The sequence below is a fragment of the Leopardus geoffroyi genome, chromosome A3 (assembly GCF_018350155.1).
Source record: "Leopardus geoffroyi isolate Oge1 chromosome A3, O.geoffroyi_Oge1_pat1.0, whole genome shotgun sequence".
NCBI classification, from domain to species: Eukaryota; Metazoa; Chordata; class Mammalia; order Carnivora; family Felidae; genus Leopardus; species Leopardus geoffroyi.
In genome coordinates, this window is record NC_059336.1 from 78,426,964 (window position 1) to 78,499,052 (window position 72,089).

Genomic DNA, 72,089 nt, shown 5'->3' on the forward strand with positions numbered 1-72,089 from the left:
CTCACCAAAACCCCACAAGGTAGCTACTCTTTACCATTCCCATTAAACAGATGAGGAAACCAAGACTTAAAGGCAACTGGTAACTTGACAAAGTTCCCATACTTTTGGCAAGTGACAGAGCAACAATTAGCCTCGGAGCCCATCACAGCCACCTCCTCCCTGTGTTGCCCCCCTTGAAGAATTCCACTCAGGGCTTACGTTTTAAACCTACATGTAGGACAGGTGTTTGGGGCCCTCCACCAGGCTGCTCACCAAGAGACTAATCAGTCAGCATTGCTGTAGTAGGTCACACTTTGCTCCCCATCTTTTGTGGAGTACAAAGATGATTAATTGCTTACACAGAAATTGATCTAACCACTGTTTTATGAAAAATGCAGGATTTCCATATCTTTAAAGGGACTTCTCAAAGAAATTTGAATTAGGGAACAAAGTAATTGAATTTTTCTGTCTTTCCTGGCATTTTTAGCTACTGATTAATGTAGAGTCCTAGGTGTTAGAATGACTTGGAAAGATCGATAAGAATATTAACCCTTATGAAAAGGTTTGCTATGAGAAGAGATTGTAGCTCAGAGTCTTGGATGGAAAACAATCAAAGGTTAGAGTTTGTGGGCATCAGCTCTATTGGCAGGGAGTGGGGGTGGGGCAAACTTTCTGGCTAGTCTGATCTTCAGTATTTCCTCAGAACTCTTGCTTTCTCCTGGTCTAAGGGAGATAGCAATCCCCTCCTGTAACATGTCACCATCAGGAGGGAGGGGAAACAGTAGGGTTGACAACCACAGCTAGGCAACAGTATCGGGTATAATAGCACCCTCCCCCAACACCCTCCCGGCCAGGCAGACTAATTGTGCACCCCCTCCCAGCTCTGTCCTATTAAGAAGAACACCCCTTGTCTCTCAGGCCGCAGTTGGTCGTGAGGATTAACCCCTCCTACCCCCTCACCCCACCATCCAGGCATCCCCCTCCTTCCAACAGTCCTCTGGGCAGACATGACTGACAAGAGTACCACAGGCGATGATGTCACAAAGAGAGGGGGCAGTGTGCCCTGTTAGACCATCTTTCACTCCAGTGGACTCGCCTTCACAGACAAATTGATTTGCAAAGGTTCAGGCTGCCAGCCCGGCCTGCTTTGCATACAGAACGCTCCCTGGTGACACAATAAAAAGTGGCCAGGCTAACAGAGGAGCACAGCGGGGTCTGGCCGGTTCAAAGTCCAAACTCCACACCCCCTCACCTCAGTCTGGTTTGAAAGGTCACTGTGTGTCTGGGAAAATAGTCGCAGGATACAATCCTTTATTAAAGGTCACTATTTTTCAACAGCACTTAACACACACTTACACACAAATTGAGACTGGAGAGGGAAAAAAAACTGGGGGCTGCATCGTATTGTATATTGTGCTTGCAAGATTTATGTCTTGTGGTCACCAGCAATAAACACACACTGCTTCAGTATTAAAGTTCACATTAATCCACTGATTCTCCCTCCCCTGGAAATCAGCCTCTTCTTTGCCGGGTAGACGGGCAACCAAGACTTTTGTTCATCCCTTTTGTTCCTTCCCCATCTTTCCCTTCCCTGGTTGCGAATGTTTTGCTTTCGCGACTTTTTATTAAAATAATTGTTGGCATTGTTATTATTGATGTGCAGCCACAGAACTTTACTCTTGGTAGTTTCCTCTCTTGCACTGTTCATGACATGTGCCTGGCATTTGAATCCAAAACCGTGCATGATCACCACGCTCAAGACTCAGAGTGTGTGTCTGTAGAACTGAATGTGTCACAGACCTTGAGAAGCAAAAGTCAAGTTCCTTCCTGTGCTGCTTGTGAAAATCCAGGGGAGCACACTGATGCTAAGCCAGTGACCATAAAGCCATCAAGGAGACTGCCAGTCCTGCCTATCCATTATGTTGTGTATTTTATTTGAGGAAATGCTTCCAATACAAGCAAAAATAGCGATTGTGTTTTCCTCCAGTAACAGTTCATGTTTGGTTCCCAAAGAATGTTAACAATAGCAATCCCTGCCTTCATAACAAAAGAGATTATCAAAGAAGTCAGCCCAAGCTGTTAGATTAATTTAGGCAAGAATTGCAAAAGAAAATATTTAGGGGAAATTCTATGAATTTCAAATAGCCGGCAAAATATATAATGTTGAGGATTCCACTCCGCTCTGTAGCACATTTTTGCAAAGCTTTTGCCAGTGATAGGTTTCTGAGCTATCAAAAGCACATTAATTTTTTCTGATTAAAACAGCTGTGAAAATATACAAGTGTAACTGTGAAAAATCCAGGGCTTATTGTAATACTTTAAGCAAAACAAGGATAAAATATTTTTAAATATGGACTTGCCAAAAGTAAAATATCTAACACGGGGAGAACTAATTCTGCGTGTGCTTCTAATATTTTGGCATAAATACTTTAATCCTCTTGTCCATCCTGTTGGCACCTCATCTACAGTTGACTTGTTAAGGGCTAGTTCCTTTGTAATGTCGTCAGCACCTCTCCATAGTTATTGACTGTGCTCTCATTAAAACTGGCAGAAGTGAGAAGAGGTGGGGAGGAAGCTGGTTCCTCACTACAAAGGTATTCAGAAAGGCAAAAGAACCTAAAGGAGAAACGAAAAAACACGACAGAAGTGAAACTGTCTGACCAGGAGGAGGAGGAGGAGAGGGGAGGAGGGAGGAGGGAAGAAGAGGATGAAGATGCAGAAGGAGAAAGAAAAAGGTGAGGAGGGAGGAGGAGGGAGGAGGACAGAGAGGAGGAAGAGGGAGCAAGAGGAGGAGGAGAAGGGTGGTGAGGAGGAAGAGGCTTCTGGAAGTGGGGATGGAGTTTGGTAACCCTGCTTTCGTGATTTTGTTTGTTCTAAAAATATACAGGTAATCACAAAGACCCATTTCAAGCTTCTTATCATGTTCACCCAGAGTTATGCCACAATATGGCACCTAAATGCAGAGCATACATTCATAGCCAATTCCAACTTGTCTTTTCCTCATTATTTAAAATAAATCCTTTTTGGAGGAAGAAGACAATTTCTCTTGCCTGTGCCCCTGATTTGGGCTTGGGTGGTAATGATTTATTTCACTGTGGACCCAGACTCTTCATTCCCTAATCTACTACCTCGAAAGGGGTGACCTCACGAATAAAATCACTGTGTGATTCAAAGGAGGGGGGGTACATGCTTAATCAAAACAAGGTGCCTTTTGAGGAGAACCACCCAAACTTCAGCTTCTCAACGCCAAAGACAACATAAAGATTGAGAAAAGAGAAAAGAAAAGGGGAGAGAAAAAAAGACATCCTCTTTCCTCTCCCCCTGGACTGGAGGCCTAATACAGGAAGGAGCTGTATGCTGACCCTCTGCTGATTCCCATTCAGACAGGAGTTCTGGCACTGGGACTCCAGATCAGACGGTAAGGTCACTGCCACATGCTACCCATGCCCAATGTAGAGCCCAAACCCAGCATTCCCCCGCCTCCGAGGCAGCAGGCAGAGACACAAACGCCCCTCCCCTCAAAGCCACCAGGCCCACAGTCCCACCATAAACATAAGTGCCTGGGATTCCAACCTAGAGCCCCTAATGTGTTCAAAGGCAGCACTAATGCATAAAACGTCTGGGCTCAGCTGAGGCATCGCATCAGTCTCTGCAAATGAGGCTTTTCGGACAGCAAAGGATGAAGAGCCAGATTCTGAGAGGGTTTGGGAATTGCTGAGCCAATTCTCTCCCCTCTTCTTGACTCTCCCTCCCTCTGGTCTCCACCCTTTTCCCCTTCCCAGCCAGGTGATTAATTCCAGGCCCCAAGAGGGTTTCTAAAGGGATCTACGATCGCTGCAGTGACACCCAGTGCTAAAGGAGAGAGAAACAAGCAGAGACTCCTCTGGTGCCAGCTGCGGCCAGAAGCCAGCAAGACCCTTCCGGCCAGGCTGAGTGTGCCCTGATCCCTAGGCAACTGGGCACTCTGCCCCCCCCAAGATGGGGTGCTGAGGCCACACTCCAGCCACAGTCTTGGGGTTTGAGGATGCCCTTTACCCCCAGAAGTTCTCCCAGCACCTTTATACAGCTCAGTGGTGCCCTCCAGCCCTGTCTTCTTCCTCTGCATCCTGGTTCAGCCTCCTGTCCAAGACCACACCACTCACACCTATCTCTGCATCCTATCGCACCCACCCCACCCATCCCCAGGAAATCTATGGTCACACACCCATAGGTACTACCCATTCAGGAACTTTCCAGCGAAACAGTGCCTTTCACTTACTGTAAGAAGGACTTGTCCAGATCCTTCAAGCCCTTGAGATTGTCTTTCCAGGTGGGTAGAGTCTGGCTAATGCAAAGGCCTCCCATGGCACAGTGGACCTCCAGGCTGAAGCACTAGCATCACTTTTCTCCAAGACTCATGAGTTTGGGACATTTTAGTTTTTCCTGGTTTTGCAGGCCCCAAAGAGAAATGTCCCAGATATTTTCTTACCATTGCATTGTTCAAGCCTACAATGATTATGCGGAAGTGTGTGCACATGTATGGGTGTTGGTGCAAATCACACTGGAGGAAACACTGGTGCAGTCATCCCCTGATCACAGGGGATGTCTCAGTCCCCACAGACTGAAGATAGGCAGTTTTGTATCAGTGTGCCCAGAATGCCAGCTCCATGAGGACAGGGATTTTTGTCTGTTTTGTACACTGCTTAGCCCCAGCACCCAAAGCAGCACTGGCTCAACAGTCCATGCTCAATAAATATTTATGGAAAAATTTTACATGCTGAAGAATTTGAGTGTGTGACTCGGTGGTTTCTGACATTTCTTTTTCACTGATTAAAAGAAAAATCAGCAGGGTAGGAGATCAACAAGATCCTTTTGCTTTTTGGTGTGTGTGCACATGTCTTGGGGTGGGCAATGGAGGTTAGTATCTCTATGTGTTTGTTTGTTTGTTTTCCCTTTGCTATGTCTGGTCCAATCCTTCCACTTCTTTGCTGCCTGGGTCATGCACCTGAGTTCTGTTATAATAGTAATTACAATGGTTTTGACAGCCTTAAGAATATAGTTTGGAAAACAGCTATCACAGAAATTAGCAAGTTTTGCGAACAGCTCAGCTCTGAGGTGATGGGAGCCCAGGCCGGGACAGGAGGAGTTAACTGAGATGAGTGGGGTGTTATGCAAAGCACCAAATCCCTAAACTCCCGCAAAGATCTTTGATGGCCGTGATCAATAGATTCTCAGACCACACTGACATAACCTTGTCATGCCTCAGCAAGGGTACAGTGGCTAAAAAGGGGTGGGGAGGTGGAAAGGTGGGAGGAGAGCAGGGAGAAAGAGAAAACAGAGAAAGGGACAGAGATATCATATGCCCTCCCCTCTCCTGCACCCCCAGAGCCCCTCCTTTCCACACCTACCCCCTCTTCAACAAGCATCACACAGCAAGTGACTGGTAATGGTTCTTTGGCCTTGTACAGCTTTTAAAATCCTTCAGCTGAAGCATCTCAGCTCCAATCGCCAGCAAAGCTTGAGCACCCTTGAGACCCTGGTGCAGATAATCATCATCCACTCAGTGACAAGAAGCTGAGCGCCGCTTCGGTACCAAGGAGACCGAATGTGGCAGGGCACCAAGGTGCCATCTTAGACGCGTCCAAGCAGCCGCGGTGGCGGTGGCAGCAGCGACACACAGGGGTGTGCATGTGTGTGCAAGTTGTTGTTTCTTCCCCCTTTTCTTCTTCTTCTGTATCTTCTTCTCCCTCCTTCTTCACCCTCCTCAGAGAATCCTCTCTCGAGAGGGATGCTGTTAACACAGCTGCTCTTAGCAGGCTTCCCCGTTACCCAGCGCCTGCCGGACCAAATTGAATCCTGTAGTCAATACTGTTGGAAAGGAAAATGACATTAATTTGTGTAAAAGTGTAATCAAAAGGTGGTTGGGTGATTTTTCTTGCTTTCAGAGAAATGTGGGTTTGAGTTTATGATTATATAAGAGAGAGCCAGTCAGTCAGCGGCTTCCTGCCTTCCACCCAGCACTTCCCAAGTGCTCTTGCTGCCGTGTGACAGCATTAGAGTTAATGGTGTTGCATTATGTATACAACACGCTGTGGATGGTACAGCTGGCTGGGATGGTCCTGCGGACCAGGGTGCTGATGGGTATTTACATGCCAGCTGAAAGGTGGAAGAGACAAGATCCAGAAATAAAAGAAGAGCCATCCCTAACACGCACAGAACTCAGACCTCCAGCAGCTTGGAACAGCGGGGAAATTTCCAGATCGCAAGGGCCCCCACGTTTATATTCCCTTTTCCACCTCAGGCCTTTGGCTCACATTTTCCATTCACAGAGCTCCCTGGCAAATTGAAGATGGTCTAAACAAGGAATACCACATCCCTTGCGCGTATTAAAAATAGCTCTCCAAACAGCCCGAAATATTTTCATTCCATTGTCAACTTTCCATCTCACACCTCAACAAGGGGCAGTGCTCAGAAGGAGACAGCTCCGGGCAATTGTCCTTTGCAGGTCTGACTTTAGGGCCAAGTCACCAGGCCTGAAGCCCCTGCCCAGAAGCAGATCAATTTTACTATTAAGCAGTCATACAGAGGAGATGCAGGCACTGGAGGTTTGCGAAAGAAAAGACACTGTTCCATTCTCCACTCTGCGAGGACAGAGGTGGGCATTGCGTGTGCAGCTTTGCTATCCCCCAGGGGTGAATGAACATTAGGCACTGACCACTATGATGGAAGAGGTCACGGTAATGACGCCGGGGGCCTGGGAGAGTGGGAAAGGAAACCATCTTTGTCCTGAAAGTGTGGAAAGTTTGCCAGGAACCAAAGCAGGGGATTTTAGGATCCCAGAGAGCCTGACAAAAGAAAGCTGCATCTTTAAAAAAAAAAAAGTTATTTAAGGGATTGGCCTTATTCGGGGGTGGGGACGGAGGAGTGGCAAGAAGGTAGAAGCCTTATGGGAAATCCCAGAGACAGCAGGGGTGGTCAGGGCCTCTCTACCCTCAGTCATCCTGACCCCATAAAAAAAAGCTGCTCTATGTGCTGACCAAAATTTGAATTCACTTAATCAATTAATTCATTCAATAAAATCTGTTGATCACCTGCCATATGCCAGGCACTGTGCTAGATCCCGGGGATACAGCAGTGAGCATAACTGACAAAAATGTCTGTCCACGAGGAACTTCCATACTATCCCTCCACGAAGGACAAGGATGCAGCCTTCCACAAGACAATGAGGGGTGCAAGCAGTCTTGGGAAAGATAACCAAGGCATAAGTGATGGAGATCTGTGTTCTCTATGGAATTTTTATTGGGGGAGGGGAAAGAAGCACAGGATGCTAAGTTGAGAGGGAAGAAGAATGTGGGGGGGGGCGCGGGGGGGGACTGGGCCAGCTGTGGAAGGAGGGAGGAAAGTACAAAAGCTGAAGGCACTGAGGCAAGATACACCCAGTTTGCAATTTTGCTGATGATTAGCACTGGTAATGAAGAGGGGATCACGTAAATATCCATGGAGTGAAATGCCAAGATTCAGAGTTACTATTATATTTATATGAGGCAAAAAGCTGGCAAAAATCTCTGTTCAGCTGCCAATAAGCCTGCATTCCAAGGCCAGGTCTAGATGCAAAGCTGCAGGGCTCTCCAATATTCAGAGCAGTACAGAAACTGTCCCTAATGTCTAGGCAGCTGGACTCATCCTTCTACCCCGGGGCTTCCCACAAATCTCTGTAATGCCCTAGGAGCCCAAGCATGTCAACCGGCACCCCATTCACCGAAGATCCAGCCATTTGAAAATAACAATTCTTTCCCTAAAATTCTGGTGTGCTGTTCAAAGTTATTGAAAAAAAAACCTGACCTTCATCCTCAACCACCACAGTACCCACAAAAGCCATGGATTTCACTCAAGCCACAGGTCATGCTTTCCCCTGGTGTACAGAATCATTCAGAGTGCTTGAGTCATAGAAAAGCCTGCCTTGCGTCTGAATCATGTCGGAGCTTGTGTCTAGTCGCAGAGAGGAGTCCAGTCGGCTCCTCACCATCACACAATTTCCAGCCCTAACACAAAGTCATCGTCCTTTTCTTCAGTCCTGATTCCTTTACCCTCTACCTGCATCATGACATAAGACTTTGGCACTGTCTCATTTCTAGAAAGGTCTTTGCCCCAGTAGCTTGAAGTATCTCCAGTTTCCTTCTCTCACAAAAGAAAGAAAGAAAGAAAGAAAGAAAGAAAGAAAGAAAGAAAGAAGAAAGAAGCTTTCAAGTTACTTCATAGGAATCAAAATAGCATTCTCAAAATAAATAAATCCCTTTACAATGTTATGTTTATTTGCACGTGTGTGCACACACACACACACACATACACACACACACGCTCACTCACATGCAACCATCCCAAAACTATTGGCCTGAAAAACTGGCTATCCCACAGATGCCCCTTTCGACATAACTACATAAAAAGAGGTCAGGTCTCGGTCTGCAGCCCGAGCTCAGTCTGTGATCTGCCCAGGGTCACTAAAATAAAAGATAATCCAGAGAGCTGAAAGATCCAAAGTTACGCAGTGTGCACACCGCCTAGGGGTGCTGAAACAAGGTTGAAAATACAACCTGGTATGTAAGACGGCTGTGTGGGATATTAGATTGTGGCTGGCCCAGGGTGCTGAATGGCTCACTGATATATTGGGTGTAGTTTGGTTGTGCAGAGAAACGAGCTGAAGAGAAAGACGCAAATACACAAAGGGAAAAAGAGACAGATAGAGAGATCTAGAATGAGACAAAGTGATGAGGGAGACAGAATGAGTGACAACAACACAAAGAGGCAGGGAAGACAAAGGCAATACCCTCTTTCCCTCAGTGTTCCCTGAGATTAGGCATGAAAGCAAAATGAATAAATCACCATCTTGGTTGGTGATATTGGAAACTTCTTTTCCTCCTTGAGGGGAAGGCAAGCGGATGGTGTCTTCTCTTTATCCAATTTTTAAACAGTCTGCAGGGAGCTGGGAGTGAAATGCAAACCAGGAAAAATAACAACAGCAATGGGAGGAAGAAAGGAATGGTGAATGGACTCTTGAACCGACTGTGACAGTTGTGGGGCATCAAACTGTTGTGGTTTTAGGACTGATCTCTCCTTGCCAGTAGATTTTTTTTCTCCCCCCCCCCCACACCCCAAGCTTGTTCCCTTATGCCCTGCCTCATTGAACCTTAGACAATAGTGACCTCAGCATAGAGACATATATCCAGGCAGCCTCAGCCTGAGGCGGAGATCAGGATGCAAAGGGCAAAGGTTTGACCCTAAGAAAAATTTCTCATGGGGTCAGATCACACTGCCTGGCTGGAGGGATTTTTTTTTCTTGCCTGATATTGTTTTCTCTCTTCAAGTGACTGATTTTCCCAGCCAAATCTTTTACTCCTGTGTTTGCCTCTTTTGGATCTGGGTATACATATCTACCTCCTGCCACTTCCCATCGAGGCTATCAGTTGTCACTTCTCCAAGTCTCAGCCTGGAGATGTGGCAATGCATCCAGGACCAGACTGCATATTAGCCCCCCTGTGACCTCCCACCTCCCACCCCTAGTCCCCACCCACCCCACACCCTCCTCAGGGTACCCAGCATCTCTCGCAAAACTGGCTGGCTACATATGGGCCAATGGGAAGGCATTTGTTAGTTGCAAATGTTCAAATTAACACTTACTCCTGTCTCTGAGTCTGCAGGGAAAACCAAGTCTGACTACTAATTACAGCTTTTGGGGGTGAAAATAAACAGAAGTGTGCCAAGTCAAGGCCTTTATGCAGAAAAGAAAAATGTCTTCATCTGGATGCCGCATTTTGACATTTGAGGCCCAAGAGCTGGAGAGAGGAGCCTGGGGCTCAAGAGGGGCTATATCCTTCTCAGGGAGAAGCACTGTGTCTTCAGTTCTTGGCATTATACCCTGGGCATCAGAGTTCCAGGGCCGTCTCACACATCTTTGTTGGTTATTTGGTAGTAGCAGAGTGGGGGAGGAAACTGTCCTAGGTATCAATGGAAGATCAGCGGGAGCTGCAAGGGCCCCATCATGGCTGCCCTATATAGCTCATCTCTTTCTGCCCTCTGAGCCCAGCATTCCCTCCATGGCACCAGATACAGCACAATTTCCCAGCCTTGCCTCCACCACCTAGGAAGCCTTTTCTGACTACTCCAACCTGTAATCTCTTGCCCTTCATTTCCACGAAGTTCTTTTTTCCACCATTCTTTTGCTGGTATAACTGTTTTATAGAGATAGCTCACTTTTAGTTCATCCCTAATGAAATTTCTTGATCTGGGAAATACAGTACTCTCTAGCCTTGGGAAATTTTCAGCCATTACACCTTCATGTATTGTTTTGCATCATTTTCTCTATTTTCTCCTCTTGGGATGCCTATTAAACATGTGTTAGGGCTTTTTGATATGTCTTCTAGCTCTATTAACTTTTTTTTCATGATTTTTATCCCATTAGCTCTTCTTGCCACATTTTGGGACATCTCCTTATCTTAGTCTTCCAGTTTCATAATACATTATTTGTTGTATGCAATACACTATTTGGTCCATTATGTGATTTAAAATATACCTGCAAATTCTCTAATAGTCCTTCCTCCAAAAGTCAGCATCTAACTCCTCTCCCCTTGAGTAAGGACTAGTTTTAATGACTCTCATCTAATGAATAGGATATGGTGGACACGGTGGTGTGTAACTTCCAAGACTCGGTGACAAAGAGCATCATGGTTACCTTTCCCTTTGCTGTCTCTCTCTTTGATCACTTGCTCTAGGGGGAATCAGCTATCATGCATGAGGACACATCAAGATGCCATTTGGAGAGGCCCACATGGAGAGGAACTGAGCTCATCTCCACCTTCCCTGTGAAGCATCCATCTTGGAAGCAGGTCCTCCAGGCCCAAACAGGCCTTTATAAGACCACAGATCTGGCTGACACCTTCACTAAAACCTAATGAGAGATCCTGAACTAATACCAGCCAGCTAACCCATTCTTGAATTCCCAAAACTAAGAAACCAGGAATAAATGTTTATGGTTTTAAATTACTAAGTTTTGGAATGACCTGTTAGCTAATATACCCATAGACTCAATTTTTTTTTATTCCAATAATGATTTCTTCATTTTTGAAGTTTCTAATTTTCTTTAAAGCCACCTACACTTGTTTCATTTCCTTCTGCACATTTTTCATCATTTCTATACCTTCCATTATCCTTGAGCACACTTAAATGATTTGTTTGAAAACATTTTTTATTGCTCTATCAGGTCTTTCCCTTGAATGTTGGTTCCTCTATTTGCTGAGTTTGTTATTTGTCTTTCATCATGGTGGACTTGCTAGGTGCTTTATAATTTTTGTTTTTGAGATTATCTTTTATGAGAATTTCCTCCAATAAATATTCAGAAAACCCAAGGCAGTTTTAAGAAGGACTTGATACTCAGATCCAGGCTTCTTAGTTCAAAGTTATTTGCCAGCCAGCAGATTTGGGTTGAGTGTACAGCATGCTCCCAGGAGTTTGTCATGCTGGGTGGCACTTCTCAGGACCTTAACCAACCCCAGGCAGGAAAGAAGGGTTTTCTGCTGTCCCTTTCCAAATTTAATGGAGAGAGAATGTGTCTGGGCTTCAGCTTTATATAGTCTGTATAACTCCAGCTCCAGGCTTTCAGGGCAATGGGGTCCCAACCTGAACCCACTGATAAGACTGTTTCATCCCCAGTGCCCACAAGCCTCAGCCTCCAATATCCAGTGTGGCCCATGTGTCAAATTATTTTATAGAAACCTCTCCATTTATGACTGCTGGAAATTTCCTCTCTTTATTTAAGCATGAATATATACTTGTTAAAATTTTTTTTCTCATAATTTCTCATAACTTTTTAAGTGTTCAATGTAGAAATGGGAGGCTTCAGCTTGTAGTTAATGTTCTTGCTCTGTACCAGAAACCATATTTGCTAACTTTCCACATTTATTTTTCCTCTATCCCCAATCATACCATAAGCTTCTAACAGGGACAGGATTATGCCCTTTTTTACTTCTTCTCATTGGAAGAGAAGAACATCTTCAACATCTTCAAGGATCTGCTCTATAAATATTTGACTGACTGACAGGTGATGTGACAGGAAGGTTTGAGAGCAAAAGGAAATTAAATTTCTCTCATATTTCATCAGGACTACTGACTCTCAGATTTGGAACCCCCCAAAAAACGTGTCTCTTAAGCTTTTCTAGATTATAGATACTTTGAAAACCTAATTAGACCCTCTCTGCAGGAAAAGAAAGAAAGAAAAAGAAAAAATATATTTGCAACACACAAACACAAAGCTCTGCATTGTTTCAGGGATTTAACTAGGCTTTTAAATATTTATTTATGTATTGAGAGAGAGAGAGAAAGAGAGAGAGAGAGAGCATGAGCAGGGGGGAGGGCAGAGAGAATCCCAAGCAGACTCTATGCTGTCAGTGCAGAGCCTGACACGGGGCTCAGTCTCACAACCATGAGATAGTGACCTGAGCTGAAATCAGGAGTCAGATGTTCAACCAACTGAGGCACCCAGGCACCCTGGGATTTCAGTACTTTAAAAAATTAATACTAAAACACAAAAATGTTTCTTTTTTGTGTCTCTTAACAGAATTTCTTTTAGTATCATGGGTTATTTTTTTCCTGCAGCTTATCAAAGATCCTTTTTTTTAATCATTAGAAATAACCCTGTCCTGGGGCATCTGGGTGGTTCAGTCAGTTAAGCACTGACTTCGGCTCAGGCCATGATCTCACAGCTCATGAACTCAAGTGCCACGTCTGGCTCTGTGCTGACAGCTCAGAGCCTGGAGCCTGCTTCAGATTCTGTGTCTCCCTCTCTTTCTGCCTCTCCTCTGCTTGTGCTCTGTCTCTCTCTATATATAATAAATAACAAACATTAAACTTTTTTTTATTTAAAAATTAAAAAAATAACCCTGTCCTTCTCTTGACAGACATGGAAGCTGATGGCCTGAGAGCCTAAGTGACTTGCCCAAGCAAATCATGGGCATGACCTCTGGCTAGATGCAGATCTAGGACTAGCTGTTTTCCACTATCTAGGCCACTTCTCCTCATAACTTTGAGTCTAGGTACACTACTATGTGGTAGCACCACAAAAAAAGTCAGAATTAATTTTAATCCTATCAATAAATGACACTAATTTGTTTCCAATACTTCACCCTGCTTTATAAATACTCCCTTGTACTTAGCCTTCTGCTGTGGATCAGTAAAGTCAACTGGTACATCTAAAAATGGGACCTACAATCTTAGCCCCCTTAGCCAATTGAACTCATGTCATGCTCCCATCTGTCATTCAAGGTCAATTCAGCCAACATTTATTGATGTCTGGCATTTACCAGGCACTGCTCTCAACACTGGAAATACAGAAATGGCCAAGGTCACACAGGGCTCATTGGCTAATGGAATGATAGACATGTAGACACATAACTATAATAAAATGTACATGCTAAACTAGGGGTGTGCACAAAGTGAAGACCCTTCCAGCAAAGAAAATTACAATTAATTTGAAAAAGTGAAAATTGTTTAAACTATATTCTTAATTCACCATGAAACAAATCTAGAAACAAAATAACAACTCCCCCCCCCCCAAAATACCCTCAGCTCCTTGAAATTTTAAAAATTCACTCATAAATAATCTTCAGTTAAAGAGGAAAAAAGTCAGTTCAGGACTATCTACAAAACTATATTTGTAAACTTATGAGGTGCTTTCAAACTATAGTCAGAAGACAAATAAATAGCCTTAACTATTTTCATTAGTAATTTTTTAAAAAGATAAAAATGAACTAAAATTTCAAATAAAATGATTTTTAAAAAGTAAAGAAGAAATGATCAGCAAAAATAAAACAAAATGTATTAAAAACAAAAAACAGTTGAAGTTATAAATAAATTTAAGAGAAAAAATATAAAGATTGAAAATTAGGCATAAAGGAGTATATAATCAACTGGCATGCAAATACTTTTATAAGAATCTCATGTGCCACACTACAACAAATAAAAAATAAAATCTTTGTAAAATAGATAATTTTTAAGAAAATGCAGATTACCAAAAGTGTATCCAAAAGAAGCAGAGAAGATGACCATACAAATGCCATGGAAACAACTGGAAAAAGTCTGCCAAGGGATTAGACCCAGATGGTTTTATGGGAAAATTATTTAAACTTTGAAGAAAATGATTATTCTATTGCTACACAAAATGTGGTAGGTCATATAATTTTTTTGAAAGCTCTGTTGTTTATTTTGTGAATGAATATAATGTCAATAAGAAAATATGACAAAGACAAAAACAGCAAAATAAATACTCTAACAAAACTTTGGCCAATCTTATACTAATATAAGTAAAAAGATCAAAACATATCAAGGGCAGGTTAAGGATGTTCACTATTCCCACTATAGTTAAATATTTTTTCTAGACATTTAGCCAATGCAGTAAGACAAGAAGAAATAAGAAATCAAAACATGAAAAGGAGAGCATATTAACACTATTTGTGTAACCAAAAAAAAACAGACCAAAAAACTCAAGTAGTAAACCATTGAAACTAATTACCCAGAAAACGAGACAATTACAAATATATATATATATATATATATATATATATATATATATATATAACAACAGCTTCTTTTAAAAAGTGGCAATAACTACCCAGTAAATATAATGGGTAAAGGGTTCCATTTTCAATAGCAACAACATGCAAAGTATCGTGGAATAAATTTAACAAGAATTATGCAGTAAAGGAAACGACATGCTTTGCAAAGATCCATAAAGAATACCTTGAGAAGAGAAGGAATGTTATATATTGTGTCCGGAAGCTAAGATTTAATGTTGGAAGGCTATAAATGCTCCCCAAGTTAATGGGCTTTTACTCAAAATCACAATGGGAATTTTGGGAATGTGAAAAAAAGTGGTTTTGAATTTCAAAAATTGTTTTGAAAAATCAAGAATAATGAGGCAAACTTGAACTTCAGCTGCCAAAACAAATTATAACTCCAGTAAATAAAACAATGCAGAACAGAATAGAAAGCACCAAAACAAGCCCAACCAGATAAGAGTTTAGTCTAGGAAAAGTGTGACGTTTCAAATGAACAAGAAAAGGTAAAATTTTTAAGAAGTGGTTTTAGAAAACTGGGTAACTTTTTGAAATAAAATGTAAAATTCAATCACACAGCATGCCAAAATTCCAAATGGATTTCAAAAATCAAATGTTCAAAAAATGATAAAAGAGCAAAAATGTAGATGAATATTGATCTGATGATAGGTATGGAAAACTTTTCTATGAATATAAAATTAGCAAGGGAGGAAGGAAGGGAGTGAGGAAATAGTAATAGATTTAGCTGCATGAAAGTTACTTCCAGAAATAAAAATGAGAAACAGTGAAGGCAAATACTAACTAGATAAAAAGATTTGCAACACATAACAGATAAAGAATTAATATTCTTACAATCAGCTCTTGAAAGTCTATAATGAAAATAAAAATATCATTAAAAATGAGCAAAGGACATGGATAAGCAGTTTGGAAAAGGAAAAACACAAATAACACATAAGTGTTTGAAATGTTTAGTTTCAATAATAACCAAAGAAATTCAAATTAAAACAAGTCACCACATTTCCTTTAATTTCAAAAACTGAAATATCCAAGGCTGGTGAGGATATAGGATAATGGTTTTTGGGTTTTTTTTAAATTCTGTTGGCAGAACTATAAATTAATACAACACTTCTGAGGAACAATTTAGTTACACATGTCAAAAAACACAAAAATAGTCATCCCTTTGACCCAGGATTTCCACCTCTTGGATTTTACCCTAAGTAAGTGATCAAAGCTGCTTACAAAGATACGTAGCAAGAATATTCTTCAGAACATGACTTCAATGGAGAAGAGTTTGAACCCTCTAAAATATAGAATAGGGCCCTGCTAAAATGACTTACAGCATACCCACATGTAAACTTATTAAATTTTACCTGTAGATTACCTAATGATACAAGAAAATGCCTAAGATACACTGCTAAAGAAAATGTTACAAAACAGTATGTATAACATAATCATAACTGTGTTTGAAATTTTCAATTATGAAATTTGTTGGGTTTTTTATTTTTTATTTATTTTTTAATGTTTATTTTTGAGAGAGAGAGAGAGAGACAAAGTGTGAGTTGAGGAGGGGCAGAGAGAGAGAGGGAGGCATAGAATCTGAAACAGGTTCCAAGCTCTGAGAGGTCAGCACAGAGCCTGACGTGGGGCTTGAATTCACAGACCATGAGATCATGACCTGAGCCGAAGTGGGACACTTAACCAACTGAGCCACCCAGGCATCCCTGAAATTTGTTGTTAATGTCTGTCTTGTTCACTCTCACACTGCTAAAATGTTTTCATCCCTTGCTGCAAATTAGAATAGTCTGGAACACTTTTACAAAATACCCCTACCTAGGCCCCAGTCAAAAAAATTCAGTCAGAATCCCTGTAGGTGTGTTGTTTGTCTATTTGTTTGTTTGTTTGTTTGTTTGTTTGTTTTAATCTCTCCAAGTGATTCTAATGTGCAGTCAGTATTAAAAACTATTGGTATATAGAGAAGCAGTACCTGACCAGGGCAATTTTGCACCCTGGGGACATTTGGCCATATCTGAAGAGATTTTTGGTTGTTCTCTCAACTTGGAGTGAGGGATGCTATTGCTGTCTAGTGGGTGGAGGCCAGGTTTTATAGGCTGAATTTTGTCACTTCAAAATTCATACGTTGAAGTCCCAATGCCTAATACCTCAGAAGTAATGGTAATTGAAGATAAAGTCATCAAAGAGGTGATTAAGTTAGAAGGTGGCTTTTAGGGTAGGCCCTGAATCCAATATGGCTGATGCCCCTGTATAAAGAAAGAAACAGGGATGTGTGTGCACAGAGCAAAGGCCATGTGAGGACACAGGAAGAAGGCGGCTATCTACAAGCCAAAAAGAGAGGCCTCAAGAGAAACCAAGTCTGCTGGCACCTTGATTCTGGACTTCTAGCCTCCAGAACTGTGAGAAAATAAATATCTGCTGTGTAAGCACCAGTCTCTGGTGTTCAGTTACAGTGACCCTAGTGAACGGGCACACTACTTAAATATCATACAATGCACAGACCATTCTCCCCAACAAAGAATCATATGATCCAAAATGCCAAGATGAAGGAACCCTGCTCTAGAGACTGGCTTGGTGCTGTGTGTGGATAATCAATAAATATTTTCCTGACTAGGTGAATGAGATATTTGGTAGGTAAAAGTCAGCAGGGGTTGTCACCAACGGAATGTGAAGAGCGATGAGATGGAAGAGTCAAGAATGGCAACCAGATTTCTGGGTGGATAGACCAGATGAGTGGGGAAGGCAGAATTCAGGAGGGCACACAGGTTGGAGCAGGGAATCAGGGAATCTGGTGGTACTCCGGGAGTACCCAGCGGAGATGTTCAGTGGCCAGTCAGAAATAGGCTTCTAGAAATACAAACAAGGCAAGAGCTGGTGTGCAGGGACAGGTTCAGCTGCTATAAGGGGATAAGGGTGCTACACTGTCCCAGCGGAGCACCTAGAATCAGCAAAGTACAAAAATGGAAGCTTGAAGACCACCAATATTTAAGGAGTAGACAAAGGGAAAAGGAGCCAGCACATGAGATGAAGGAAGAAGAGGCCAATTGAGAACCTTCATCCAGGGGCAGCCATGGAAGCTGTGCTGGTTAGTTTTATGTATCGACATGGCTAAGCAATAGTATCCAATTATTCAACCAAGCACTAATCTAAGTGTTGTGGGGTATTTCACAGATGTGGCAAATATCTATGATCAGTTGACTTTAAATAGAGGATATTATCCCCAATAATGTGAGTAAGTCTCATCCAGTCCATTGAAGGGCCTATACAAGCGAAACTGAGGTTTCCCTGAGGAAGAAGAAATGCTGCCTCAAGACTGCAGTATCAGTTCCTGCCTGAGTTTCCAGCCAGCTGAGCAGCCCTACACACTTCCAGGCTTGCTAGTGAGAGGAGGAGGAGGGAGAAAGTGAGCTACTGCTCTGTCCTGCACCCTTACACACCTGGCTATGGTATATATGAATGAAAACAAGAGGTTACTCCGCACTCACAGCAAGATCAGGAGAAAAGAAAAGAGAGAAGAGAGAGAGGGCACAGGAAGATTTCGAAAGTGTGTGCCTGCCTGTGGAAATGAGGGGCCAGGATAGGGGAACATGGACAGACCAAGGTGGGACACAGGCGCCCAGCTGCCCCATCCTACTCCTACCACCACTTGCTAAGCGCTCACCACAGCTTGGATGCTGCTTTAAGCAGTTTAACTCTTTACTCATTGACCCCCCACAACAAACCCTCAAGGGGAGGGGGGTTCGTCTTTATTTTACAGTAGGGCAACTGCATCTGAGAGACAGTAATTACTCTAGACCCTCCTCTAGTATATAGGGAAGCTCAGGCCTCTCTGACTCCACACGCCTGCTATTCACTACTAACTTGTTATTGTGCTAGCAGCTTGATGGAAACATTAGGAATGGGTGAAATAGAGTTCTAAAGTTGACTCTGCCCTGACTGGCTGTAGGACATCTACAGGCAGATTGGTAGGTGGTGAGATGGAATAGCCCAGGCTTTGGGGTTAGACACCTGGGTCTGAATCTCAAGTTTACCATTTATTGGTTGGGTGGCCTTGGACATGTTTCTTATTCTTCCATAATTCAGCCTCCCCATCTTTATTTATTTATTTATTTATTTATTTATTTATTTATTTATTTATGAGAGAGATGCGGGGGGAGGAGCCGAGAGAGAGAATCTCTAGGAGGCTCTGCACTGACACAGGGCTCCATCTCACCAACCATGAGATCATGACCTAAACTGAAATCCAGAGTCAGAAGCTTAACCAATTGAGGCAGGCATCCCCAGCCTCCCCATCTTTAAAACAGAGATAACTGGGATCTACCTTTAAAAGATTGTATTTTCTGGGGTGCCTGGATAGCTCAGTCAGTTAAGCGTCCAACTTCGGCTCAGGTCACGATCTCACGGTTTGTGAGTTAAAGCCCCACATTGGGCTCTGTGCTGACAGCTCAGAGCCTGGAGCCTGCTTCGGATTCTGTGTCTCCCTCTTGCTCTCTGCCCCTCCCCCCACTTGTGCTCTGTCTCTGTCTCTCAAAGATAAATAAATGTAATCAAAAAAATTAAAGATTGCATTTCTGAGACAGCACACATAAAGCACATAGCAAATGCTTTATGGTATCAAGAAACAGAAGTTCCAGTCCATTCTTGATTTATCTCTGGTCCTCAGTTTTCTCACCTATTTCGCTTCCTACAGTGTTGTTGGGCTGGTCCAGTAAGAGAATAAATGCCAACGTCCTTGATAAATTCAGGGCAGCACCATTGTGGGAGGACAGGATGCAAACATTGCATGTTATGCAAAATTCAGCCACCAGTTGTGCAACCTTGAAGAAGTCCCATAAACCCCTGGTGCCTCAGTTTCTCCATCTGAAACACTGGTATAATGATAGCTCTTCCTCTTTCCCAACACTTAGGCTTATGAGGACAAATGAGTGCAATTTGCAATCGTTATAAATTGAATTTCAGGCCATATGGTTAGGTCGGACTTCTAAACAGCCAGATGACATGCCCAGCCCCCATCGTCCCACTATACACACACCTCTCATATCCTATAATGGAATATCAGTGCACTCACATCAGCTCATTTGTCTCCTCAAGGACACACTAGCTCTAACTTCACAGAATTTTCTTTTGTTCTTTCAACTCCTGACTCAATGCACATCTCAATGCCTTGCTCTCCCTGTCATCTTCTTTCCCAGAGTTGACATATGGCTGAACCGATATCCTTCCTCTGTTTCCTTTCTTGTTACTACATGTCCAGTGGTATTGCATAAAAGTGCTCAACGGGAAGGGTCAAGCTCAGTTTCAAGCCTGAGGTCTGGGATTACATCAAATCCGTAACGTTTATCTGCCCTCACCATCAGCCAAATACTTCCCAATTTAGGGCTCACTCATGTCAGGAGAGGACTGAATTGTCTGTGCTACAGTATGCCCTTTTCTTGCCTCCATGGTTCTTACTTAATTCCAAAGGTAAAAACCCACTTAGGCCCGTGTAACGGTCCCAGACAGCATGGCTATTTGGAGCCAGGCAGCATTTCTGCATGAGGGGGCTGCAGGGGTTTTTGCCTAAGTGAACAGACCACCTCTGTTTGGCTGGAGAGGGGAAGGCCCACACAAAGAGCTTTTTGGTTCCATTAAATCAGAAGTCAATTCGAGCCCCATTTTGTAAGTGCCTCACTTTGCACATGCCTTAGACACACAGTAAACATTATTACATGACAGAATCCCCCTTCATATCATGCACATCCTTCCCTTGGGGGTGGGGGTACTGGCTCACCCCAAACACCAGCACTCTGGGATTCTATGTTAGGAGTCACCCCCCGCCAGCAGATGTGGTGTCCCTATCTGTTCTCTTGCCTCTTGTGCCTAACTTCGTTTCATTGCCCTTAAATCTATGGTGAATAATTGAGTGCATCCCTAGCACCTCGAGTGGTGCCTGAAACCAGGAAGATGTTTTATAAACACTTGTGTCGTGAATAAACAAATGAATGATGCACAAATAAAAACTTCAAGTGGGAATTAGAAGGGAAAACAGAGTTTGGGGTTTGGTTTTGTCTGGCTTTGTTTTGTATTTAAATGAAAGAACAGAGGAAAGAACTGTAATTTGGGTTCCAAATTAGAAGGCAAGGAGGCCCAGGAAAAAGTCAGTCATTTGTTTGACCATTTGGGGGCATAGCAGTCAGCCAACAGGTATTAATTGTTGACAGCTCATCGTACAGTCTAGGAAGCTTCCAGGTCCAAGAGGTTTCATGCACCAGGTTTGGGGACGTCTCCCCTGCAGCCCCTGCTCCTCACTTCTGCCTTGTTTTGCTCATCCTGCTCCACGTACACAACCTGAATGAGGTTACTTAACCCTGACAGCTTTCTCTGGGGAGCAATTAGAGCCCTTAAGATCTTACCTGTGCTTCACCAGAAGTCTTCTCATTAAATAGTTACTTAAAATGTTCCCAGGGCCTAAAACATTAAGATTTACGGGAAACAACTGACTGCTTTCTTCCATGCCAAATCAGACCGTTGTTTAACATGGTGAGAGCTACCACTGAGGTTACTGAAGTAGAGAAAGGGGGGCATATGTTGCTCGAGAACAGAAACTTAGCAGGGAAATTAAAACCAAGGCAAGGACCAAACTAGTCAATGTGCTATCTTGAGGAATTGGGCTTTTCAGGGCTTCTGCGGTCCAACAGGCAGAACCAAACGGGCCTCCAGAACTTCCAAAGCACCTTTGCTCTGTATCCCACTCACAAAATAGTCAGACTAGAAGCTTCATGGAGAAGGAGGCCTTTGGCCTGCCTTGAAAGATGGCAAGCCAGATAGGCAAAGCCACAGAAGACAAGGCACAGCGGTACGAACAAGGGAGTGAGAGAGCACAGGGCCCAGGCAAGGCAAGAAGTTTGGAAACAGCAGATAAAGTTCATTCTGATCATGTCCTACCCTGCCAAGAGAATCTTGCCTTTTGTGGGAAAGTGCTTTGGGGGACACCAAAGTCATCTGTGTCTGAGTTATGTGGGGCGTTCACTACTGACTCATCTTGAAGTTCTAACTCGTGCATTGCACTTTAAGACGGGGGTTCCAATCCAAAATTTATTCAAAAATTCTAAATGGTTATCAGGTCGGATCAGAAAATAGAAATGGATGTCATCTCTTTCAAACCTGCAGTTTACTGACCCAGGACAGGAAGAGGCCTTCTCAGTGGGCAGGGAAAGACATATACATCTGTTTGGAGTCCAGCTTGGAATAAATGGAAAACATCCCCAGGTTCTTCTAAGCACTTCTAAGCACTTCTAAGCCCTTACAGGCTTCTGTTTACCAAAGCTTTCTCTGAAAGAATTCTTCACTCTTCTGAGCTGTGAGTTTATGCAGGCATCAGGATACCTCAGTAATTAAATCCGCACACAAACCAAAGTCAGATGGGTTTTTTGCCTTCCCTGCCATTTCCCCTGAAGGTCTTGCTCTCTTTGCAGGGCAGGATACTATCATAAAACTAATCCCAGGGGGCACCTGGGTGGCTCAATTGGTTGAGTGTCTGACTTTGGCTCAGGTCACGATCTCAAGGTTCGTGATTTCAAGCCCCACATCGGGCTTGATGCTGTCAGTCTGTCAGCACGGAGCCCGCTTCAGATGCTCTGTCTCCCTTCTCTGTGCCCCGACCCCACTGACACTCTCCCAAAAATAAATAAATATTTATTTAAAAAAAACAAAGACTAAGCCCACATAAGCTTGCATTAGGCTCGTTCCAGTTGCCTGGTAGATTGCTTCCATGCTCATGAAGACCCCACCCCCAGCATGCCTCTCTGCCATGCTTTAGTCAAGGTTGCCATACTGGGTTATTACTCCATGCCAAAGCAATCTTCCTAGACATCCTTCTTCTAGGGCCCCATAAGGTCATATAAGCCTTTTGTTCTAAATACAAACTTTGAATTTTCATAAGGGCCTTTGGTAGATAATCTCTGCAAGAAACACTGGCCCTATCTTTACCAATCCTTTCTATATTTGGGGACATTCCCATGATATCAGCCCTGCATCCTTAATATAGTCACAAAAACTCCTAGCATCTTTTGCAACTAAGATGCAGGACTGTGACCTAGCTCTGTCATTACACACATCCACACAAGACTTTGTTCTGGAGATGAACAAGTGTGCAATGTGAGGAGCCCAGCTCTGCCAAGAACCCAGAGGCATCAGGACTTGGGAGACCAGGTCCAGCTCCAGACACAAAAGTGGCCCTAATGCTGGAGGCAGGCAGCAATGCATGCAGTAGAGACGGCCAGTTCCTGGCACTGAATTCTCATCAGCTATAATGGTGGTTTCACCTTCAGACCAATTCTGTACTATGGTTGAGGCATTTTTCCTGGAAGCTTAACCTTGAACCTGCTTCTCTCCCAATTGACAACGATCCTGTTGGGAACCAAATATCACATAATAAATCCATTTTCTTCTTGAAACAGTCAAAGTGATTTCTGTTGTCTGAAACTACAAGTGCTGACCATGGGCATTTTAGGAGAAAAGGGCACGGGAGCCTCGGGGCACACAGACCTTTGACACCTGTCCATGCTCTGTGGAGACTCTTTCCTCTGCTGGTCTTTAGTGACCGGGTAGAGGACAAGGGTCATGCCTTCCTGGGAACATAGGGAACTCATTCTTTCAGTGCAAGGCAACCTTGTAAGTTAAGAGCAATCCTTTCTTTGAATCAGTGATGTTTTCAGATGTAAGTTCCTTTGACACCCACATAAAGCTACAACACAGAAGAGCTTCAAACTGTGACCTCAGGCCAGGTCATGATCTCCCTGCTCCCTCCATTCACCAGCTGTAGCTCAACCTTTACCTCACTCCTTTCCATACTCCCAGTTACCTCTTGTCTCAACTGCTTCTCTCAGAGCGCAAACTTGCAATCAACGCTTTTAAAGTATAATAATGAAAAATGGCTTAGAATCTTATCCTTTGCCAGAATCAAAGCCTTGGACTAAAATAACAATACTCCCTGGTAAAATTCCAACCATCAGCCCCTCAATAAAGGAAATTTGTGTTTGATATGCTTCACTTTTTGTTTGTTTGTTTGCTTGTTTTTGGCAATGAGGACTTCTGAGGGTGACTACAAAGCCATCACACAGGAAGGAAGAACTCTAACATTTATTGAAAGGTATTGTGCTAGATGCTTTTCCCCCACATTGTCACACATACCCTTTGCCTTCAGCACTTCAGCTGCACCAGCCACCCTGCTGCTCCTCCAACATGCCAAGCACCATTCAGCCTCGGGCCTTTTAATTTGCCAGTCCCTCTGCCTGAAGCACTCTGCCCAGATACCTGCATGTCTGACTCTCTTATGACCTTCAGGTCTTGGCTCAAGCATCCTTAATTAGAGACGCTTTCCAAGACCACCTGCTGGTATTCCTACTCCTGGTATTCTTATCTCCCCTTATTGCTTTATTAGTTCTTCAGATCACTGATCACCACATGACTTATTTATTTATTTATTTATTTATTTATTTATTTATTTATTGACTGTCCAGCCCTCTCTCCACCAGAGTGTAAGTTCTAATAAGGGCAGGGATTCTTTGTTCTCAACACTTAGAAAAACCACTGTCATGTAGTAAGTGCTCAATAAAATTTGTTAACTAAATTTATAATATAACTTGTTGAATTAAATTTATAATTATGTAAATATCATTCTCATTCTTAAAAACTAATAATGTTCAGAAAAATTTAATGAATTGGTCAAGCTCTCCCAGCTAATCTGTGGTGAAGGCTGCACCCAAACCTGAATCTGTACAACAAAGACCAAGCTTGCTCAACCCCACCCCCATAGGCAGGTTAATCATAGAGTATCCCTCAGGTCCTCAGTGGCCTTCCAACACTTTTATTGTTTAAGGTAACACTGGTTGCTGCAACTGATAAACCTTCATATCTACGTGGCTTAACACAATAAAAGAATCTTATACAGTTGTTGTTGGTAGGAATGTTCTCCTCCAAATGGTGAATAAAGGACCCCGAATCTTTCTAACTTGTAGATCCACCCTCTTTGAGACATGGCTCACAAGGTTGCCCTAGGAATCACTACCGCTTCAGCCCACCTGAAGGGGAAAAGAGCATGAGGATCATGTGTAGGAAGGAGGAGGAGGGAGGTAGTGTGGCTATGAGACCACGAAGAGGAAAAATAGGTATGGTGATCAATTACCAGCCCCAAGAAGATCCAAATGTCATATTCTATTAGTAACTCAGGTTTTAGAAGGCCTCAACTGCTCAGTGAGGAGGTACCACAGTAAGTGGTGAACCACCTAGACCGGGAATTCAGGTAGTCTTGGGTTCAAGTACTAGGCCCACCACTGACTACTTGCTTTACCTTACTCAAGTAACATACCTAAATCTCAATTTCTTCAACTATAAAATGAGGACAATAATAACATCTACTTCATCAGGTTATAGAGAAGGAAAGCTGAGATAATACTGGTTGGGTACGTAGCACAATCCTGACACATCCTAATACACATGGCTATTAGTAGGGGGAAGATGCTCAGAAGAGGGATCCCCAGCCTATTCTCCCGACAGTCTTACTTCCAAGGTAGCAGGTGGTCCAGAGAACTATTCTGGTTCTCAAAGCATAGGCTAGAAAAGCTTTGTCCCCACTTGACAAGTGACCTGTGAATCCTCTCTGTTGCATCCTATTGATAGTTTCTGACAAACCCTACAGTATCGGTTTGCATAAGTAAGTTTGAAATGCCCTTTCCATTAACAGAGGAGCTCTGCTATTAACTAATTACACTTTGGCTTTTCCTGCGTTAGCTGCAGTGCCAGGGAGAAGAGGCCGAGTGCGAGGTGGCCTCTGGCATGGAGAGAAGGCTTGTGTGGATTGGGATGAGCAGAGGTTGGGGTGGGTGTGGGGGCTGCTATTTTCTCTCCTTTACTTTCTGCAAGTCCAGTCAATGGGAAAGAGGCCTGCTGAAAAGAAGACCCATGGAGGATCTGCTTCCAATATCCTTTAGAAGTGTTTTCAAAGGATTTGGGGAAGCTCAGATTTTCAGAAAAAAATATTGATATTCAAAAAAAAAAAATTAAACTGCTCAAAGTCACCCAGTGAATGCATGGTTTGATTATGGTAGGGTCCTAATAGGAAGAGCTCTAGTCTCAGAAACTAAAGCCCTCATGCTGGTTCCAACTTCATGGCCAATATCTGCAATATCCAACCCCAGACTGGGATGCAGTGGTCTGCCCATTCCCATCTTCTGCTGTGCTTTCCTCCATGCTGGTGAAGAAAACAAAACAAAATAACAACACAAAAAAAAACTCACAAAGAACAAAAATACCTTAATTTTGGAGTGGGTCAGCTGTGAGTTCAAATCCCCAGTTTGCCACTTAGGCAAGTTGTATAATCTCTCTGAGTCTCAGCTTCCTTATTTGTAAAGTGAGAATATCTATGTCAAGGGCCACCACTGTGAAAGAGGGTGACTTCAAGTAGATATCAAGTAAATGTTAGTAGGTAGGAGTTTCCTAAGCCCACCCCACCCCTAAGGTCTCTCCCATTCCCATAGGCCTTGATGTCACCAATCTGAAAATGTTCTTAAAGTGCCACCCCTCTCTTATTCTTACTTTAATATGATACACTGTGTACCTGAGGGATGGGGGAGTTTGCCACACCTTGAAGAGTGAGATGTAGGTATCTCTGTGACACTGATAGGGTGGGCCCAACAGACACCCATTTAATAGTGTCTGAGAACCTCTTAGAAGGACAACTCCTCCTGAGAGATGGAGTCAGAAATTATGAGTTTCACCCAAGAGAAAGCCTTCCACAAAGAAAGGGAGTAAAGATTTTGAGTTCAAGTCAATCAAACCAATCCCTATCCCAGCTACAATGCATAGGTGTTTAAGTCCTGGACACAGGAAGTAAATGAAAATAAAAAGAACCAAGCACCACTTCCAATTAGAATGCAGAGAATCACGAGACTGTTGCTTCCACCCTAACAGTGAAAAAAATCCAGATAAGCTACAAAATACAAAAGCAGTCAGAGAGCTAAGATGCCAAGAAATGAAAATGAACTAAATTTCAAAAAGTGATGATTCCTTCCTAGCAAGAAGACAGCTATGATGCTTTCATCACTGGTGAAGGAGTAGAGAAAGAGGAATCTGCCATGGATGGGAATAAAGAGAAACCAACCAAAGTTGTCAAACATAGTACTGAGTTGGTTGGCATGACAGATTAGAACCTTGAGGAACCCCAGCCAAACTGTGAATCTGCATCTACCTGCCAATATGCTCCCCTTGTTCTCATCTAGGCCCAGATGTAGTATGATGAGAGCTGGGAGGGCAAGAGAGCAGACACAGATACAGATCCCCCTGAGGTGCCCACAGCCTTCCCCAAATGCAAGGCTGAAGCTATGGATGGGGCAAGAGATCTGAGAGAAATCACTCTGAGGCGCTCTGGGCTTCCATCAAGTGCACTGCAGCCATCTTCCAAAAGATGTGGACACCACATCAGGGGATACAGAGAACTCTCAAGACGCAGAAAGCTGGAGGCAAAATTGGAGAGCAAAGAATACTCTCCAGTGGAAGAGGTAGAAGCTGGTAGCCGGATTATACAGCATAAAGAATTTTCTGGAATCTCACCAGTATTCAGATCCTAAATCTTGCTAAAGCAAGACTTGATTTTTTTTCTTAAATTGTTTTAAGCCAGGAGCACAATCAATCTAACTTAAGTTGCGATCAAGCCCAGACTCATTGAACTACATATGAAATTGACTCAATTCCCTCACACATGCCCTCAGATAAAAAAGATGATCCCCTTTGCTAGAGGTGAATATTATTTGCTCTACTGTTACTCCACCCAAAATGTCTCCACACATCAAGATATATGAAAGGTACAAAAACACAAGAAAATCTTACCCATGGTCAAAAGAGGAAACAGTCAATTGAAAAAGACCCAGAAATGACCCAGGTAGGGACTTTAAAACAACAGTGACAAATATTTTAAAGAATCTAGTGGAGAAAATATATGCATAAACAGATTAGTAACTTCAGAAGACAGAAGGTGACAGTTAAAGAATACCAAATGGAAAAAATAGAAATGAAAAAAAATATATAATAAAAATTTACTTAATAAATTTAACATCAAATTAGATATAGCAGAAGAAGAAATCAATGACCTTAAAGACAAAATAGAAATTACCCCCCAAAAAAAAAACCAAACAGTAAAATAAGGGGAAAAAAGAATTAAGAAACAACGGATAATATCAAAGGGTCTAGAAAACATGTAATTGAAGTTCTAGAAGAAAAAGAGAAAGATAACAGGGAAAATGTGTTTTCCTTCCTTCCTTCCTTCCTTCCTTCCTTCCTTCCTTCCTTCCTTTCAATAAATAAAGTCAAGGGGTGCCTAGGTGGCTCAGTTGGTTGAGCATCCGACTTCTGCTCAGGTTACAATCTCACGGTTCATGGGTTTGAGCCCTACGTCGGGCTCTGTGCTGAACACTTGCTCGAGCCTGGAGCCTGCTTCAGATTCTGTGTCTCCTTCTCCTTCTGCCCCTCCCGTGCTCACTCTTTGTCTCAGTCTTTCTCTCAAAAATAAATAAGTGTAAAAAAAATTTTTTTTCTACTTTCCAAAACTAACATGTACATCCAAGAAGCTCAAGCAGGACAAATTCAAAGAAAACCATACCTTAAAATGTCATAGTTAAACTGTGACTCAAAGATAAAAAGAAAATTCACAAAAGTAGCCAGAGGAAAAAAGATTTATAATGCACAGGAAACAACAATAAGAATGCTAGAAAACTGAAACAACTTTTTATAGTGCTGCAAGGAGGGGAACCTATCAACTTAATGCTCCATATTCTGTAATAATAAAAGCAATATACAGACATTTTCAGATAGACAAAAACAGAGAGAATTTGTCTGCAGCAAACCAGGACCACAGAAATGCCCCCCAAAATTAGGTGTGTGTATATAAAATATATTTTTATTCTGTATATATACATGTATATTATATATATACAAATTGTAATGTATATTATATATAAAAACTTCCATAAAAATTGTTGATTTTTTAAAACAAAAATAATGATAATACATCATGAGGCTTATGGCATAAATAGAAGTAAAATATATAACAACAAGATGATAAAGGGCAAGAAGCAGGTCCATGAAATCTTGCTATAAGACTTGTTTACATTGTTCATAAAAAAAAACTATGAACATGTTTGGAGATAGATTGTGACCATTTAAAGACATGTAGTTTAATTTCTAAAGAGCAAGTGCTATAAAAATAACAAAAAGAAAAGTATAACTAAAAAGTCAGTAGAGAAGACAAAATAGAATACCAAAAAATTTTTGATTCATCCAAAAGTATACAGGGGGAAAAGGAAGAAAAGAACAAAGAACAGATTGGAAAAGTGCCAAGAGGTAGATTTAAATCCATCATACATTTAATTATATTAAGTGTAAACAGATTAAACACACCAAGAGTAGAGCAAAAATTGTCAGACTCAGTAAAAAAGGTAAGCCTGACCTACATGTTATTTAAAAATAACATATGTTCAATATAAATTCACAAATATATTAAAAGGAAAAGAAAAAGATATTCTATATAAACACTAAGTATAAGAAAGCTAGTGTGCTATATAAAAGTCAGGCAAGGTGGGCTTCAAGACAAAACAGATTACCAGAGATAAAGAGAGAATTCCATAATTATAAAAAGGTCAATTCATTACAAAGATCTAACGGTCAATCCTAAATGCATAGAGACTCATCCTAGTGTTTCAAAATTCAAAAAGCAGACCTTGACAAAACTAAAGAGAAATCCACATTCATAGTTGTAGATTTTAACACCCTTCTCTCAGTAATTGATATAATAAAAAAAAAAAAATCAGTAAGTATATAAGGATTGAACACCACTGTCAAGCAGCTTGATATAATTGACCCTATTGCCCAAACCTGCAAATACTCATTAATTTCAAGTGCACCTAAAACATTCACCAAGAGAGACTGCATGCTGGTCCATAAAACAAATCTGAAAAAATTATCAAGGCTCAAAATGATATCAAAATATCAAAATAATTCTCTCTGATCACAACTGAATTAAATTAGATATGAATTACAAGAAGATAGCCAGAAAATCTTGAAATGTCTCAAATTTTAAATACTCATTTCTAAATAACCTGTAAATCAAAGAAGAAATCGCAAGAGAAATTAGAAAATATCTCTGAGTAATAAATTAAAAAAATATATATCACATAAAAAAATTTGTGAGATGCAGATAAAGCTGAGTTTAGAGGGAAATGTAGAGCTTTAAGTCCCTATATTAGAAAAGAGATGATCAAAGACCTAAATTTCTACCTTAAGAATCAAGAAAAAAAAGGGGCGCCTTGGTGGCTCAGTTGGTTAAGTGTCCAACTCTTGATTTGTAGCTCAGGTCATGATCTTACAATTCCTGAGTTCAATCCCCAGGTCAGGCTCTGCACTGACAGCTCAGAGCCTGCTCAGGATTCTCTCTCTCCCCCTCTCTTTGTCCCTCCCCAGCTCTCTCTCTTTGTCTCTCTCTCAAAATAAATAAATAAACATTAAAAAAAGAATCAAGATAAAAGAGCAAATTAAAACCAACATTAGGTAGATTTCGGAAAGCAAATAATAAAATTAATAGCAGAAATAAATAGAATAGACAAAGAAATAAAAAATTGAAAGTTGAATATCTGAAAAAATTAATAAAACACATAAATCCTTAGCAAAACTTATCAAAAGAAAAGCACAAATTACCAAGGAGCAAAAAAGGAGACATCACTGAAAATCCTGCAGATATACAAGAATAATAAGGGGATGTTACAAATGGATGCCAAAATATCAACAACTTCTATAAAATGGAAAAAATCCTTGAAAAATAAAACTTAATAGAACTCAGATAAGGAGAAAAAGAAAATAGAAATGCCCCTATGTCTATTAAAGAAATTAAACTATTAATAAAATACCTACAAACAAAGAAACCACCAGGCACAGATGGCTTCACCAATTAATTATGTAAATATTTAAAGAAGAATTCATATCAACCTTACACAGGCACTTTCAGAAATCACAGGGAATATTTCCCCATTCAGTACATAAGGTTCATATAATACTGATATCAAAACCTGACAAAGACATTATAAGAAAAGCAAACAAACATCCTTTATGAACATAAATGAAAAATTCTTAACCACATATTAGCAAAATAAATTCACACATATAGAATAGGTAGATAGTTATATAGATGTAGATCATGTCCATGAGGTTGATCCAGGAATGCAAGATTAGCTTAACATTTGAAAAGTGTTCAATGTAATTAAGGCAAAAAAAATTACATAATCATCTCATTCCCATTAGATACAGAAAGAGCAATTAACACAATTCAATACCCATCATTTAAAAAAACAAACAAAAAAAACAAAAACAAAAAAATAACCAAAAATCATAAAACCTCTCAGCAAACTAGGAAGATAGGTAGGGAGAAGGAACTTCTTTAATTTGATAAAAAGAATCTACAAGTAACCTACTGGTGATATCATAGTTACATCCATTCTCACCACTTCTATTCAGTATATACTAGAAGTCCTAGCCAGTGCAATAAGGCAAGAAAAAAAATACAACACATGAATATTAGAAAAGAAGTAAAGTCATTATTATTTGCAGACAATTTGATTGCCCAGTAGAAAATGCTATGGACACTTTAAAAGAAGGAGTAGAACTAATAAATGAATTTAGCAAACTTACAAGATACAAGGTTAATATACCAAAAGCAATTTAATTTTAATAGAGCACCAATGAATAATTAGAAAATAATGTTTAAATCCTATTTACAACATCATTAAAAACAGTAAATAGCTAAAAATAAATCTATTGGAAATATACAAAACACAAAAAAAGTTTTACAGAGAGAAATTAAAGAGGTCAGGAAAGGGAGACATATACTATGCTCATAAGTTGGAAGACAAATATTGTTAAAAAGCCATTCTGTTTAAATGGATCTATAGATTCAATGCCATGTCAACCAAAATTCCAGTAGGCCTTTTTGAAAAATTCACAACCTAGGGCACCTGGGTGGCTTGGTCATTAAGCATCTGACTTTAACTCAGGTCACGATCTCAATCTCACAGTTAGTGAGTTTGAGTCCTACATCAGGTGAGCTCAAGCCCTGCTCTGGGTGAGCACAAGCCCCACTTCAGGTAAAAATGAGCCCTGCTTTGGGTGAGTCCCATTTCTCTTTCTCTCTCTCTCTCTCTCTCTCTCTCTCTCTCTGCCCCTTGATCATTTGCACCTGTGTCTCTCTCAAGAAAAAAAAAAATTACAAGCTAAATCTAAAAGTTATATGGGAATAGAATATCCAAAGGCATAAAAAGGAATAACAAATATGGAGGACTTTTATTACATGATTTCAAGCCTCATCATAAAGTTATGATTTGATATTGATGAAAGAATAAGCAAATAGATCAATAAAACAATGTAGAGATTCCACAAATCATCCCATTTATATATGGTTAATTGACTTCAACTTTTCTTGCAAAGTGGCTTTTTTTCCAAAGTTTTATTTAAATTCTAGTTAGCTAACATATAGTATAATATTGGTTCCAGAAGAATTTAGTGATTCATCACTTACATATAACACCCAGTGCTCAACACAAGTGCCCTCCTTAATGCCCATCACCCATTTAGTCCATTCCCACCCACTTTCCTCCATCAACCCCCAGTTTGTTCTTTATAGTTAAGAGTCTCTTAACTTTTTTTTCCTCTTTCTTTCCCTTCTCCTACGTTCATCTTTTTTGTTTCTTACATTCCATATATGAGTGAAATCATGTGGTATTTGTCTTTCTCTGACTGACTTATTTCACTTAGCATAATAGCAAATAGCTCCACTGCAAATAGAAAGATTTCATTCTTTGTTATGGCGGAGTAATAATCCATTGTATATGTATACCATATCTTCTTTAGTATATGTGCTGCCGAAGCGAGCACAACCATATCTTCTTTAACCATGGATGGGCAAATGGACATCTGGGTTCTTTCCAGAATTTGGCTATTGTTTATAATGCTGCTATAAATATCAGAGTGCATGTGCCCCTTTGAATCAGTATTTTTGTATCCTTTGGGTAAATCCCTAGTAGTGCAATTGCTGGGTCATAGGGTAGTTCTATTTTTAACTTTTTGAGGAATCTCCATACTATTTTCCACAGTGGTTGTACCAATTTGCATTCCCATCAACAGTGTAAGAGGGTCCCCCTTTCTTCACATCCTCACCAATATATGTCATTTCCTGTGTTGTTAATTTTAGCCATTCTGACAGGTGTGAGGTGATATCTCATCACGGAATTGATTTGTATTTCTCTGGTGATGAGTGATGTTGAGCATCTTTTCATGTGCCTGTTGGCCATCTGGATGTCTTCATTAGAAAAATGTCTATTCATGTCTCTGCCCATTTCTTAACTGGATTATTTGGTTTTTGGGTGTTGAGTTTGATAAGTTCTTTATAGATTTTGGACACTAACCATTTATCAGGTATGTCATTTGCAAATATCTTCTCCCATTCTGCAGTCTGCCTTTTACTTTTGTTGATTGTTTCCTTTGCTGTACAGAAGCTTTTTATCTTGATGAAGTCCCAATAGTTCATTTTTGCTTTTGTTTTCCTTGCCTCCAGTGACGTGTCTAGTAAGAAGTTGCTCCAGCCAAGGTCAAAGAGGTTGCTGATTGTGTTCTCCTCTAGGATTTTGAGGGTTTCCTGTGTCACAGTTAAGTCTTTCTAACATATGGTACTGGATCAATTGGGTATCTTTATGAAAAACAATGTCATCCTCAACATCTACCTCACTCCTTACACAACAATTAATTCAAGAAAGATGGATCACAGGCCTAAATGTAAATGGCAGAACCATATAGTGTTGGAAGAAAACATAGAAAAATATCTTTGCAATCGTCAGGTAGGAAAAAATCTTAGGATGCTTATAAAAAGCACTAACTAATAAAGGATAAACTGACATATTAGAATTAGACTCAGGAAGATTGTATTTTCCAAAAACGGCTAGAGCAATATTCCAGTCCCACATGGTCTTCTAAAACATTGCCACTTCCCCACCAAGAAGTGGAGTCAATTAACCAGGGTGAGTTTGTAACTTCTCCAACTTTTAGAATAAAGCAGAAATGATTCTATATTTCTTCTGAAGTTAGGTTGGAAAAAGTAAATAGCTTCCATCTTCCAAAAAGTAAACATACTCTCTTTCTTAAGATGCTCTTACCTTTGGAAGCCAGCAACATGGAGAGGTCATGGTATGCATTCTTGTCAACAGCTCCATCTAAGGTCTAAGCTGATATTATCAAGGGCCAGATATATGAGTTATCAAGCCTTCAGATGATTTCAGCCCCAGCCAGTAAGTCACCTCAGCTGACATCAAAGGGAGCAGAGACAAGTTATTCCTAATGAGTCCTACCAAAATTATAGATTTGTGAGCAAAATAAATATTGTCATTAAGTAAAGAAACTGGAGGATAATTTGTTATGTAGATGATTCTAGATGTCAGAAGACACCATTAAGAAAATGTATAGGCTAAGGGCACCTGGGTGGCTCAGTCGGTTAAGCGTCCAACTCTTGATTCCGGCTCAGGTCATGATCTCATGGTTGGTGAGATCGAGCCCCAAGTTGTCAGGCTCTGTGCTGACAGTGAAGAGCCTTCTTGGAATTCTCTCTCCCTCTCTCTCTGCCCTCCCTTGTACTCTCTCTCTCTCTCTAAGAATAAATAAATAAACTTTAAAAAAAGAATATGTATGGGCTAGCCACAGACAGGGGAAAAATATGTATATATAACAATATGTATATACATAACTATACATATATTTACATATATATAGTTATGTATAATGTGTATCTAGCATATATAAAGAATACCTACAAATCAAACATCTAAAAACCAGCAGCCTTATTTTTTTAATAGCCAAAAGACATCTCTCAAAATTAGATACAGTCAATTAAACACAAAAGGTATTCAACATCATCTTGTAATTTCACACCTATTAGCATGATTAAAATAAAAAGTACTGACAATGCCAAATGTTGGAGACAGTATGAAACAAGTAAAACAAGTGAAGCAAGTAAAACATTCACATATTACTTAGTATAAGTGTGAAATGGTATGATCACTTTGGAGAACTGTTTGGCTGTTTCCTATAAAGTTAAATAGACATCTACCCTATGACCCAGTAATTTCACTACTATGTATTTATATAAGAGAAATGAAAACATGCTTCCGCAAAAAGACTTGTACAAGAGTGTTAATATCATCTTCATTCATAATAGTAAAAAATAGGAAACCCAAATATTCATCAATAGGAGGATAGAAAAATTGTGGCATATCTATACAATGGGATATAACTTAACGGTATAAAGAATGAACTACTGATAATGCAATGATATGGGTGAATCTTGAAAATATTCTTTTAAGTGAAAGAAGCCAAACACATCTATATAATTCCACTTAGATGAAGTTAAAACTGATCTAATATGACAAATTAGAAAGTGGTTGCCTCTGGAGAATCAGGGAATTGACACTAGAAGGAGTACAAGAGAAACTTCTGGGATATTCTATATCTTTTTTGATTACACAAGCATATACAATGGTTAATATTCATTGACCTGAACACTGTACCCTGCGTATTTTCTTGAATATAAATAATACTCAATACTCAACTAAAAATTACATAGAGATGCTTCTCTAAACTCTGTAACACATTGTTTCTAACAAAGAAGACTAAGGCATTGCCCTGGCCCACCGCTCCCCCTAATTCCCCACAATAGAGCAGTATATTGGCAGAACACTGGGGAGAGCAGCAAGACACACGACAAATATCCAAGGTCCACCAGCAAGTACAAGTTTGTTTACATACTGCCTCTCACAGCATCCCAGGAGTACAAGTATAAGTAGGAAATTGTGCAGGGGAGCCCAAGGTCATGAGTTTTACAGGTAGGAGTAATGAGCCAAACAAATGTGTGACTTCATTCATACCTGCAGGTTGGTGAGTCAAGTTACATCAGAGAACTGAAAGATGAACAATCTCATCGGAGTGAAAAGCTTTAAAATTTCACTCCACTGAGATTGCTCACCTTACTGTATTTCCCAAGCTACTATCTTCCCACACCTCACAAACTACCTCTTCTACTCACTGATGGGTTCTGAATCTCATACCCACCATGTCTTGCATATGTACGTACAATTATTTTCCAAATGTATATTTTCCAAAATGTATGCAGACACTGATTATTCAAATACAGATTAAATTAAAGGCATTACTGAGTCCTCTATATCTTCTCAAACAGTAAATGTTAAAAGTAGAACTTCTATTGAGGCTGTCAATTATTTTAACAAATAATTTTAAGGGGGGTCTTATACTTGAATACATACTTGGAGTTATACAGACCTAAATTCAAATTCTGGTTTTGCAACTTCCTAGCTGTGTGACCTTGATAAAATTATTTTGTTTCTATGACCTGCGGTTTCCCATTTGAAGAGAAAGAGATAATGATAGTCCCTACCTCATAGGGTCATTAAGGGGATTAAATGATGATATCAAAGCTTTAACACAGTGCATAACACATAATATGTGCTCAGTAAATATTAGCATTCTTCAACAGAAACTATAAGGTATACTTTAAAAAGTCCAGGACTTGGAGTGTAAAGACCTAGTTCTGCTCCTAACTCCCCACTTCTCTTTGTGATTTAAGCATGTTCCTTTAACTCTCTGGGCCTCTGTTTCCTTACATGTAAAATGAAAAAATTGAATCTAGTATTGGTGACTTCTCACCACCACTGAACATCTTCTCCTCCAACCTGGCAGCAGATGTCCAAGGATTGAAAGGTTTATTATACCATCTATAAAATGAAATCCAAATTGCAGTAATATGCCAAAGAACAGTAGGGCTGGGGTAAGTATGGCTGCCACTTCCTGCCAGTGGAGAGATAAGAGAGAGTAGATAGATCCAGAAAAACATCTGGTAAGTAGAGAGCCTTGAGCATTGAGCTAAGAATGGTCTCTCCTCTCAGGACTAGCAAATGGGTCAAAAGTTTCTTTTTGCAAATCCAAGAAAAGAGGACCTTTGGGATGGGAAAGGAATGGGTCTTTCCAGTCTTCTTCTTCTTTCCATTCCCATTACTGCCACCTAAGTCAGACCTTCAGTGTCTTGCCTTGGGACTATAGAGAAAGCTTCCTTACCTACCATTGTGCCTCAAGCAATCCTTTCTCCTTTCTATGCTAAATTACACAACAGAGCTGTCCTTCCAATGCACAGTATTGTCATGCTCTCTCCTGCTCAAAGTCCTTCAGTGATGCCCACTGATATTGGACTCAGCTTTCTTCCACCAAGAATGCTTTCTAAATTCTACTGATCCTTGAAGGCCCAGCTCAATTCCTACTGCTTCCAAGAAGCTTCTCCTCATGCGTTCTTGGATGGAATAGAGAATGCTCACTCACTGAGAAATCTCAAGAAGAATAACTCAAGCACATGTTCATAAATCTGTATTAATTCCCAATTTTCTATTAAAGTTTAAATAGATACCTCAGGAGTGCATGGGTGGCTCAGTTGGCTAAGCATCCAGCTCTTGGTTTCAGCTCAGGTCACAATCTCATGGTTTCATGAGTTCAAGCCCCGTGTCAGGCTCTGTGCTGGCAGCACAGAGACTGCTTAAGATTCTCACTCACCCTCTCTCTGCCCCTCCCCCACTCACGCTGTTTGTCTCTCTCAAAATAAATAAATAAACTTAAAAAAAGGAGAGACAGAGAAATACCTCAGACTGGCACTCCATATAGTCAACAACATGATCCCTATCCAGATTTCCATGCCACTATTCCACCATGGTGGCCCAATCTCCAGTCAATCTTGAATTATTTCCTAAACATTGCACTCTCTCCACCTGGCATTCCTGCTCTGATTGTCAACATGTCACCCATCCTTTGAGAGTTATTTCAAACACTGTTGCTTTCTTCTTTCTTTTTTTTAGAAGGGAATAGCTACTCTTTTTTTTTTTTTTTTTTTCCTCAACGTTTATTTATTTTTGGGACAGAGAGAGACAGAGCATGAACGGGGGAGGGGCAGAGAGAGAGGGAGACACAGAATCAGAAACAGGCTCCAGGCTCTGAGCCATCAGCCCAGAGCCTGACGCGGGGCTCGAACTCACAGACCGCGAGATCGTGACCTGGCTGAAGTCGGACGCTTAACCGACTGCGCCACCCAGGCGCCCGCTTTCTTCTTTCTTACTTTCTGTTTAACTCTACTGCTTTCCCTAATTCTACCCTCCTTCTAAGCCCCTTATCATTTTGTTTTTTACCCTAAAACTCTTAAAATCTCCTTGGCATCTCAGTTAAAGGTGCACTTGAAGAACGTAAAGCCATTGAGGACGGAGACTGAACTCTTTATGCATTGTGATCCCTGGATCAGCACTGTCCATGTATGGTACAGGGCTTAGGAAGGGACACTGGAAGTTCTGTGTCTTGTGACTATAGAAGACCTGATAGCATTGAGTGGAAAGTCAGACACAATGACACCTAGAGCCCCTTCCAGTTTTAATCTTCCAGAAGCTTAAGAAGTCTCTAAGAAATCCCCTCAACTCTTTTTTCTGAATTCCTTTTGCTACTAGTCACCCAATTCAGCATGTTCTTGATTGGTAGTATTGTTGTTTATATTTAATTTTTTACGAAGATGATACATTCACAGAGTTCAAAAAATTTTGGTAATGAAAATATACAAATGACAACATCTCACCCCCTAGTTCTTATCACATGACTGATTGCTCAATTAACCACTTTTACTAGCTTTTTGTATCCTTTCAGATTTTCTTTTATGCAAATATAAATGTATGTTCTTCTATTTTATCACACAAACAGGAGCTTGCATTCAGTTGCTTTTGCAATTAGTTTAGGGGTTAAATTTGCCTTGCCAGCTGCAGTGAAATTGCTGTGTGAGGTATGAACCTCAAAGCTCCTTCATGCCCTACTACGCCTAGCTCAAGGCTGGGCACACACAAATGCTTAAATAAGTACTTTTTGGTCAGCTGCCCTTCCACAACTTTCTCTGCCCTGCCTGGAGCTGAGAACACGTGCCCCACCTACAGTTCCAATGTGTGAAGAGAGGCCCTGCACTCTCACTTCCTCTGACACATTTTTAGAGAATGATCTGATTCCCAGAGATCAGTCCAAGTTTCAATCTGTGGTACACCAAGCCTTTGCCACCTTTCAATTTGGTGGAAGAGAAAGCATGATAGAGAGTCAGGAGACCTGGAGTTAGCTGCAGCTGTGTCCCCAAGTAGCTATGCACGTCTGGTCAAGTCATGTGCTCTCTCTAGTCCTCATTCTTCAAAGAACCTTCCTTCCAGCATCAGTGCAGCCCTTGGTCAGGGTCTTCCAGCCTCAGCTCTTCAGACATCATGTGCTATGGACATGAGGCTGTGTTTGGACCCAAGAGTCCATGGGAGGCACCTGGAGAACTTGCTTGGACCTGTGTCTGCTGCCCTGCTGATCCTGGCCATGATGACACAGCCCTTGCTACAGTCATGAGACTGAGTGTGAGCCTCTCAGGGCAACAGTTCCCTCCCTGGCACCACAGGCAACTTTCTACACAAGACAAAACTGAACTTTTCCTGGTAAAGCAAGACAGGCCTAACTAAGGGCTCCACATTAGTCCAAATCTGAACCCCAAAGAGCCTAAGGGCACATCTGGGGAGGCCTGGTCACCCATCCACACGACCTTCAAGGCCAGTATCCTTTTCACCCACACCCTCTGAACAGGTGGCACCAGAATGGGGAACTGTGTGGTTCCTGAGAGCCTTTGCTGGGGAATTCCTCTCAATTCCTCTCTGCTCCACTGCCCTACCCACCTGCCTCCATCTGCCTTTAGGGACAGGAACAGGCTGACCTGGAAGGGACATCCAAGGCCATCTGGCTCCCCCTCTCAGTATACAGATTCAGAAACTGAGTCCAGAGAGAGGAAGTCACTCACCGGGGGCACACAGCTGCCTGAGGGAGACAGCCTTCAATGACAAATCACCCAACAAATGTCAGATAAGCCAGCCAGGACTCTCTCCTGCCTTCCGGAGGCCTCATCCACACATCCACAGTGAGGCAGGTGCCATACCAAGGCTGTCCTCTCGAGCAACAGGGTGGGAAAAGTGCCTCAGAGGACGCGGCCAGGCACACACTTCTCATGGTTTCCTGTTCTGGCAGGAACCCCGGTTGGTTGATTCGGTTCTCTATACTAGTGGCAAAGGATGCCTGCCTGCCTGTCTGCCTGCCTGCCTGCCTGCCTCTGGGGTATAATTTGGTTAAAATTTGTCATAACAGTTGTGAACAGGACAGCCAGGGAGGAGAGCAAGGTAACAGTTTTGTCTTTAGCTGACCTGCCTCAAGGCTAAAATTGGAGCCTGAACTCAGACTGAAAAAGCTATCACTAGGATCCCTGCTCCTTATAGGGCTCATGATCATAGGGCTTACAGAATTTTCTCCATCTGTTGAGTTAGCCCCACTTCTCTCTGCCTGTCTAAAATCCCCTCTCTTTGAAAGGCAGCTCAGCCTCTTCCAAGAAACCTTCCCTGACTTCAAACCCCCATTAAGGTCTCTATCTTCTAAACCAGGCACCCAGGATGTGCCCTGGGTCACTCCCTAGAATGTATGTATATCCACAATCATGTAACCAATGTCTGGTAGTCTTCCAAGAGAAGGCTGATGTTCTATTTCTTTAGTGTCCTCCACAGGCCCCAGCCCAGCACAACACGCAAAACGTACACACTAGCAAATTGCTGGTCAATCAATTCCAGTTCTTCCCATTGAAGGAAAGTGAAACCAGTCCATATGCCACAACCCAGCAGCCCAGGTGGTTCCACAGGGACAGGAGCGTGCAGTGGAAGGTGACCCCAAAAGATGAGGTCCTGGGGTCAGCCTTGGGACCCATTTTCATGGGCTCTACATCACCTCAGGGACCAGACTCGGGGCACCAGGACCTGTGAATCCCACTTGTCCCTTCCAGTTGTCACAACACACACACACACACACACACACACATACACACACACGATGTCCTTGCATTTTCTCTCCTCTGCTACCCCTGAAGTCTCTCTTCACCCAAGTCCGCCTCAGTGGACAAATTAGGACAGGTGTGATTGATCCCAGGGCCCACATGGACTTGAGTAAAAGCTATGCCCCTGGTCTGCATGCATTACCTGCCACCAAACTCTCCCTCAGGACCTCCTGCAGCTCTAGGAAAAGGCCAGGTGAGAGCCAGTCTCTACACCCATTCTGAGAGGGATCAGAGCAAGTAAAACCTGAAATAGAGAAATTTCAGCAATAAAAGCAAACACCACCACGTCGCTGGACCTCACAGAGGCCCCAGTCGACATTTAGAAAGACCCAACCATTTCCAGACCGTTCCAGTCAATAATAATCTGGGGATGACCTTAATGCTTGATTTCCCTTTCCTCATGATTTGTGGCTTGTGGAGCTCAAGATCCTTGAGTCCAAAACAGTGTTTGTGCTCATTAGGCAATGTTGCAAGGCCAGGTAGCATCGGCTCTCTCCAGCCTGACCCTGCCTGGTCCCAGCCTGAGGTGGAGAAAACCTCCTGACGAAAAGTAAGGGTCTCACGGTGACATTCATTCAGCCACATTCCACATGTGTGATATCCCTGAGTATTAGGTAAGCCAGTAAATCCATTATTTATGACATGAAATTGCATGCACAGTGCGATGCAGATATGTTAGCATCACCAGGAGAAACTTAACTTTTCTACGTCCTTGTTTTGAGAGGTACAAATTTTACAACTCTGGCAGTGCGTCACCAAGCATTTCTTACATAGCTACTTCCATATGTGGTTCAAAGTGGTTGGTTATATTTAAACATAGAATTTCCCCTACCTGATTACACTGAACAAATTAAAAATGGCTCCATCATTTGCATCCAAGTTCTGGGTTTCTTACCATCACCCTCGCTTCCCTCTTGCAGCCTTGAAAATCAGACCTTAACCATGTTTGTGAAACAAAAACACAGGAGCCCATTTCCATTGCAGAACAGAAAGTCACAGTCAAGCACCTGCATTTCTTTCTTTGTTGGCTGGGGGTGGAGTGAGGAGGAAGTTCAAATAGGAATATTTCTATGCCCACATTGCAGCTTCAAGTCAGAGATTGGGAGTTCCAACCTCTGTGGGACCAGAGCACACACTTGCCCTTTCTGGGCTATGACATCCTGCTCTTAAAAACAGCTTCACCACCGGCATGCTTCAATACTGGCAGAGGTGAAGAACTAACCCAAGGGACTATAGCAAATATAACTGGATTATCACAAGGTTTTTTTTTGCCTTGCTGAATGGTGCTGATCTGGAAATATAATCCCCCAACTTCCAGTGCCATGTTCCATGGAGCTGAAATTCTAAATTCAAGCCTATTTCAGGTGGTTGTAAAGATTCATTTGTCAAGGCAGAAGAATTGGACATATTGTAGCAATGTATTAGCTTTGTGTGTGACTTTAAAAATTTTAGACATAGGACAGGTGGACTTCCATTTCTACTCTTACTCTACTCTTCTCTTGGCAGTAGGTTGGCTTGTTATTTCCCAACACACACCCTCTGCTTCAGCCAGAACCACAGTCCCACTGACTCACTGGTTCATTCTTAAACTACGCCAGCCCCTCCTCCAGCCTTGTCCTTCTCTTCTTGTTCTGGAGAGAAAAATTGGAGGACTATTTGCCCATCCTATCACGTCTTCCAGGCCTCCTACAGCTCACTCCTCTCTGAAGCCTCTCCCAAACCTTTCACCCCTTGCAGTGCGACCTTCTCTGTGCTCCTCTAATGTTCCAGCTATGCCACAGCCTTGCCTGTGTAGAGACAGCTTTAATCACCTGGTGACTTATGCCAGCTTTTCTCTTCATCCTTGGAGACCTCCAGGGGGACCTCTCTCTTATGCATCTGTGCATTCCAAACAATGCCTAACGGTCTTGAGTTGAAGGCTAACAGTCAATAAATACCACTTTTCTGGAGGAAAAGTAGGCAGTTACAATCAAAAATTTAAATGCACTCGGCCTCTAACCTAGTGTCTTACTTCCAGGCATCTAACCTATAGGACTACTTGCTCACTTACACAAAGATGCATGTTTAAATGAGTTCATACATGGAGAGAGCTTAGAATAAAGCCCTGCCCACAGTGAGCATGCTTTTCAGGATTAATGATAGCTGTTGCTCCTGCTATTGTTAGGATGTTCCCTGCAATATCGTTTATTATAACAAAAATCTGGCAAGAGTGCAAATGGCCACAAACGGGAGAACCACTAAGTAAATGATGGTACATCAGTATAATTCTATACAGATCTTAAAAAGAATGTAGATGGATATGCACTGACACAGTGAAATGTCCATGTTTTTACTATTTACCAAAAAAAAAAAAAAAAAAAGCAAATTGTGGAACATGATTTTATTTTTTTAAGAACTAAATATATAATTGTGTGTGCATACATATTAAACACATTCATGGAGGCAGCATAAAGTCATAATTAAGAGCATAGTTTCAGATTCAGACTGCTTGGATATCAATCTGGCTTCATCTCATACTACCTATGTGATCTCAAGGAAATTATTTAACTTCTCAGTGCCTCAGTTTCCTCATCTGTCAAATGGAGAAAACACAACACCTGCCTCATAGGACTAATACATGGACTAAATGAGTTCATACGTGTACAGCACTCAGAATAGGGCCGACACAATAGAAAGCCCCCCCAATAAAAGTTAGTTGTCAGTAGTATTATTCTCTGCAAAGAAAAAAGAAGGGATCAACGCCAAACTGTTAACAGGGGTTTCCTCTGGAGAGAGAAATTGGTGGAGACGAAACTTTCTTGTTTTTTTTACCACAAGCAGGTATAACTTACATAATATAAAGATGCCACCGACTTGCCAACAGGTTGTAGGTTTGGCTCATGAGGACAACCACTACCTGAGATGCAGTGTGAGGGGTCAGGACACAGGGCTGCAAGCCGCTGCTTCCCCGTTTCTCAATCCTCATTCTAACTCCAACCCACAGCCAGAAAATAAAACATAAAAGATGTTATTGCCAGCTGCTGCCCCCCCCACACACATTCTGCAACCCCACAAACGTGCTAAAAAATTGAGAACATCTGTTTGCCGGGGGGGGGGGGGGGGGGGCAGGGAGCATCAATTACTATTTTAAACGGGAAGAAAGGGAACAGGAAGTAAATTGGTGACCAATGTATTTTTATTCGTACATCTTGACTGCCAAGGTAGGATCTAGTACTGCTTTAATAATCATCTTTCTGTGGTAGGAGATGGGTCTAAGTACTACTTACTACTGATCCCTCCCCCTTGCAAAATGCTGTTCTTCCTAGACACCTTCCTGGCCAACCCCAGTCTGCAGCATCCTCTATCTCCCCCTCTTAGAGAAGTCCTTTGGCCTCCTACCCCTAGGACATTCTCATCCTGGTGGCACACATTGTGATTTAACATATGCACCCCTGACAGCCCAGGAACATTGAGGGCAGGAGACTCTACCTTGGGTTTCATTTGTCTCCACCACTGCTTGGCACAACCTTGCCCTACTGGCCACACTGCAAAATCCAAACTCCTTAGCCCTACCCCAAGGCTTCTCCCTCCTGGCCCCACACTCCTTTTCCAGCCGCATCTCCTACCACCCCCCTACGTGATCCCCTCTCTTTCTGGGGATGCAGTCAGGCTGGCCAAATCCATGTCTCCCAATTCACTTTTGCTTTCCACTTCCTACTCCTGTGGCCATTGTTCCACTTATATTCACCATCTTTGTGCTGTCAGCATCTCCTCCCTTGCTCTCTGCATACCCACATCTCACTATCCCTCAGGCCAGCTTTCACCACATCCTGGCACCTGACCAGGGCATAAGCATCTCTCTCCGCTCTGCACCCCTCACCTGGGCATGGCAAATAATCCAATATACATGGTCTACCCTCTGAATGAGTAGAGCTTGTCTCCTCAACCGGATGGCAAATTCCTGGAAGGCAGGACACCTATCAAGATTCCTTCCCTTTCTCATATTGGGCATGGAAAGAGTGGGGTGGAGGGAAGGTTGGGAATCGAGAGAGGGGGAGGTGGGAATCTTGCCCCAAAAAGCTAAAGTGAGAAGGTTCATTTAGTACTAAAATATCTATTGATAGCTTGCTAACTTCTCATGGCAAACTTTTCTTATTTGACTTTGTGTTCATTTTTCTAGCTAAAAAAGGAAAAAAATAAAAAGATTGTTAAAAATTAAATCCAAAACTTTCAGCTCTGATAAGATGAGTTGTCTCAAATGCCAATAATTCCACATGGCTTGTCTAAAATTAGAGAGAGAGAAGTGACCAGGATTTTTAATAGATTGGCTTTCATAGTAGATGCAAGATAGTCAAAATCTATTTAAATGACTTTCTTGGGGAATTGGAGCAGCAGGCAATGCATCAAATGCCAGAAGTCCATTTAAATATTATACTAAGGGAAGGGAATTCATTTGGTCAAGATGCTAAAATGAACAGGCAGGGACAGAAATGCCCTGGAGAAGTACTGGGTGTTTCATCTTGAATCCATTTGTAAAATAAACACATTTATTTACCAAGTTTAGTACTTCGACTATTTCCTGGACTCCTCAGTACATACACAAATCTAGACTGGGATGGCCAACTTGGAATTAAAAAGTGACCAAAACTACAAAATTAATTTGACACTCTTCAATCTCCTTGTTTAGAAACACAAGACAAATTCTAATCAATTGGAAGTTTATACAGTATTTCAGTCTACAACTTGGAAATTGTCACAGTGCACTGGCAAACAGCAGCCCCTTAACGCCTCCAGCCCCAATGTGTTTGCGATGATGGTCCAGGCAGCAGCTGTTTATGAGCTTAAAATGCAAACATACTAACTCCTTTCTTCTGCAGGAAGAACTTGCATTCCCACCGACACCTACTGCTGTCTTACAGATGGGCTTAACTCTGAGATCTCAAACCTTCTACAGGAAACACACAGACACACACACCCTGCTCAGGCCCCACTCTGCCCAGACACTGTTTAAATTGCTTTTCCAGTAGGATCCCAGGAAAAGGTTCCATTTAACTACCACCTGCACATGGCCAGGATACGACTGGTTTGACAATCTATAGCCTCTCTGGTCCTGCAGGGGTCCTTGGGGTAACTCTACCCCCTGCCTGGTTAATGACCTCTTGTGGGCTCTGGATTGGGTGTTTGGTATTCTGAGTTTCCTGTAGGCAGCAGAGGCAGGAAGACCACACAGTATCAGACATAACATCCCACACGATGAGGTGTGGCGCAACAGACCTACTATGTTGGCAGCTAGGGCTGGCTGGCGAGGATGTCGTTTAATGGCTCAGCAACTCACCAGCCAGTTTCATTACTGAATGCCTTCCTCCTCACCTCTGAGTACCGGAACTCCTGCAGGCAGGCCTGGTTCTTTCCGCAGCCCTCAAAGGTTACAGAAGCCCCTTTTTCCCTTGCACACTCTTTCAGCAATAGCCTGCCCTGCTCTCCCCATATTGTCAACAGTTCATAGCTGAAGCCTCAGTGGAATATCCCATCCAATTTCCCATAAAATGGGACATGAAAATAAACACACATATTGTATGTTGGTTTACATTTCCTACACAGACCCAGCAGGGGCGACAGGAAAGACATTAAGGAAACTATTTCTAAAGCAATGGGCTACATTTTAGCAAGAATACTCTCACTGACCCTAAAAAGAAAGCCATTCAGAAGGCTAAAATCCCATATAATTCTTTGAAAACGTTCTTGAACATTCCCATTTTAATTTCCAAAATCAATACGGCTCGCTAGTGTTCCATGTTCGATGACAACAATTCATATTGATGGGGAGGGAGGTATGAACATTTTTCTATTGAATGGAAAATTTGGTTATTTTTAAGGACATTATTCCAAGAGAGAAAAAGGTCTTAAGTCCACTGCACCTGACAGAGTATTGTTTTGTTCCTAGAAGGCTGGTTTCTCTTGACATCGCTGCCCTCATTAAAAAAGCATATCACGGTTGTCGCCTTTATCTTTTCAGTCATGCAGTTTCAAGACCCCAAACAGAATGTTATCATTTATTTTTCTTCTGAAGAAAGGAACGTTGCTTGCATGCATGCTCAACACCAAAAATTCAAGAGCACATTCCTGTCACACCTCTCCAGTTCAAAGCACCTGGCAAGTCTGAGTTAGTAAGATGTCTGAACTAGAAAACAGTAAAGGCTGTTTTAGATCTTTCAAGTAAATTCACTAACTAAATAATCATTCCTTGACATTAGCACATTAACATTGTATGTAAGTGGTGCTACTAAAGTGCTAGAAAACAGTTTGTTTGCAGATAAATGGTACCTCCTGCAGTCTCATCCACACTGCTAATCTGTTCAGCAAAGTCTTTCCTCACAGATCAGATCGTGCAAACAATCAGTACCAGGTGCCATGCCAGGGAAGGACACACGCAGTCCAATGCCACCGTGGGACACAAAGAATCTTCCATCACGATGGGGCCATTTTATCCCACCTAAGAAGCTGGAAAGGAACAACAACAACAAAAAGGAGGCATGGTCCGTGATACCATTGCCTCTCTCAGTAATGGCCTTTCTTTGGTGGGCACAAAATGCTAGTCACACACTTTGGACATCAGGAAAAAGCTGATAGCATCTTCCACTAAACTTGCCTCCATGCCCTGTTCCACACTACCTGTCTTGCTGACTGATTCTTCCCTTCTCTCATTCCCACACTTCTCCCTGTGAGGAAAGAAGGGTAAAGGGTAAAGGGCCCAGTGCTCTTTCCAGTTTCTTCTACTCATGCTTCTCTCTCTTAGCACTCCCGTGCTGCTGAGCCTAGGGCCATTCAGTGAGTTGGCCAAGGTGGGTATCTTAGGTCCACTCCACTCTAGACTTACAGAGAAATTTCCTCTTCACCTGCTTTTCTTAAGGGCCTCTGCTTTTTTTCATCTCAGAAGGCAAGATTGAAAGTTCAAGCTCAGAGCATGGGGCTACAGATGCTAAGGTGACTAGCCTGCTTTGGGGCCAGGCCTTCAGCCAGAAGGGCTAACAGAGCCCTTGTGGCACATGCTTGGTGTGGCAGATTTCAGCAAGAACAGGAGTTTTACATCAGAGCCTGGGGCCAAAGCCCTTTGGAAATCAATAGGACACCTCTGCCAAGAGTGCCCACTCTGCATATCTCCCTTGAGCCTGATCTATGATTTCATGTTTAGGATCCTGGTTAAATAGCTTTTCAACTCATCATAACTAATTTAATGGGTGAAGAAACCTCCAAGAGCTAGTAAGCAGAAATTTGGAACATAAGAAGTGGAGATAATCCACATACAAATGAGAAGACCTCAAATGACTATGGATTGACTATATGCACATCCAGACATTATCATAAACCAAGAAGAGTCAAAATTAACCAAAGTTTTGCTTCTGACACTTGCATATAACACAACTACAAAAATCTAGCACCATTATTAGGAGTGACTGAATTTGACATTATGCATATAATAAGATCCATGCTCTAAACATATTAAAATTCACAGTCAGACAAATAAATCTTTCTCAGCTCTGATAAGAAATACAGTAGGGCAATTGGTTCAAGAGTCATATGACTTCCCACCCTTCACTCAGAGAAGAGTGAAATCACAGTTGTGGGGACCCCAAGATGGAAGCTGGCATAGAGAATCCCAAGCAGAAGGTTGAAGTTTTCTTATTTTATTTAAAATTAATGTAAATAAATCTATAAAGAGCTCACCAAACTCCACACCCGAAAAACAAATAACCCAGTGAAGAAATGGGCAGAAAACATGAATAGACACTTCTCTAAAGAAGACATCCGGATGGCCAACAGGCACATGAAAAGGTGTTCAGCGTCGCTCCTTATCAGGGAAATACAAATCAAAACCACACTCAGATATCACCTCACGCCAGTCAGAGTGGCCAAAATGAACAAATCAGGAGACTATAGATGCTGGAGAGGATGTGGAGAAACGGGAACCCTCTTGCACTGTTGGTGGGAATGCAAATTGGTGCAGCCGCTCTGGAAAGCAGTGTGGAGGTTCCTCAGAAAATTAAAAATAGACCTACCCTATGACCCAGCAATAGCACTGCTAGGAATTTATCCAAGGGATACAGGAGTACTGATGCATAGGGGCACTTGTACCCCAATGTTCATAGCAGCACTCTCAACAATAGCCAAATTATGGAAAGAGCCTAAATGTCCATCAACTGATGAATGGATAAAGAAATTGTGGTTTATATACACAATGGAATACTACGTGGCAATGAGAAAGAATGAAATATGGCCTTTTGTAGCAACGTGGATGGAACTGGAGAGTGTGATGCTAAGTGAAATAAGCCATACAGAGAAAGACAGATACCATATGGTTTCACTCTTATGTGGATCCTGAGAAACTTAACAGAAACCCATGGGGGAGGGGAAGGAAAAAAAAAAAAAGAGGTTAGAGTGGGAGAGAGCCAAAGCATAAGAGACTGTTAAAAACTGAGAACAAACTGAGGGTTGATGGGGGGTGGGAGGGAGGGGAGGGTGGGTGATGGGTATTGAGGAGGGCACTTTTTGGGATGAGCACTGGGTGTTGTATGGAAACCAATTTGACAATAAATTTCATATATTAAATAAAATAAAATAAAATAAAATAAAATAAAATGAAATAAAATAAAAAATAAAATTAATGTAAATATTGTATTCAACTCCATAATGTAATAATAATCTTTCCATTAATTAACTTTTCCTCAAAAATTCCTAAGTACAATAAATGTTCCAGGAAAATCACCATGTCGATCCTATAGCCCCAAGGTATACCCAGCATACCACCACCTCACCCACATACCCTGGTTTGAGGAGAACCAATGTAGAATTCTGAATCTTAGAAAGAGAATTGAAAACAATGTTTCCCAAAGCAGGGGAAGAACAAAGGATACAGATTATACTCTTTCCATACCCATTTTCCAGAGCCACTGATAGAAAATGATTAAAGTATTACACTGGCTTGTCATGAGGTTTCACACCGAAATGTGTTCATTTGACGCATGAAAAGTTTTCTCCCCTGGGGACGGACCATCAGAACTTGGCTTAGAACATGATCTGAGAACACCTTGAGAACTTCATATATATAAGCCAAGCTCCTTGATCCCTTAATGCACCTAAATTCTGATGAAGTCACTGAAGGTGTCAGAGCAAGACACAAAATCCTCAAGAGGCTATGGTCAACTTAGTATTTCCAGTTCATGTGGAAACGTTAATTCCACTTATCAAAGAGAAGTACAAAAAGGCACTCATTATGAAAAGCAGAAACCCCAAATGAAGAATATTGTGGGTTGGTCTCAGCTGGGTTCCCCTGAATTTATTACCTTAGAAAGTACAACATAGATCCAAGACTTCCACCCAAGACAGCAGCTAGTGGGAAGCAGTATCTAGATCAAATCACCAGGATCCTGGTGGCCTCTTCACTGGGTACAAGCTGTGCAAACCCCCCAAGATGAATGAAGGAAGAATAATCATTTTGGGAAGCAGGTTAAGGAAATCATATACATAAAGACAAGACAATTTAAAATTTTAATATTATTCTTATGTAATTTGATATGTGATGGGATTGAGACCCATCAGGAGGAAAAGACTGAGAGATATAGAAGAAAGACAAAGTAAGGAAGTCAGGGAGGACAAGGAGCAGGGAATAACAAGAAGGGTGCAAAGCCTAGAAGACAGAGAACAGGAAGCATGGGAAGAGGCCAGATTGTGGGGATGGAGAAGAGCAGCCACCAAAATCCTTTCTCAGGTGGCACATTTGTGCCATGTAGAGGAATATCTCTAATTTGTTTGGTCTTTTCTTACTATTTCAGAACTCTGTCGCTTGGAGAGAGAACCTTCTCCTTTGAAAAGAGAAAATTTTAGTTATGACTTTGAGAGTTAACCAATTTTGTAAGAAAAAGTAAGTGTGAGTTTGAAGCTTCAGGAGATGGACCCTAAATCTGACTTGTAGTTCAATCCACCTCCTTGAAATGAAACTGTAATTATTATATTTCCATGGTCACATCTTCTGCCATGATTTAATTTAGGGGAAGAGCCTACAAAGGCATGATTATCCTAGGAAAAGTTATGGTCAATAGATTTACTGATTAGAATTAGAAACACTGTTTTCTCTACTTCACCCCAAATTCAGACATCGAAGTAACTTCTCTCTCTCGCTTGCTCACTCTCTCACACACACACACATACACACACGTTTGAGTCCATATACACTCCACGTCACCCTCTCTCACTCCATGTATTCATGCTGACAGAGAGTCCCAAAGTCTTTTTCACCTGTGCACCACCACCTTGCTTCTTATAATCTTATAGCCATGTGTGTGACATATCAATTCAGTTCTCACTTGTCAGGTCAAAAACAAGGACAATACATAGGTTTAACTTAAAGAGTTATCAGAATTTCAGGACTCAAACAAAAGCTAAATTTGACTTAGAGGGTTTTTTCCCTCCAACTTCCTGGCAAAGGTACAATGAAATGTCTAAAATGTAGGTGCACTGTGGAGAACAGGTGCAAAGACCTGGAAAATCCTCTGCTCTTGAATAATTGAAAGCAGACTAGAGATCCTTCTGTTCTATGAACTCTCCACAATTGGAGAGTAAGCTCCCTGAAAAGGTCTGGGCATTGGTCAGAGAATTCCAAATAACAAGGGGAGAAATCCCTTGAAAGAAGAGCTCAATGAGAGATCTCCACCTGTGTAAGTTGTAAAAACACCAAAAACATGAAAATCTGCCTGCAAGTCCTGCACTCATTCACTTGAGCCCATTACATACATGCACTTGGACGCAAAAAATAAAAATAGCCCTGCAGTCCCTTGAAAAACTTTCCTTAATCTTGATGTTACTTTAAAGCCATCATAAATCACACAACCTGCCAATCTTGCCATGTTTTATAAACTGTGGGGAGAGGTAGAGCATTTCTGGCCCAACGATCTCCCAGTAACAAATGCCAGTTCTACAGCTGTGGTATTTCCTCAATACCACTCGACCTCTTAAACAAGGCTCTACAAATATATTAACTGTCATATTCTCAATTTCTTTTTCATAATGGGAAGCGATAACCTCTTATGACCAGCTGGAAGAAGCCCAGGGCAGTGACTGTTTAGGGACTGAGAAAAACACCCAATTGTGGTGGGCAAGGCTTTCCTGCCCTCCAATTACCATCTCTAACATTCCTATGGGTTCCCCGTTTCCTACAAGACCCCCCCAAGGTCACACCTACTGTCTCATCAGTGTCTCACTGCTCAATTCTGCCTCTGCAACTTGCTGCCATCCAAATGGGTGCCAAAAACAAGCCCCACCGGTGAGGGGTGGTGGGACAGGACACACGTTGCCTGGCCTTTGAGATCAATCAAAAAGGCTGAACCCAGGCAAGCCCAGGGTCTGGCTTGCCTTCAGGAAATTCCGGGCTGTCTGCAGCAGCTGTGGTTCGAGTAGTACAACAAATTCACTTACTGAATGACAACAGCTTTATTGGCAAGCCAATTCAATTAAAGCCCCTGCATCCAACAAAGTCTCCGGCAGCCCTCTCTGCATAAAGAACATGGAATCATGCCTACATTTCCCTGAGTGCCCTCAGCCCTAGCTGTCCCTCTACATGAGAGGGAGAGGGATGAATGAATTAGACGCGGATGATGGTAATTAATGGCTGGCTGTCAGAGAGTCATTTTGGAGGCTCAGCCGTTGAAGGCTCTGTATTAAACACCGAATCCCAGCACAAACTGACCAGGACAGACTAGAACTCTCTTTCTAAATCGTAGGAGTGTCACAGGCACCTGGGGCAAGAAAGGAGGGGAAAGCAGGGGAAGGCAAAAGAGGGTTAGAAGGGAAATAGAGAAACAAAACATCAGGCTGCTGGCATTGATCAATGCTTTTTACACTATTGATATATAAATAATATGTTCATTTTTCATTTTTACAAAATATGTCCTTTAGGCTACCATTATGACAAACTTACTTCAGAGTTCTGACATGAGCTTATTAGTGGGGGCAGGTGGGGATGGCTGACTGTAGAGCTATAAACAAAACACACTTTCTTATAAAATATACATAGCAGATCATTTTTGCCTTCAGTAACAAAAATCAAATCAGAATTTTTGGATCCCTGGCACAGTATTGCCAACCAATCACTGAGCACTTGAAGAGAAGAGGGGGATGGAAGAGGAATATCAGAGGGGGCACTGACGGGAAAGCAAATGGTTAACAAACAAGCTCCAACTGGCTCATTTACATGGAGATGGGCAGCTCTCACTTTGCCTGTGGCCAATGCCACCAACAGAGCCAAGTGCAGGTTAACTACCTAGCAGGAGATAACCTGGGAAGATTGTGCTTAATTATTCCTGATAGTAACAGGCTACCATATACATTGTTTGAGGCATAAACATAAGCCAGATACGGAGGCACCAAACTGATCCTTCTCCAACAATCCGAGTCTGGTGAAAAACCAGGCTCTTGGTTTGTTTCCTCTGTCTAAACCCTAGCCTTAGAGGTCACAGGGCCTAAACTGCTACCCTTGAGATGTGAGAAACTCTGTGACTATATGAAAATGAGTCTTTTGTCTTAGTCCCATGAAGAGAGGGGAGAATTCCGGGTGGGAAATTCCATTTAGAGAGTTTGTTTCTCTGTTCATGGCAATCCTCCAGAATGTTTGCCTAGAACCTGACTTCAAAATTACCAAGTTCAGAGCAAATGTCAGCTCTACCAGAAGGCCTTCCCAGATTCTCTCGATTGCTCCCTCTGCTACACTCTTGCAGAACCCTGCTGGTGTCTCTAACATGGTCTTTAATTCATTTCTCTTTACTCTGTAGTCAGCTGTCCCCTTGTCTGCCTTCCCCAATAAACAAGGGCTTTCTGAGGGCCTGGTCTGGGCTTTGTATATAGCTGGCACTCAATAAATCTAAGTGGAATTGAACTGAATGGCCCTAAGGAAACGCATATAATTTGGTAAAGGCTCGGTCTTGAAGAGTTATGTAGGGCCTTCTTGTGACCCTACAACCAATAGGATTTCACTGCTGTTTTCCTCACTGCAGCCACCAAATTGGTTGCCCACTTTAATTAGAACAGAGGCCAGATGTCTGGCCAGCTCTGCTAGAACCGGAAGAGCTAGCAAGCTGGTGGAGTTTCCCAGGTGGGGGCCTGAGAGACTGGCTTCATGTGGTTGGGTCACCTTCCCTTGCATACTTCCTTCCCTCTTGCTTGACTCCCCCTACCCCACCTCATCCTGAGGGCAGCTGTCCCTTTTATCAGCAAAGCCCTTTGCTGACAACACATCTATCCAGCACAATGTTTCACCCCCTCCAGTGATTCGGTTACCCAAGGCATTTGCATCCTTGATCACTACAACCAACGGCATGAAACATTTGTGTTTGTAAAAAAGCCAGCAGAGGCAGAATACCCCTTTTCAGAAGGCTACCATCCACTAAGTAATGAAATCTAATATTTAAAGGGCATGACACCCCGTTCATACTAGATTTCATTAATCAATGTTTTCATGGAAAGGATAAATCCTTTATGCATGCCTTTTTCCTGATTTTTCCCCCTTTTAAAAAAATGCAATGCTTATTTTTCTTCCCTGCTATTAGCTCACAGAGACCCACCAGCATGAACCCTACTTTCTTGCCTCCCAAAACTTACCCTTTCATATTCACACTGAGAGAATGAAGCTCAGTCAAGAAAACAGGTAGAGAGACAGAAAAAGTGTTCTAGTTAGTCTTAAACACGTTTCATTAAAGAAAACCTTTGCAACACTGAAAAAATGTCAAGAATGTCACTGTAATTACAAGCCTGTACTTGGCATGTGAGTGACCAATACATTCAGTGCCTTGGGAATATTAAACAAAGGATCACAGCCTTCATTTGGATACTCACTAAGGATGATAGTATTGACATTGAACATGACAAAAATGATATTGCTTTACAGCCACAAAACCTACACCTTCAGGTGAAGTTCAGGTAAGTAGGATATCACTCACTGGTATTTTTCCCGAAGGATGTTGATCGAAGAATATGCTGATTTTTTTGTCACCCTTCCACATAGCTTCTTGTATGTCTGCATATAGCACTGAAATCACAATGAAGACCACCCCTAAAGTACTTAATCATGTTGCTAAGGACAGGAGAGTCCTAACAACACCCCAAGACCTCTGAATAAATCAGAGATACTTTTAAGGTGTTTAAGCACCTTTGATTGTGCTAATACCGTAATGCCACAAGTTCCCCTCAATTTATAGAACAGTGAAGACCCAACAAATTGTTAAATGATGCCCTATTTTCCAACTGTAATTGCTAAATAATGTCCCATTTTCCCATTAGCTTCAAATGTGATTCCCAATGTTGAGTTAATATCTTGAATCCTGAATGACACTTTTAAAAATGCAACAAATAACAAAAATATAGGAAAACAATAAGCATAAAGATGCCTATCACAATATGCTTTATAACAGTAGGAAATTGGAAGCAATCAAAATGATAACAATAGGTAAATGGGTAAGTAAATTATGATACACTACAATGGACCATCATATTGCCATTAGGAGGATAAAGACCATGTAGCAACATGGAAAAATGTAAGTGACACACGTTAAGTGGGAAAGGGACTAGAAATTGTATTGCACTGTGGTTACAACTAGATAAAAGCATACTTATAAAAAAAGACTGTAAGGGAATAAATAAAGATAATAATTGTGTTAGGGATTACGAGTGATTATTTTCCCTTTACCCCTCAAACTATCAGTAATGCTATATGTCATTTATAATTTAAAAAAATAAATGGAAAACCCAGCAAATTTTTAACAACTATTATTTTTTAAAAGTAGGTATAATTTTGAAGTGAAGAATAGTAATATGCAAAATATTTTAACCACATTAAACCCAAATTAAGATGTTCTACATGGAAATAGCAACCCTGGCAGGATGAACATTACCTCACATTACTGCTCCCACCACCAGAGCACATCTCAGAGAGCTCTTCCTTCTGCAGACTTTTCCATTAACTCAGATTAACAGTCCTCTTTCTAGATATTTTCATTCCATCTGAACAGTTCGTTTCAGTATAATCACTGGATGGGAGAAAGCAGCAGGAGATGAAACTGAGGGCTGGCATGTCAGAAGTGGGCTTAGCCATAGATGCTGGCATCCAGTTGGCTGGCTATTGGGTTGTCAGCTGCAGGGAGGCTGCTCATGAGTAGACACTGGGATGGCCCCACAGGAGAGATAAAGGGCTGGGGATATGAGCCTGGCAATTTAAAATAAACTGGAATCTTCTTGGCTCAGTTGACTAAGATCCCAGGATACTGAGACAACTTGCAGCCTTGGCCTTGGATTCACCAAGCATGATCTTTGAAGAATTCAGAAGAATGAAAATAAAAGCACCACTGGGAGGGGACAATCTTATTTTCTTCTTCCAAATGGTACCTGTCATTGTTCTAATGGATCATGCCCACTTCTTGACCCAAACTAGTGCCTTCTAGACCCCACAGAAAAGAGTATACCTAAAATTTATCTCGTAGAGAGCTAGTAATAATCTATAGGCATTATCTACCAATAAATAAATTTCTAAATTATACAAGGAAAACTTGGACAACCATAAGTTTATCCAGCAAAATGTCTCACTCACTTGGCAACACTCTGCACTTCATATTAATTCATACAGGTCACACATTTCTGTATCACAAAGCCATCTTTTCTGTAGTCTTAGGTGAGTAGAACTTATGTTCCCATATAAGCTATAAATGCTAATCCTTTTTAAATACAATGGCCTCCCTTTAGGATTTGGCTTCTTGCCATGACATTTTTGATGACTTTATCAACCCCAGTGTATTAAAATGTCCAAATTCAAGCTCATAAGCATAAACTATCTAATGTTGGTCCATGAGCCTTCTCTTAAGACTAGCTCTTTAAGCTGTTATAGCTACTTTTATATGCAACCTGAGTGCAAGACAATATCATATTCAGTTTGGAAGCCAGACCTTATAAAGTGTGAAATCTTTTAACACACCATAAGAGTGCACAAAACAATTATAATAAGTATTGCACATATTTTAAAACGTGACTCTTTTACTGGCCTCCTTCTTCATCTCAGTGCTTCTGGTCTCACTTCTTTGGTCAATATATTAACTCATTTCAGCCATGTTCTTCCCAGAAAAAATGGAAGTAAGAATCTAGCTCTTCTTCTGAGCACAAGCCCTAGACAGCACCTGAATGAAGAGAGCTTGACAGAGGAGAACAAGAAGAGGCAACTCCCCAGAAGAATGATAAGTAAGAAGTAAGACAGTCCTCATACTTTTGTTTGGCATGAGCAGAGTTTAAGAACTTACATCAGTTCCTGAAACAAGCACAAGGAACATCTCACACCCCACACTAACCTGTGCCACCTGCTCACTGACTTCCCCTTTAGACTCTCAGGTTTTTGTAAGTCACTCCCTGAACAGCTTTTTAAATCTACAGTTAAATCAAGTGCCATCTCCCTACAAAACCTCACCCTCCCAGGTCAAGGCAAAAAGTTATTGCTGAAGGAGGTATCAAATTGGAAAGACAACTAGGACCCTTTAGCCTAGCGGTGGCCAACAAAGTACCAGAAGAGCTTGTGACCCAGCACCAAGACTCTGCTCAGGTGCAGGGGGACTGGAAGGCACCCAGAAACACACACACACACACACACACACACACACACACACACACACACACACTGTAACTGGTGGCGCAAGCATGAGAAACAACAATGTAGGCCAATATCCTCTGAGGTTCAGAGAAGTTGCCCAAGACATATAACCCATTGGCAGCAGAGTTAAGAGCTTTATTCAGGTCTGTAGACTCTTGCCATATCCTACTGCCCCAGGGAGCTAAAGGAAAAGTATTTACAAGTGGAAGCCAGGCAGGAGCACTACTCTCCTCAGTGGATACCAACTTGCATTGTAAAACTTGTTGTTGGTCATAATTCCACCTTTAATGGTCTTTGGCTAACTTTCCCCCATAGTAGCCATACCAACAAAACCCTTTTCTAGGTACCTGCATTTAATCCACTATCTAGACAGAACTGGGCTTCTGGGGCTGACTTAGCAGAATCAGAAAATCCAGTCCTAGTCTCACCAGATGCCAGCCATGTGTTTATGAGCAATTCACTTGCCACTCCTAGGCTTCTGTTTGCCCATCTAATAAAAAGAGCCTAATGCCTATCCTGCCTATTTTTCTGATTTGTTGTGAGGATCAAATGAGATCACAGGGTGCTCTTTAAAAATTGAAACCTTCTGGAAGCACAAGGTCCTATTTGGTATTCTCATACTCCTTATGGGTCTTATACAAAAATAGGATGAATGAACCCTTTTCTAAGGCAAAAATTGGATAAGACCACCAGAACTGCTTGTTTTTTCTAGGAAGTCTACAGCCATTGTACACAGTATCAATGCAGACCTGTGGTAAGCAGAACAGAAGTTATGAAGCCTTCAGAAAGTACTCAGGATGCATTCAGACTTGGAACCAGTAGCTTCATTAACTTCCTATAGCCAAGACCCAGGACTTGGGTTTATCTGGTCCACTTAGCTCTGGTCAGAGTGAACAGTCCTAATGATTTTGGAGCCCTCTGATGGCACTCCTCCCAGCTATCTAAACACATGATGCTGAAGGCACTTCCTGAGCCTCCTATACCAGGACTCACAAATGCATTCCATGAAGGATTCTAAATAATCAATTTTCTGCCTATATTTGCATGTTTAAAATAAGGAAAATGTTTTAGATCTCTGTTTTTTTTATTCCAGATGGAATCTGTTTGTAAAAACCCAGAGCTCCCTTCAGGGCCATTGAGGAGGGGTAGAGGAAGGTGAGGGGTAGGGCTTCTGGGAAGGCTGTGGGGCCCCAACTTCCTCTTCAAGTAGAACAGCTGCACTTCTACCTCACTGGGCTTCCACAGAAGGCTTCATTTTGCTAATTGAAAAAAAAAAAAAAAAAAGGCACGAAAGTCATCTTATCCAGTCCCCTGGTTTATAGGTGAAGAGATCACACTGGAGAAGAGTTAACTGATTTTCTAACTTCCTCCCTTAGCCAATTGCCCAGGCAGAATGAAGACGGGAAATTCTGCTTCCAGTGGAAGGGCTTCCTGCCAGGGTCCTTGGTCTCAGTGTAAGCTCCTAACTGTGGCAGCAGCTAAAGCAGCTTCTTCGCTGTTCTGTCCCCACACCTGGCAGCTCTCAGAAGTGGCCACCTCCACTTTCACTTCATCAGTGCCTCTCTAGGGCCTCTCCTGAGGCACTCCAGTAAATACCTGCATGGCATCCCCAGGGTTGCTCATCTCCTCAGTCAGTTCATTTGACCCTCTGGTTTCTGGGTAGCACCACCTTTACAGAATCAGCCCCATTCTAGGAGCTCATTCAAAGGGCAGTTATCCAAACAAATTTATTAATGACTCTGAAGTGATACTAGAGAAGCAAATGCATGTAAGATACCCTGGTTGTCCCACTTAGTCACCCCCTTAGGGCCCAGGCCTCCTGGGTCTCCTTAGCTCAAGGTATATTCTCAGGTTTCCAAAACTGTCCTCTCAGGGTTCTAGGGGGAAACTTTTTGCTCTTCCTGGAAAATATCCAAACTCTTAGCTAGGGTCCTTGGCAAAGCTTCTAGTTGTTCTTCATGAGTTCCCACCACAAAGAAGGCACGCAGACACAGATGAAGACTGACTCCCAAGATATCCAAACATACAATACTGAAGCTGTAAGAGACAACACCAGATAGGACCTTAAACAATGGCTTGGCCATTGTGCATGAAGGGGGAGTATTTGGAAAAGGAAAACTTCCAGAAAGTTCATCCTTTATAGGCTGTCTTTCTGTTCTACCTTCCCTTCCCCTCACTCCTCCAACTAAAGGAGGAATAGGCAAGAAAAGGTTAAGGGGTGTGTGTGTGCAGGTGCACCTTTATTCCATGGAGCAAATTGTATCTAATACCTGATGAAAAGTTTCCAGGTGTCACAGGCACCAGTGGGTTCCCTGTTACTTAAGTACAACCCTCAGGTCTTCACAAAGTTGGGAAAAAGGGTAAAAGGATTCAGGTTGAACAGGATGGTATTCACTCTACAGAGTGTGATGTCCCAACAACCACCAGATGTTAACAGGTATTTCCCAGGATTCCTTGGGAAAAATACTGACTGTACGTCTGAGGCTAAAAAGAACAATGTGATCATGGACTATCTTGATCCAGAAAGCAATGTAGGACACAAATATTAACAGAGACATGACAAAAGGTATGAGGAGCTAAGAAAAAGAGGAAGGGAGGGAGGAAGAGAGAGGAAAAGAAAGAAGAAAAAAGGGAAGGGAGGTGTAGGGAGTGAAAGGTTATAAAGAACCTCAGATGGAATAGGGGACATGTTAATGTGATATGGGGTATACATTAGATAATATTATTGTATCTATGTTACATTTATTGAGCATGGAAATGGTATTGTGGTTATGTAGGAAAATGACCTTGTTCCTAGAAGATAGAGTCTAAAGCGTGTGTGTGTGTGTGTGTGTGTGTGTGTGTGCATGTGTGTGTGTGTGTGTGTGTGTGTGTGTGTGTGTGTCTAGAGATGGGGAAGGGGGAGAAGTAAAGATTGGGAAAGAGAGACGTAAAGCAAATGCGGCAAGATGTTACCCGGTATATCTTGGTTAATGGTATACAAGTGTTTATTGCACTAGTCTTTAAACTTTTCCTTAGGTTTGAAATTTTTCTAGATAAGTACTTGGGAGTTTAAGAAAAGGTAAATTTACTTTGAATTGCATAAAGCTTATGTATCAGAGTCCCTCACCAGAAAGGGTTCTTCTAAGACCTGGGTAGATAAATGAGAGTTATCAATATGTAGAGGCAGTAAGATGAGTTACTACATCAGAAAACTTGAAACATCCTGAAATCTTGCAGCTCACATACAAAGTAAACTTGATAGAGGTTGTCCCAAATTTGTCAACAACCCAAAATTTACATGACATTACCAATAACAAGGGGCAAATTTGACATTTTCTTAATTATCAATAATAAAAGCCAAATTTCCATCAATCATTTTGGAGAAAAATTAAATTATCTTTCTATTCTCTCAAAAATATTACAAAATTGTTGCCATATGTAGAGGTGTGGCCATGAAATATAGAATAAAAATATCATAGAAGTATCTCAAATAATTAATGAATAAAAATATGTTTTCTAGATCTCATCATGTTTGTGGAATTTGTCAGCACTTTTAATCATTGTATAATTTATTATTTTTATTCTCCCTTAATATATGAATTCATTTTTACAGCTTCCCTCTTTCCAAATTTGTATGCATTGTTTCTGAAACCTGTTAATCACACAAATAAATACATACATAAACACACACACACACACACACACACACACACACACACACACACAAATATGTGCAGCCTTTTTTCAAAGTGACATCTTCTGTGCTTAGGGTTCCTCAGAACACATCTGGAAAACAGTGCCCCAGAGCAAAATAGCCCCTTTTTATCCACATCTACCTATCATGGTAATGCTACACTATAGCATTTGACCTCCAGGAAGACATTTATTTGAAGAGCTTATTTAAAGCAAATAAACCATATTTTTCATTGATGACTATCTTGTATTTACATACATTCAGCTTTATACAGCCACATTCATTAATCCAGTTAAGCCCCAAACAATACCGCGAGGGAGGCAGGATAGGTATAAGAATTTGCCCCAGGTCCCACTTGGCAAACAGACACTCTTATCCTTCCAGCCTCTATTGGACTTTCTTCAATGTCACACATGAATAAACTGAGACAAGGGGAGGTGGGGATAACTTTTCTTAGAACAACAAAGTATAGAATCTGGGCTTCCATTTGGGAGATAACTGCTGAATTGATTAAATTATTTTAACAGGCTCAATTTCTACAGCCTGCTTGTCCTTTGACATCTTATGCCAGTGCTACATGATAGAGAGGGACATAAAACTGGGGCTCACGTAGCAGAGAGAGGGGGTGAGGAGGTATATGAGGGTTCATCTTTCTTCCCCCTCCCCAAAGTATAAATAATTTGTCCTTGCTCCAGTGAAAAAGGATTAGTCTTTGACACCTTGCATTATAGATAAGGCCAAAGAGGTAGCCCTAAACCCTAAAGGAAACTTGCAGGGAGAAGGGCAGTTTTCCCCCTGGTCCTTCCTCCCAACCATCCCTCATCAGCAGATCAGGGATCCCTCACAGTCATCTGCCCCATAAAGAAAATGGAGGGACAGAGACCCAGCATGGTGCTCACTTTGCACTACATTCTCTTGCTTCACCATGGAATTCCAGGGGCAGGGAGGGGAGCCGTTCTGGTAAAAACTCCAGTGCTAATGATCTAACTGAAATACAGTAACAGTAACATCATCATCATCATCATCATCATCATCATCATCATCATAATGGTAAGATAATTGTCATTTATTAAGTATTTTCCCAGCCATATGAGATACTTTCCAGAGTTATTTCACTTGCTATAACAAACTAGCAAACACTTCCTCAAACACTGGGGTAGGAGTGTTCCATCATAATAAAAGGTACAAAGCATTGCACTGCTTTGACTCATCTCAATAAGTAGGTAAAGGACACTGACCCCCACAGTTGGGAGTGACCCCCACTGCCCCGTCCATCATCCCATCACAGCCCCCTCCACGAAACACTTGGAGGACCAGCTACATATGGCCTCAGCAGAACAAGGAGGCAGAAGGGAGAGCGAAGATGGAGTTGGTGAGCACATGGGCTGATGTGACGGTCACCCTCAGGTACTAAGGACAACAAATAAGTAAGAAATAAAACAATTCTACAGGTCATACATTAATGCATTTTCATTTTGATATTTAGACAGCATCAAAGTTTATACAGTTGAAATAGAAATTCACTCTTCACATCCCCTCCTACAATAACAATTAACAGCTCAGTGGGTATCTTTCCAGATTTTCCACATATATGCATGCACACAATATTGACTAAGCCAGGTTCAGAAATCCCTGTCTCCAACATCATGGTAGGAAGAAAATGTAAGAGAACATTTCCAAAAAAGATAGAAAAAGTCAGGACCAGTGCCACTATTTTATCCCTAATCATGGCTCCAAAGGACCTACCTCAGATCAGATTCTCTGGAAACAGACTCTGACAGAGATTTGGGTGCAGAACAAAGTAGAGAGTGCTCTTGGAAATGATACTTGTAAGAGAGACGAGAAAGCAAAAATGAACAGGTGGGAGAGTTGAGCTATGGTATAGCTGTAACAAAGGCTTCAGCCAATCCTGTAGGGAGCTCTGGACTTAAGATGTCCTTGTGAATTGTCCCAAATTAAACCAACATAGCCGAGCTTTTTTATTCTCAACTCAACTAATAACTGGACGCAGGGAGCCCCCAGGGGAGAGCGAGCAAGTTTGGGCGAGGCAGCTTCCTTCTCCCCAGGAAGCTCTCTCTGGTTCAAGAGAGAGTACAGTTGTCAGTCAGCTGCAGCCAACACTCTTGGTCTTGAAGCAGAAGCTGGGCAGCCCACCACAGCATATACTACAAGACGTTCAGATGTTCCAAAACATTCTCTTCTAGAAAGGATTCATCTCTTCCAGAAAGGGTGAGGAGTAAATGGGAAGAAAAGGACTTGTGGAGTGAACAGAAAAGAGAATGCCACAGCCCAAATATTGACACAACTCCTGGATCTGAAATGCCAAGGCTCATACCTAATGTTCCCACAATTTCCAAGAATTTGCACTATGCCATACCCCAGACAATGACACACATCAGACCTCAACTGCCGCTGCCAATAAGAAAGGGCTAGATGGGGCACCTGGGTGGCTCAGTTGGTTGAGAATCCAACATCAGCTCAGGTCATGATCTCGCGGTTCATGAGTTTGTTGTCAGCGCAGAGTCAACTTTGTATCCTGTCCCCCTCTCTATCTGCCCCTCCCCTGCTCATGCTCTCTCTCTCCTTCAAAAATAAATAAACATTAAAGAAAAAAAATGGCAAGATATTTCTCTCTCTTTGGGCCCAAAGCACTAAATTCCACTGAACAAATTTCACCTGCCTGGTAGAAAAAAAAAATCTTTTCTTCATGAACAATAATAAAAACAATTCTAGAAGAGGGGATAGAGCAATGCAAAGCTTTCTTGAAAACCTCATTGCTGCATCAGGAGCAAACCCCCAGGAGCATACACACAGTCCTGTCCCACCCCCACACACGAACCCATGGTCCTGGTGATCCTGCTCCTCTGGTTCTGTGTTCTTCCCTTCTGAGCTTAGCAAGGACACCCAAACTTGATGCTGGCAGGCCCAGCTCCAGGACGAAGCACGGACCCCACACATCTGAACAGTGTTTTATGTCCAACTACATCAACATTGGTATTCTTAGAGTGACACTGTGTCAGAAGTGTCATATCGATTGAATCTTCTGGTAAACAATCATAATGAATAAAAATGACCCTTCCTAAACCAGGCCCAGACCAGCATGTTTTCCTATAACACCCTACAAAGGTCCTTCAAGTGGGATTTCTATCCAGTAAGAAGTGTCCAAAATTATCCTAACTAGTTTCAAAATAACAGAACCATTATCAGCACTTGTGAAAGTGGCCAATAAATGTACCTGTGGGCCTCAGGCTCTTGGTCTACAAAATGGAAAGCTGCCTGCCTACACTGAAGTTCAAAGAACAGGTCAGAAAACGGACAGCATTCCTTTCAGCTTTGGGAAGACAGACTCTATGAATAAAAGTAGACTAACCGACCAACCTTGTATCATGAACTTGTCCCCCCATTCTAAAACATGAGAAGAGATTTTGATTGTGATGTTGCAAGCACCACTGCATAAATCATTGTATATATTAATTTAGCCACTAAAGGCCTCTTCTCCATAAGTTCATGTAAATACAAATCTGCTTTTCAGGCTCTATGAAGAGATAGAGAAGGGTCAATATTCAGGAATTTATCTTCAAACATTTTCCCCCACTTTTTTTTAGCCAAGCTTGGCAAAACACTTGACCATTTGTCCCCTTACCAATGCAGGGCACTACTGCAGAAAAATAAGGAACAAAGGGTGTCTGGTACCTTTGGTGTCAGTACTGATTTCTTCTGCAGAAACCTTACCTTCAAAAGAGACATAAAGGACAGACCCCACTCTACAGTAGCTAGCACTTGCAGAGCACCTAGCTAGGCCAGACACTATTTGAAGCTCTTCTCATGATTAAGTCATTTAATCCTCAGAACAATCCCAACTAAGTGGTGTTATCCTCAATTTTCCAATGAAAAAACAGAGGCACAGAGAAGTTAAGTGACTTCATAGTCAGTGTCAGAGCATTTGACTCAGGAGCCTGCACTTAATCTCAATGCTAACCTACCCCCAGAATGGAAGCCTTCCAAGGACGGCTTTTACTTTCAATCCTTTATGTTCCAAATTCCCTTTGAGACAGGGAGAGCCACGGCTACCCATTTCATGAAGACTCCAGACCTACATGACTTAATGGAGTCACAAAATTAATCAGTGATTGGACATAGGATGGAACTTAATCCAACACACAGCAAAGACTGTTACAATTCAACCAAGCATACAAAAAACAAAACAAAACAAAACAAAAACAAAAACAAAAAAACAAAACAAACCCACAGATGCAAGTGTGTTCCTGATCAGCAGATGCTTCAGTCCACATGCTGGACAACTGTTGGGAGGTGATTTGCTAAACTCAGTCCAGTTGGAGCCCTAAGACACATTGCATCCTCCCTCTAATTCATCTTGGGCAAGCACTGAGCTCCTCTGGGCCTCCTTCTAGGAACAACAACATAAGCCAATACATTCCAAGGACAAAGCAATAATAAACATTTGCATTTATCCTTAATCATTTCCATAACATTTCAAGTGCATCCTCCTATGAAGGAAGTTTTGTAATGTGCATTTTAGATATAGAGAAACCAAGACTCAGAGAAGTTGTGAAAAATCCCACAACTCAGTTTTGACATTTGTTCCCCACTCTCTCCACTATGCTCCTTCAATTGTGTTCTGGTTCAAGATCTAGCAATTGAAGATCAAGGTCAAAAAGAAGGCTGGGGAAATCTGGACCTGTCATCAAACCAGGGACTGCTCATCCCCAACACTTCAATGTATCATTGACAAATGCAAGAGAATGTTCGTTCCCATTATTAACCAAACAGGATGCATGCCATGTACATTCCAACTGCTAACCAGACTTGGTGAATCACAAAAGAACATTGTTTTCCAAATTTTTATTGTGTTCTGCCTGACACAGAGCCCACTTGTTAAAACTCTGAGGGACCCCAACACGCCAGTTGTCAACTTGTCCAATATCTAGTATATTGCGATCAAAAACCAAACTATACTAAACTGATGTCTTTGCTTTGCTTTTTTATTGAAACACCACTGGCCACCAAAATCTAGTTGTTCTTCATATTATTTGGTCATTTATTCCTCCTAGCAACCCTGTGAAGTGGACATTATGGTTATCCCCATCTTACACTTAAGAAAACTGAGGCCCAGAGAAGTTAAGTGACGTGCTAGTCAATTTCAGAACTGTGATTTAGGACTCAGCTCTTATCTGTGGGTTCTGGAATGCTCAGTTAGTGCTTCTTCAGTAGCAGCTCTTCATGCTTGATTTGAGGGTCTGGAAACAGCAGGTTGTGCTTTTTTTTAGTTTCACCATCTGTTTATCAATAGAGTTTGTCACCCTTTCTTATCACTGCAGTTTTATTCTTTTGGCTCATAAGGAGCCCCTCCCCACTTCCACGGAAATCAAAATCTTCGTGGAAGGAGCAATGTCTAAAACCCTTATCAGTTAACTTCTTAGTTATCAAGTAATAGTAAAATAGAAATGAGAAAAGGTATAGCCTCTAGAGAGACTTGGCAATGCCCAGAGGTGACAAAAGGAAGAGAAAGAAAATAGAAGTTTTCCAAACACAAATGTCACCTCTATTCTCTCCCCAGCTTTTTACAGCACAACACATACCTCTATTAATGAACAGCTTACTTACCAAATAGAAACATAGAAGCTGGGGTGCCTGGGTAGCTCAGATCAATTAAGCCTCCAGCCTCGGCTCAGGTCATGACCTCATGGTTCATGAGTTTGAGCCCCACATCAGACTCTTAGCTGACAGCTCAGAGCCTGAAGCCTGCTTCGGATTCCATGTCTCCCTCTCTCTCTGCCCTTCCCCTGCTCATGCTCTGTCTCTCTCTTTCTCAAAAATAAACAAACATTTAAAAATTTAAAAAAAAAAGAAAAGAAACATATAGAAGCTATGAGGATGGCCAAGTGAGTCCAAAGATGCAAATCTACTTCTCTCTTCTTCTCCAGGCCAGGAAAGCTGCTGTTCTCCTCAACTCTTGGCCCCAAGATTGTCCACTACCCCTGACATAAAGGACAAGTCACCATGCCTTCAGTGGTCCCTCTCTCAATCTTAGATGATCAAGCCCAGTCTTGCAGCCTACCCCTCAGCCAGACCTGGCCCTTTACTTCTTCAACTGCTACTGCCATTTACCCAATACAGTTCGTCCCAACTTGAATAGTTCAGCCTATGATTTTTCAACTTTACAATGGTGCATTAGTGATATGCATTCAGTAGAAGCTGTACTTCAAATTTTGATTTTTGATCTTTTCCCTGGGCTAGGGATAGGTGACATGATTACTCTCTCCCAATGCTGAGCTGTGGCAGGCAATTGCAGTTCCCAGTGAGCCACACAACCATGAGGGTAATCAACCAATACACTTAACAACCATCCTGTACTCATATAACCACCCTGTTTTTCATTTTCAGTACAGCATTCAATAAATTACATGAGATACCCAACATTTTATTATAGAATAGGCATTATGTTAGATAGTTTTGCCCAACTGTCACCTAATTTAAGTGTTCTGAGCACATTTAAGGTAGGTTAGGTTAAGCTATGCTGTTTGGTATGTTAGGTGTATTAAATGCATTTTCAACTTATAATATTTTAACTTTGTTGATAGGTTGATATGGATGTAACCCCATCATAAGTCAAGAAAGATCATTACTTTCTTTTCTATTTCTTGGTAGTTTATCAGGCTATCTTATTTCCATGTATGTGAGCCACTCAAATACATTTGAACAAGGTAAAATATTAATAAGTATATAAATAAGTTAACATGTAAATCATACCACCAATAAAGCCAGAAATAATGATAATAGCAATAACTACCATAACAACCAGTATGGAGTACTTCCTGTATGCCCTGTGCTTTACATGTATGACTTCATCCTCTCAACATGCTTTCAATGTAAGTATATTTTAGAGATGGGGAAACTGAGGCACAGAGACATTAAGTTACATGCCCAAATCAACCAATAACTGGGGATGCTCAGCTCAATCTGAAAGTCTATTTTTCTCCAAAGTCCAGGCTCTTTACTTGTCCTAGATGACTTGATCTACTCTACAACCAGGTAGGCTTTGGGTAAAGGAGTTGATTTATTTCTATGTTTTTCCCAGAATATTTGCTAAATTGACATATTGCTGTTGTTAAGAGTTCAATCAGCTACAAAGTTAGAGAGGGAAGAGTCCCCACAAGGTTGCCCTCACTTCAAACTCTAGCTGCAAGTTCAGGTACCATCTTCAATTCAGACTGACTAGGTACAAATTTGGGGGTCCTATAAACACCTTCAGATTCAGTAATTTACTGGAATGACTCACAGAGCTCAGGAAAGTGCTATACTTACAATGACAGTTTTATTATAACAAAAGGACACAAATTTAGATCAGTCCAGTGAAAAGATGCATAGGGTATAGGGGTCTAAATGCAAAGTTTGCAGCTTTCCTCTCCCCTTGGAGTTACAGAGGGTGTTACCTCCTCCCAGCCACAATGTGTGACAACACATGCAAAGTACTGCCAGTTAGGGAAGCTCACTCAAGACTTTAGCGCCCAAAACTTATTGGTGCCCAATCACCTACTGCCCACATGATTGATCTATAGTCTCCAAAACCTCCCTGGAGGTTCAGGCCAATACCTTTAGTTTCCAGCTTCTCTAGAAGTTATAACTAATAGGGCATGTCCCAAAGCCCCATCATAAATCACATTGTTAGACTATCCGGTGGCCAAAGGCCCCAGACAAAGATATTCCTATCAGGCAGGACATTTCAGACCGCTAGAGATCACCTCCCAGTAGCTGATGGTAAAGGCCAGAGTTCTCTTTAGGTAAGGCTAATTCTTCAGTACACAGCCATATATATCATACCAAACTATCTTAACAAAGATTAAGGTAGAAAAGAAGATAGATAGATAGATAGATAGATAGATAGATAGATAGATAGATAGAGATAGATATGGCAGATAAAATCTACAATTTCAATTTTGAGGTCAAAATAAACTTCAAAAGAGTACATGGCCTAGTCCCTGGGTTCAGGTAGGTATACACAGCACCTATTTTACTGATGGGGTCTAGAGAGGTTTACTCCTTTGTCTAAGGTTTCATCACGGTATGGACAGAAATAGAACCTCATATCCTCTGATTTCTACTAAAAACGCTCATTCCCCTGTACCATGATGTCATATATACTCCCCTCCAAATCCCATTTGCTCTACCTGACATTTCCGAGAATGGCCTAGGGTTAGGGAATGTACACATGTCTCAATAGACAACATGCTCCAAATGCCCTCCCTTCACAAACCCCTTGGAAGACCAAGAAAGAATACATAGCGATCCACTTCCATCCAGCTGCCCAGATGCTGAGGCCTGCAGGCTTATGTCAAGAGCTCTGAGGCATCTACTTCTACCCCCAGAGCATCTGGGAAAGACCCCCTGCTCCAGCACTCCAGGTGTGGTCACAGAAGGGTATTCTCTGCTAAAACTCACACCATCCCTGCCAACAGCACCAGAGACAGGCCATGACCACACCATGGATGAGAGGAAGGCTCAAGAGTCTACTCTGCCTCACAAGTTCTTTCAGGTCTCTGGGTCTCTCTTCTACTCTCTGTAAAATGAAAAGCTTAGCTTAGAATCTGGTTATTCTGAGTGTACTCCAACTAGCTGCAGGGCATTACTAGGGAGCTTTTTAGAAATGCAGATTTTCCAGCCCCACCCCAGGATGGCTGCATTTGATTCTGTATGGTTCACAACACCTCCATGTGATTCACGTGAACATTAAGGTTTGAGATACACCAGCTGAGACCAAATCCAGGTTCTTTCCAAGCCCTAAATTCTACGATTCCCAAAAAGCGGCTCATGGCTCAATTTCCGGACTTCAAGGTTGAGATGCCTCTTAGAACTGGGGCAATCCAAGCTTCTAATCAGGAGTGGTCAGAAAGCGGAGTCACGGAAGGCGTCTGTGAAACCCAAAGCCCTTGGACAGACAATGCTGGGATGGAGGAGCAGGAGGAGGAGACTGGTTCGTTTTTTCCATAGGCATGCTGTGTGTGCCAGTTGAGGTCTTTAATGTAAACCCTCCTGTTCACCGACCTAAACAATGAGAGTAATTATGGGCTCGCTTACCGCCTTCCAATGCAGGGCTCAGGGTCGGCCCTCCACAGGGTTCTGCAGGAGGTCTTGTTTCTGAGTCAGGGGGGCCTCTGGTTAACCAGAGTAGACCCAACTCTGAGGGACAAAGTTGACATACCAGCATAATTACACGTAGGTTGACCATATTTACTGCAACTCTGTTGTTCTAGAATTTCAAACAAAGGCTGAACCCTAGGAAAACACACCACTAAAGAGAAGCAGATTGTCCTGAGTGATTTATTGAAGAACAAAAACGAGGGGAAGAAAGAGAAGAGAATTATCAGAGACTTACACATACTTCCCTTTCCCCTGCCTGGTTTAAGGAGAACACACAGTGACCACCATGTTCCCACCCTCCCCAACGGAAAGGCCTCAAAACACTGACATTTTGCTTTTTTCTGAGGCATGTTTTCATGTGGCCACATCAAATCCCGTAAACCCGTTCAGACTGATCAGAAGAAAGCAGAGTGTAGAACTATAGGGGGAGCGATCCCCCTTCTTCCCTTCTAACTCACTTGGCTCTCCCCATACACCCTCTCACATGACATACACCTACATCTCATACAGAAATATTTCAAAGGAACAGAAAATCAACCAAGGCTGGAATGTGGCTTTAGAGAAGCCAGAACAACAGGTCAGGCATGTGAGTAGACTTTAACTTCAGGAGGTTATTGGTAGGAAGGCTTTGAATAACTGCCAGAACTATTTGACCTCAGCTCTGTCCCATGTAAATACATGACTGTGCTGGAAAGCAGTCGCATTTCCAATGCACAATTCAGAGGTTGCATTGACCTGGCAATGACAGGGGAAATTTGAACAATTAGAAAACAGGAGCTCCTCCCCCCAAATTGTAACTTCTATACATGCAGTTTGAGTATCTCCAACAGATAAAGGCTACAGAGATCTCAGAGCACTTGCTTGTAGTTGCCACTCTGTTATGGACTGAATCATCATGTTGAACTGTGACTATATTTGGAGACAGGGCCTTTAGGGAAATAATTAAGGTTAAATTGAGTCATAAAGGCAAGGAGCCCTAATCTGATAAGACTGGTGTCCTTGTAAGAAGAGCTAGAGACACCAGAGTTCTCCTTCCACACATACACAGAGAAGAGGCCATGTGAAGACATAGTGAGAACATGGCTGTCTGCAAGGCAAGAAGAGAAGCCTCACCAGAAGTCAATTCTGGTAGCATCTTAATCTTGGACTTCTAGCCTCCAGAAGTGTAAGAAAATAAATTTCTGTGGTTTGAGCCACCCAGTCAGTGGTATTTTGTTATGTCAGCCCTAGTGAACTAATACATACTCCCACCCCACCCTCCAACACACACAAACAATTAAAATTACAATTCCTCAGCCAAGGAAGACTTATCAAGAACTACCAGGTGACCGGTGGATGAAATAGATAGGCTTCCTATCCTCAGAGAGCTTATGACACCTTTGGAGAGCCAATATCAACCATGAAAAAACAAGCTGGGGATTTGGGATTTGGTGAAAGCTCTGAAATGCATCTTGGGTGGAGCACAGCAGCTGAGATACCATTGTGTGACAGCATCACCAGTCACTGGGTAGGAAACAGAGAGAGAATCAATTACTGTAAATGTACATGGTAGTTATTGGAAGTTTCCTGGTTTTCTAAGTTGCTTTTAAAAACATTTTGCTTCAAAAATAAATAAATAAATAAATAAATAATATTAATAATAATAATAAATAAATATAATAATAATAATAATAAAAATACATGGAAAATCCGATAGACTCCACCAAAAGTCTGCTAGAACTGATACATGAATTCAGCAAAGTTGCAGGATACAAAATCAATGCACAGAAATCAGTTGCATTCTTATACACTAACAATGAAGCAACAGAAAGACAAATAAAGAAACTGATCCCATTCACAATTGCACCAAGAAGCATAAAATACCTAGGAATAAATCTAACCAAAGATGTAAAAGATCTGTATGCTGAAAACTATAGAAAGCTTATGAAGGTAATTGAAGAAGATATAAAGAAATGGAAAGACATTCCCTGCTCATGGATTGGAAGAATAAAT

At 41.7% G+C, this 72,089-nt stretch overlaps 1 long non-coding RNA gene across 1 annotated transcript; it reads right to left on the minus strand.

Moving 5' to 3' along the window:
• Positions 1-5,395: 5,395 nt before the first annotated feature.
• Positions 5,396-39,681, minus strand: LOC123580821. The gene is made up of 2 exons (XR_006703479.1): positions 39,538-39,681; positions 5,396-5,826 (listed from the first exon to the last, which is right to left on the minus strand). It is a non-coding gene; the product is annotated as an uncharacterized LOC123580821 (long non-coding RNA).
• Between the last annotated feature and the right edge of the window lie 32,408 nt (positions 39,682-72,089).